Below are 65,306 nucleotides of genomic sequence, written 5' to 3' on the forward strand. Positions count from 1 at the left end.
TGGAGCATGAAGTATGGGGCCTCAACAACTGTGGAGCATACACTACGTGAGACATAGCAATTGTGACACGTAGGATACGTGGGGCCACAACAACTGTGGAGTACGTATTAACGCACTCACAGCTGGTATAGACACTTGTGTTGTGATGCGGTAATCGGTAGGGACACACAGCTCAAGGGGACCTGTGTAGCACCCATATGGTCAATTAATTAAGTCTACTGAGAAAGATTCCAAGTTCATGTATTTCACGTTCAAGTCATGTTTCACATTATGTTATGTTCAAGTTTACGTTCATGTCAAGTTTCACGTTTATGTCACATCAAACTAAGTTTCAGTTCCAGTTCAAGTTATGTCAGCTCATGCCATGTTATGTCAAGTCACGTTATGCTTATTATTTCATGCTATGTTATGTCAAGTCATGTTATGCTTATTATTTCATGCCATATTATGTCAAGTTATGTTATGTTTACTATTGACTTTGATTGTGCATTCATGCATTTATTGTCATGCATGCATCATTAACCTGTGTGAAGTTTTTTGTTAACTTGCTGAGATTTGTAATCAAATCTCACAGTGGTAGTCCCAACTACCATTCTCCCCGAATGGTAGATTTTGTTACAGGATCTGAAGGAGAACCAGAAAATGACCAACTGGAAACGGTCGACTAAGCGACGGTGTGACTTAGATGTAGTTGCCTTAGGTTACTAATTGTATTTTGTGGAGTTCAATCTCCAGCACTCTTTTGTTCACAACCATTTTGGACTAGTGTTGTGATCTTAGTTGTTTAGTATGTCTTTATGTACGAAGTATGTTGTAAGTATTTGGGATATCATAAGTTTGGTGCATAATATTGCTTTTAAAAAAAAATTATTATCCGCTGCGAATATTGCATAATGCTAGATGCATGTTAGGAACATTGCATCTTATATGTCATGAACGGGGACAGGTAACCTTGTATTGCATGTCTCAATGCTTCAGATGTCCGTCCGATCCCAAGCGGAATCTGCTGGCGTCACATGTCTAAAGTTTCGATTCATCAAATCCATAAATGTTGCTAGGGCATTCGTCAATCCAAAAGGCATTACTATGAACTCAAAATGTCCATAACGAGTTTGAAACGCAGTCTTAGGTATATCTTGATCCTTGATCTTGAGCTAGTGATAACCCGATCACAATGTATCTTCGAAAACATTGATGTTCCTTGTAACTGATCCAATAAGTCATCTATCCGAGGTAGTGGATACTTGTTCTTAATGGTCACCATATTTAGATCTCGGTAATCGATACACATTCTCAAGGTTCCATCATTCTTCTTCACAAATAGTACTGGCGCTCTCTAAGGAGATGAACTAGGGTGAATAAAACCTTTCTCAAGAAGTCCCTCAATTTGTACCTTCAACTATTTTAATTCTGTCAGGGTCATTCGGTAAGGTGCCTTGTGTACTAGAGCCGTTGTGGGCTCTAGTTCAATCACAAACTTCGTTTATTGGTCTAGGGGTAATCTAGGCAAATCATAAAAAAAAAAAACTTCAAGAAAATCTTCTATCACCGCAATCCCCTTGACTCCTTTAAGCTCCTTCGTTGGACTAGTCATAACTACAAGATAAACGGCAGCTCATCTCATCATACTTTTCTTAACTTGTCCTGCTGTTACCACTGACGGAATTAACCTAATCACTTCTCCCATGTAACAAATTTTGTCCTTTGATGGTAAATCAAAAATTACGTCCCTCCATCGGCAATTTATCTTATAGCATAGTGTCTTGATAACCAATCCATTCCTAAAATTAAATCAAACTCCATTAGATGGAAAACGATTAGATTGGCGGTTAAGGTTAAACCTGCGACTTTCAATGGACAATTCTTAACAATATGAGTACATCCAACTATCTTCTCGTCCGGAATAGCTACTAGGATCTTTCTGGACAAAGGTTCCATATTCAACTCACATCTTTGAACATAATCATAAGACACAAAAGATCATGATGCTCCAGTGTCAAACAGAGCACATGCCATGTGTTGCATCAATTTAACCTTACCTAAAAGGGTAACTAAGGTTACTCAAAGATTCTCTACAAATACAAGCTACCAATTAGAGTAGGGTTGGAAATATTACCAGTGATCACTTCGGCATCAGTTGCCTCATCGGTTTCCAAATCTACCTCTCCTGGCATGATAGCAGCATAAACTTTGGCCTTCACAGGGGTTTTTCCTTTGCCTCCTGGCATCATGGTTACTCTAGGCGTATTCTGTGGACAATCTCGAATCATATGGCCAGTCTGACCCCATCTAAAACATGCTCCCATGGCGAATCGACATTTACCATTATGCCTTCGTCCGCATCTTCGGCATGGTGGTGGAGTAACGGGTACTACATTTCCGACTACTTTCCCCTTTCATTTATCCATCACATAGGGAACCTTCCTCTTTCCCGCATCTTTTCCCGGTGAGTAGGGCATTCCTCTCTATCATTCTCTAATCACAAACATGCGACTTGATTTCGAATCCTCAGTTGCAATCCATCTTGAAACTTCCTGGTTTGCATCTTCTCCGTTCCAATCAGATGAGGGGCAAATCTTTCCAATTCCATAAATCGAGCTGCATACTGTTCTATTGTCATATTTCCTTGCGTCAAATTTGCAAATTTCAACTACATAAAAAATAATATATTATATACATAATTGATAGCATATATTATTTAACATTTTATATGGTCAATGATGATAGATTAGATAAAAATTACATAATTAACTTATACAACTACATATAAATTAATATATTATATACATAAAAATATTTAAAAAGTTTATATGTAAACAATTCAATTGGTTTCGGTTTGGTCCGGTCCAAAAAAATACACCACATGACTGAATCGAAAAGCAAATTTCTCAGACACCATGGACTGAGACCAACCAATATGATTTTTGGTCTGGTCTGGTTGGCTTTTCCGGTCTGGATTGAAAAATTTTCACTCATATCCAAGACTTCATTTAGAGTTGTAGGTGAACTCAGAAAATCTTGAGTTTTTGAATATCAATTGTGTGATTAACAAATCTGAATATAAATAGAAGGAAAATGCTAAGTTTTCCCTCCAAGTTGTACCCTCGAGTTGTCCTTAGTACATTTTGCTTTTTTAATGTTAAAAAAAGTTACTATTAGTAAATTTGTGTGTGTATGTATTTCTTCAATATTTTTTTAAAAAAATAACCAAAATAGACCAGGGGCAACTTGGGGGTAATGTAGCATGATCTTAAATAGAAAGGAAATAAAAATAAAAGCTCTACTTCTAATCTAAATATACTATGAATTTCATATAAGAGTGAAACAAGCTAAACATCCTTTGGAGATGCGAGAACAACACCTGCTATATGTGTATGTCTTTTTATATATAAAACATTTAAGGTCATTTACCAACAAGCAATAATGATGGAGTGATTTAGCAAAGATTAAGGCCATTAGATCAATGTTTAATGAGGCAGGGCCGAGAGATCTACAACTTTTCGGCAGCTCCTGAGAGACACGCCAGCACAAGTAGACTCCCAGGCTGCAAATCGTTCGGAGGAAAATGGCGGTTTTACAAAAATCATCGCGAGTGGTCCTCACGTGCTACTCACATCTGTGAGTGGTCCTCACGCGCCACCCATTCCAGCAACTCTTCTTGTCACACGCACCAAATCACTGGACTCGCACCAAAAAGATCTGACTTTTGTGGTTGAAAAGAGATATGCTTGTTGCCTTCACTCGCCGTCACAGATTCTGAAGTCTATCGGAGTTAGTCCAAATTGTAATCTGTCATTTTTCACATCTATCTTACTGTTTTCTTTTTTTATTTCCTTACTGTTATTTAAAATAAAAAAGTGTTCGTCTCTCAGACCTTTGCCTGTAGAGGTTGAGTCATCTCATTCTATGAAGGGTGAGGTTGAGTTGTCTCTTGAATGTTTGTCTGTAGAGAGTATCAGCAGTAGTAAAGACCAGACCAGTCACAAAAAGAAATAGTGTATTGGTAGAGCTCGAAATATATTATTTTAGTTTATGATGTCATAGATGATATGAGGACATCCTAGAATGTATCCGCTCATGGATGTAAGTTTCTTGATGAATGAATGATGAAAGTACTTTCCCTTAAAAAAATGAGGCAGGGCCGAGGTTTGACCATAACTATTGATTTTGGGTAACTGGGGTCTCTTTTGGTTCAATAAATATCAATCTATCTCATTCCATGTATCTCATCTCAATATTTAAATAATATTCAAATATAAACATTTTTTATATTTAAGTTTTCAAATTTTTTTATCTAATCATTACAACTTTCTCAATTTTTCAAACAAAATACAAAAAATAATTCAACTTTTTCAAATTTCAAATTAAAAATTATATTCTAATAATATTTTAATTTTATAATATTTTTATTCAATTTTTTTTCTCTCTCATTTATCAAAATTCTATAAAATATCTTAATTCAAACCATTTCACTACTATTTACAAATTATTTCAATATTATTCACAAAATTTTCATCTCATCTATGTAAATAAAGGAGACCTGGATCAATTGGTAAAGAAATAAATCCAAAACTAGTCTAAACCTGAGCAACCAAAAATATTTTTATGTTATATATTTTATTGCGATGATTGTTGGGATTCACTGCATATGAATCACCCACTAGGGTGTTGCAATCCTAGTAAGAATTTGTTATTGTAGGTTATTAGGATTTTTTTAATCCAACCACAGTAGTCATTTAACGAATTTGAGAAGGTAACGAGTTCGAGTACTCAGTATAGCCAAATCTGGGTATAGCCAAATCTGGATCCAGGTGTCAGATGCGGCCTAGGTACCCGTATGGATTAATCCAAGTTATGATTTGGGCATATACTTGAATGAATCCAACTTTTTGAACCCCAGAAATCTGAGTATAAACAGATTTTGCAAAAACTAATTTTTCTAAAAGACTTATATTTTATTAATTTTTTAAGCAAAAAATAGTGTTAAAAACATTACAAAGGGAATGAAATAAATATCAAAATATTGAACATTGTTCATAATAATAAACATATATGAAAATGGAAAACTATATTTTATGTCAAAAATAACTAAAGCTATAAACAACTAATTACTTTTTTTTAACCAAATTTATGTAAAAAAAAAAAAGAAATTTAATATTCATCAAGTAAAATACATGCAACACATACAATGCTTCCATTACATACTACATTATCTGAGTTTTCTTTGGGTCATGTGACCTGTTGTAAAAAGAGTGGTTTGTCGATCCTAAAGGCACTAAACTGTTAATGCATTTTTCTAGCATGACCAAAGCCCAACAACACTATTGAACGACCCACAACGATGGTTTGAGCTTTGATATGGTATTCAAATGCTCATCTTTGAAATAAATAATAAATAAAGCATATAAAATATAACTAAAGATACAAAGAGTTACGTAATTCGACATAAATCCTACGTCTACGGATCATTTGAGGTGAAAATCACTATGTTTGATGATTGTACAGTCTCTCATGACCTCACATATATTTCAATACAATGAAAGAAATTAGAATTTTGAAGGAGGTTGAAGAAAACATCTTCTTCATAGAGAGAGAAAATCTAAAGAGTCTGTATCTATGTGTAGAAAAGTAATAGAGGGTGTCAAGATTTATAGATCAACTCCTTTTAGAGATGTCTATTTCCTTATTTAGAGTAGCTAAGTTCTATTTTCATTGGACTATTTGAGTTACACTTTCGTTATGTCACTTCTATCCTTTTTGCATGTGACTTAACTTATTTTGGCTTCATCTCTTTCATATCCCCTCTCTTCCTTTATACTTGGTAACTGGCCTTGAATGGGTTGGACAACCTAATTCATTTTATAACCAACAAGTAGAATAGACAACAATAAACCATAATAGATAATTAGAAATATTAGATACAAGCTTAAAATACTTGAAAAAAAGATGTACCTACCATATTTATTGAGAAAAAATGAAGAAAAATGCTTTGGTTGGTAAAATATTTTACAAAAGTAATCATATAAGAGTTAATCTTCAAAACAGTCTGTCTGTTGATGTTCAAAAAGCAGCCCACCAATAAGTGACTTCTACGTAGCATCCTCAGCTTTCCTATTGTGTGCCCCCACTGCACGCACGCAATGGATCCCTCATCCCCTCACTCTCCCCTCGAACCCAAATACGAATTTTCATCTCCCTACTCTCTTCGCCCCCTCTCGCCGTCGTCAACGCCCCCTCTTTTCATTGTCGCACGAGGAGGGTGAATAATGAAATGAAGGCTTACCACACAAGAAACGGAGGCCACTGAGGGAAGAAGTGCACTGTGCAGCTGCAGCTCCAAGCGGCAGTGAAGTTGAGATAGGCCCAGGTGAAAAATCTGTTGATGTTCCGATTTTTCTATTCTTTTCTTCCTAAGTTTTCTTGGCAACCAAGCAAAGATGGGTTTCACTGTGACTTTGAATGGATTGCGGTTTGATTGTGGGTTGATTTTGGTAGCCCGACATAGCCACCCAAAACGAAGCCAAACATAATAATCGTTGGAAAAACTTTCTCCATATTTACTTCCTTCCCTCTAGTTCTGTAACGCCCGTCCTTGCGATGAGACTTTTTATAAAATGATTTTAAGAAAGGACAACAAGAATTACCGTTCGTTTAAAACTTTTTACTTCTATACCCAGGGTGCAAGACTCTACATTATGAAATAAGATGTGCTTTGAGAATAAAAGAGATTTGTAGCGGAAAACATCAAATCTTAAAATAAAAAGGTCTCTCATACAATTAAAACTCTCATGCCTAGACTTCTATGCTCTTCCCCTTGAGCTGTATCCTTCCTGACGCGTTTTACTCATTTAGTTCATGTGGGGGGAAGGGCATACATAAAAACTAAAATGAGTCGAATACTCAGTAAGCATTACTTCATATGGTTAAAATATACTAACATTAGTTTTCATTCATGCATTCATCACTCCATACATACTATACGTACATATGACATAAATTCGTTTTGAAAACATCACTAGGCGGTGTTTTTCTTTAAAAGGAGTTTTCTTTTCGTAAAACATCTCCTACTAGTGCCTTCATTTCTTAAAGAGTTTGATACATTCATACATTCTTTCTTATCATTTTCTTTAACCGGTACACACTGTTACGCCTCATGTGTTGGGGTTAGCGATCTTCCTTTGGACCTGGATTCCGCTCATAGCCACGGGTTGGGAACCATTTTCAGTCAGGGGGTAGCACTGGGTGCACCGCTAGTACTACTTACCTGACATTACAATCTACCCATTCCTTTGGTACCATTTTCATTTATATGGCCATTACGTATTTTCATACATTGAAACGTTCATTTCCTTTCAGTTCTTTCCTTTCATTCAGTTCTTTCATTTTTAGTACTTTTCATTTAACAGTTCATTCATAGAAAAACGTAATTTAAAAGCATGAGTTTAAACATAATCTTTCATGGCATCCATAACGCATTAGTTCATAGGGACATTTTAACATCAGTTTATAGGGATGTTTAAAACACTTTCTTCGTATCATTTAAAGCGTCACTTAAAGCATAAGACACAAGCCTCACATCTCATTTCATGAAAATACATACAATTAATACTGCGTTTAGTCATCCACTCACATGCATACAATTAATACTTTGGTTGCATAAAAAGGGACTGCCAGGAAGGACCATACATACGTATACCTTTAAACACTTAGCATGCTTTTCATAAAACATCGTTTCCTTTTGTTTCGTAAAGCATCGTAAAGAGAAACATTTCTTTTTCTTCATTTTCATATCTTTTAGAAAACTTTAGAAGAGTATGAACATAATACTTACATGGACTCTATGCTATACTCATTTCATGCAGTCCATTCATGTGCGAGTCAGATGGCAACCTATATGCATACGCATAACCTTAGCGTTATCTATCCAGTGCATAAGCAACTAAACTAGAAGTAGAACTACACGTCACTTGGAAACACTCTCCTTCTATCTCGTGCTCTTACGTGTCCCTTACTATGCTAAAATCTTTGGGATCTACTTACGGTCACTACCTCTTCCAAACTCAAGGTCTTACCTAGAGTACTCATCCACTAAAGTGAACCCATGATTCACCTTAGGGTTAAGACACTAAGACCTTCATCTTATTCTTCTTATTAACCTCATCCCGATGTATGACTCAGACCGACTAAGTCACGCATCCCAATCCTAGACAATACATACATCACTACCTTCATGCATCTTAGCTCACACTAAATCCTTATTTCCATCCATACACACCACATGGCTTTAAGCCAACTCTAAGGCTTAAGCGCTATGTAACCACGCTTAGGACAAATTACCCATGACATATGGTGAATCCTTCCGGTACATGTGTCTAACCAGATTACACATGTACCCTATCTCCTTATCACTTAAGATCAACATATAACACGCTAATCACCTGATTGTATAAACAAGCATATACTCCGATGCCAACCTTCTCTTAACCTGGCTAGCATGACTCTTCATGCTACTCGTTCCTCTTGACAGTTCATCCCAACACTTGACACAACAAGACTCTATTCATAACTACACCTTACGTCACGTCATAGCTCGAGACTATTCCCAAGCTACACCGTGACCTTGTCATGTCTCCTGACATCCCGCTATATCACTTTTACGCTAACTCCTAACTCATCATGAGTACGGTATCTCACATAGTCCTGTCACATCTTATCTCGTCACGTTCCCGCTGCGCCACTCTTACACTAACTCCTCACCCATCACAAGCACGACTTCTTGTTTAACCTTGTCACTTCGTGACATTTCTCCATCATGCTTCCGCTACGCTACTCTTACATTATTCTACCACTTCACACATACTCCCAGCCATAAGTCAACTACACGATGACATCTGTCACCTCAGACTATAGGCCACATCACAGCTACTTTGGGACACTGTTCCACAATTCCCAACATTAGTCATCACGCTTTGCGCTCGTCAACTACGCAACCATCCTTATTTTTGCAACATGTCACATGATGTACCGCTTCACCTTATGAAGTACATTCCACGTGTACTCCCTTCACACACGCTACACCACATCACCACTATAACATACATGCCATATGGTGCATCACTCCACCACATGGAGTACACTCCACGTGTACTCCCTTCACACACTACGCCACATCACTACTACAACACACACTTCACAGCACAATCCACAACCTAACCAACCAACTAACATAATAGAGTTATACTATTGACGGGATAACCCGTGCATTGCTCACTGTCTGGCATGGCCCGTGGTGTTGGAAGCCACTAGCTTGGGCAGTAGCGGTCACTACCGTGACCTTATGATGGGACTATCTCAGGGACCGGATCATGGATTTTGGCTACTAAATCTAGGCTGTGCAAGGGTGGCCGACATGGTGGGAGTCCATGGGTGGCGACTAAGGCCGTGTACAATGGCGGTTAGCCACATATAGTGGTTGTCCGCCACTGTACATGGGAATAGCTAGGTGTGGTCTTGGAAGGGCTCATGATGGCCTTGTGGTGGCGGTGAGGGGCGGAACATGACGGATCTAGCAGTGTACAGTGCACCCGAGAGGGTGAGGGTTCGTGTGAAGCTAGGGGTGGCTAGGGACTATGGTTGGCCATGGAAGGGCTTAGGAGGTGCCGTGGAGGGGCATGGTTGCGATGGAGTGGCGGCACGGTGGCTGGAGGGCGGCGGATCTAGGCCGTGTATAAGGGAGAGTCCATGAGAGAGGGATAGAGCGTGCGGGAGGAGGGAGGCTCGGCTGGGCATGGGGGTGGCTAGGGGAGGTTGCTAGTGAGGGAGGAGGCTTCTGGTGGTGGTGCGGTGGCTGTGGGAGGTGGAGCTCGGCCATGGGTATAGAGAACCTGTGAGTTGGAGGAGTTGCGTGCTTGTGAGAGAGCGGCTACCAGCTTTGGGTCAAGGGGAGGAGGAAGGGGGTGGTCAGGGGAGGCCCATGGTGGTGCTCGGTGGCTGCCTTGGTTGACGATGGAGCTACTAGGAGGGAGAGAAATTGGTGAAACCCATTTCGGGAAAGAGAGAGGGGTTGTGCGTGGGGGAGCTCGGTGGTGGCTAGCTTGGTCGCCAGAGTGAGGGGGAGTTGCTGGTGGTGGTGGTGAAGTTGGATGGCGCACGGTGGAGCTGGGCTGAAGGAGATTCGGCTAGGGGGAGGGAGTGCATGTAGTGTAAGCTGAAGGGAGAGGAGAGAGAGAGGGAAAGAGAGGAAATGAGAGAAAAAGGTTAGGGGCTTGGGTATTTAATCCCAACCCTTTACCTTGGGATCTTCAAATCGATATAACTGTGGGGAATTAAAATGCTGATTTAATATAAAACACTGAGGGGAATTAAGATAAAATATGATTTAAACTAAAACTTGGGTTTATAAAATAATATTCCTTCATCATTAATAAAATGATGAAGTCTTATTTAATATTTTTAAGAGAATAAAACCATCTAATTAATTAGAGTTTTCAATATAATTTAAATCTCTTAATATTTTAAATAACTGAAAGCATTTTAATAAAATGATTTTCTACAACTATAATATTTTTGGAGCTCTTAAAAAATATTATAATTGTCTTACTTAAAATCATGTTTGGTTAAAAAACACTGGGAACACCCCATTTAAAATACTCGTGGCTTTAAAAGCCTAAGTTAGCTTTGGAAATCACATAATATTTTTAAAAACATGCCATCGAGATTCAGCATGCATAACGAGGCTCGCAGTCGTTAGAGAGAAGGGGTGGACTGTTACATCCTTTCCTCCTTGTAATAAATTTCGTTCTCATAATTTGCTTACATCAGAAAGAATGAGTGGTGTATTACAGGTTTACAACACCCACAAGCGTGCAGACAACTCCTAAGAACCTACAGAGATGTTAGAATAATCACCAATTACCTTTTTTGTGTGCAACTTTGAACTCATGTAGCTTTTCAAGGCCATTGAATTCAAAAAGTTTTTTTTTTCTGCCCGGTTTAAAGCGGGTCTCTTTTTCTCTCTCTTCGTTTCTTTGTAAATGGCGAATGTTATTCAATTGTCGTTTCATTCTCTTTGCTTCTCTCCTTCTCTGCTCACCTCCTTTACATCCTCCTTCTTTGTGGGTTGATTTTGGAGAGGAGATGAAGATGATCAATGGAGATGGGGGAGATCAGCGACAAAGATGGGTGACAATGGAGATGATGGACGGCAGAGATGCTTAGCGACGGCGGCAAGAGAAGAGACCAAGAACATGGAATGGAGGGGTCTGATATCATACATATGAATAATCTAGTGTGATGCATTCCATTGACTTAATGTGAAATAAGTGAGGTGTCAAAATTTAATTGGGGGCTGTTTATAGGTGAATAGTAGACCGACCGCTCCAAAACGATTCTGATTATATAAATTGATGTGACTTGATATAATTTATCAAATTATAAGATAGATTTAATGTTTCATATAAGTTAGTATTAATTTATAAATTTATTTTTATAAAATTTCTTTAACATCTCTTCTCAAAATGGAGATATCCTATTATAGAAAATTGAAATATTGAATTTACAAATTACAATTAACTTTTTATTTTATTTTAATTTTTTTGGATGCTTCGACGCGCCTCACGAACAGGACCCTCTTCTTCTTCCTCTTCTTCTTCGGCGGCCCAATTTCAGGCCCTCGGCTATCTGTTTCGTAATCAGAACACTGAGATTTGAGGTTCGTTGCTTTTGCCTTCATTTCCCATTCTGTTTCTGTATTTGACGCTTCTAATGCTTTCTCGGTACCTTTTAATTTCCGTTATATCGCTCTCAACTGCGTACCTTTCTTTCCTTTCTCTAATGTAATGCTCAGTAGTTTGATAGGTATATGTTTATTGGAATATACTTTCGTTATTTTTAGTGATTTATTACCATTAAGTCGAAAGTTCATTTGAATTTCACAGTTCACCCGTGTTTAGCTTGCCGCAATGATTATGTCAGTTCCTAAACTTTCAAGACGAGTTGGTGATTGGATTCTCAAAGAGCTCTCAAGAGGTCTATTGATGTTTCTATAGCGAAATCTACAATTTAAATTTTAAAATACATGAAGTTACTCACAGCAACACGAGTAATTTTGATATATTATCTTTGATTCTGAATTGTGGGTTCTTTTTGGCAGGAGAATCTGCACCCATTATAAGAGCAGGACATGTTCAAAGGCCTTACAGCCAATATTTGAAACCACTTGTCAGTATCTCCAAAAGCTTCTTATTTATCAGTTGCTTTTTGAAGCAACATCATTGTCTATGCTTTTCATTCCCTTTTCTGATCAATAAGTGCGTGTAGAATTAGTCACCAAAGTGTTCAAAGAGTTCAAAGAATAAACACCATAGATGCAACGATCTAAATGGAATGTTAAGGGAGTTGTATTCACCGCTCACTTAACATAGATGACACCGTTCTTGGTTCTGTGGATGTTGGATGCTTACTCTAAGCGATGGGGTCTTTAATTGAATCAGACTGTCATACCTGGAATCTTCAGTAGTTAAATTCGATATGTCACTGCTTTCACTTTTTTAAATTATTTTATATAAATGCCAGTCATAGAACATATGAGGATCTGTCTGGATGACCTCTTATTAGTCATGGCTTCTAATACGGGCTTAGATGGAGGACAGTGTGATCATTGAGTGGAGTGGTTGATTATTCCTTTTGCCCTTCTTTATTTTGTGGTGACATTAGATATATATATATATATATTTTATAGAATTGGAAACCTGGTGGTGGTTTTCTGGATTTTTACACTAGTTTATTAGTTATTGTGCCCCTTGTTTTCATCTAAATATAAATTTCTTAGCAGTCTTGTCCACCAGAATATTTGTGTTTGGATTACAGTGGTTCCTGAAATTGTACTCACGCAGTTTTACATTCTAGTTATCATTTGTAAGTGGTTGTCTTTTTCCCGTTTGTGTGCAAGGAAATTCCTTTATCTTGAACTTTCTATAAGCTCGAATGAAGCAACTTTATTGTAAATCATAGTTTAGGGAGGGTAGGGGTCTACTTAATTATAGTTAGTCAAACCCTTTAAAGGAAGTAATTATGGAGGTATACTGTCGAGATCGAGAGTCCTTGGAGGATGCTGGTCAATGCAAAATTTATTATTTTTGTGGTGTGGATGATGTTCAGAGGAAGTAAATGAGACATTTGAAGTGAGATTTTGGAAGAGCATCCCAAGGGGTTGGGGAGAGTTCTCAAGTTTTAGTAGATATGTGGTGAGCAACGGCTCAAGGATAAATGTTCGACAAGTGTCTGTTTTGGCGATCAAGACCCTTGAGGCAGTTTATTTAGAACTCAGGTTTGCTCATCCAAGGAAGCTTTAGTGATGGATCATTTACAATTGGGCAATGGCTCATCAACATCAAAATATTCTAGAACTTTGTTTCGAGGCAGTTTATTTATAATTCTGGTTTTGTGAGCTAGGTATAAGAAGCTTCCAAAAACATCAAATTATTCTAGAACTTTATTAATAAAACTCTTAACATATATTTCAATAATAACCCCCTTCCTCTGTTCCTTCTCGCGTTCCATTTTCTTTTCATATTTTCTGTTAGTTGGGCATTCTGGTATTAGTTGTTTGTTTTGTGATGGTGAAGGTGACAGTGGGAGAGGTGACAACAGAGGCCTCTGCAAGGGTACCTGACGGCTCTTCTGAGCCAGATAATGCCAATGAGTACCTAGGTGCTGGATCTCCGGCGCATCTGATCCAGATAATGTGATAGAGATCCATGTTTTGTGGCCCATGGCTAAGCCCCTAGCCATGTGAGGACAAGGCTAGAGAACTCCAAAATAACCTTAGGGTGCAATTCGTGAATAGGTGTGGTTCAATCTATCTATCTTGTTCATTTCATCTTTAGGGTGCAATTCGTGAATCCTTAAAGAATCATTAATCTTATGAGTATTTTCCATTCCATCTCGTGTCTTCCATTTTCTATCTTTGATTTTATTATTTTATGTGCATTGCTCTTGAGTTGTTCATAGTGTTCATCTTATTTTTGCTCTTCCAATCCATTCCATTCCATATACTCGACCACCATAGTGTTTGTCATCATTTCCATAAGTTAGTCCACTTACCATAAATTGTCTCATCCATACACTTTGCCCTAGCCGAAACCCTCATAGTCCCACTTCCCACACATACCATTCGGCCAACCCTAGTGTTGCCCTACTTACCATATCCAACACTTTTGCCCTAGTCCACTTTCCATAAAGTGTTTACTTCATCTTTGTTGCCCTAGCAGAGACACACTTTCCCCTTGGTGCAAAGTCCCATTTCGGCAATCACTTGCCTTATTTGGACTTGACCTAGAGCCACACCACCCACTTACCATATTCGGCCATCATAAGCATTCCCTCCATCAAACCCTAGCCGCCCACCTCAAGGCTCCATAAGGAAACCCATTCTTTTTAGGAGTCTTGCCTCCATCATCCATATCCATTGACCTAGCCATCCATCAAGAGTCCATCTTGAGTCAACTTCTTTAATTTTAAGAAACTTGATTCACTCCAATCATATCCCAAAATTATCTCCATCCTCTTACCATATTCCAATTCAAAATTCAAATTCAGATTTGAATTTGAATTCAATCCCAATTCAAATTCAAACTTCCCTCTTCACTCAAAGATTTCTTCCATCTTACAAACTTTCCATAACCATTCCCAAGCCAACCAAACCCTAGCCTCACTCTTCCAACTCATTCCCAAACCCTAGCATCATCCTAAACTCCAACTCTAAGTCAATCTCGAAATCCATCCTAGCCACCTCATAAAACCCTAGCTACACTTCATCTTACCTACCCTAATCACCATCCAAGTGACCCAAACATCAAGGGTAACCCTTTAGCCATTCCTATTGCATCAAACACTCATAATCCTAAGTCAATCTTCCAAGACCACACCAACCCTAATCCCACCATAGCCCATGAACCCTAACCTCATCTCATTCATTCAACCCTAGCCTCCATCATCTTGACACTTCACTCAAGAACAAGTCTAGTCACCCACATTGATTTGCCTTAGCCTAAACACTTAGCCTATCCAAATACACCATCATCCCATCACTCAAACACCATCCTTTTGTGAAAGGGACAAGCAAGTGGCACGAACACTTGGTCACCATCATCACCAAGACTAGCCTTAGACCCTTAGTGTTAGGGACAAGACCGGGTTCCCTAACATAATGTCGACAAGCGACAAGGAAGAGGCTGCCACCCCTCTGACGACGACATCCTCTCCTGCGAAGGCTGCGTAGCAAATGGATGATATGGATGATACCCGAGACCTATTTTTAGAGGAAGTAAGGGACGTGGGTGCAAATGAAGGGTCTTCTAAGAGCCTTATACAGATACAAGGTCCTTCAGAATGGGAGTATGAGAATTTTTCTAAGGAGGGTGAGCTGAGGATGCCGCTAGTTTCGCAGTGGGCTAATAGGGAGGGGGAAACCCTTTCCTCTTAACTGTATTCTTCCAAATCAGTCTAATGTTTCGAATTGGGTTCTGCAGAAGTTAAAGGAAATTCAATATTGTGTAGGAATGGAGTATGAAGGTTTTGAGGAGTAATTTATGGCACTGCTTACAGCCATTGAAGCTGGTCATGTTGATCCTAAAAAATCAAATTCTAAAAAACAGAGGGAGCTAAGGAGGCTAACTTGGTCTCTTAATTATGAGGGTAGTGCAAGTCGTGAGAGATCTAAAGGGAATGAAATATCACCTGTTTTATGAAGCCTAAAATTGTTTCTTGGAATGTCTGAGGGCTTAACGAGGCAAATATACATATTCGTATAAAAAATTTGCTTCGTGAGTAGAGGGCGGACATCATATGCTTACAGGAAACCAAATTGAAATATGTTACAAGAAGAATTGTTAGAAGTATATTCTCTTGTAGCTGATGGGGCTTTGAGAGGTGTATTAGTGATGTGGGATAGAAAAGTGGTGGAGAGAATGTAGGACTTTATAGAGGAGTACACAATGACATGTTCTTTTAGAAGTGTGGAAGATAACTTTATGTGGGCCTTTGCTGGTATGTATGGGCCAAACTTGGACAGCAATAGAAGTATGTTATGGGAAGAATTAGTTGGAGTATTTAGTTGGTAGGAATTACCATGGTGTATAGGTGGTGACTTTAATGTTCTAAGATTTTCAAGTGAACACTCGGGAGATATTAGAATGCTACCAGCAATGACAGAATTTTCAGAATTTATTTTTGACTTAGGGCAGGTTTGGGGATGAGATGAGAATTTTGTGTTTTGTTTTAATGTTTAAAATATTATGTTTTGATATTATTATTGTATTGGGATTTGAAAAAGTTGAATTGGGATTTGAAAAAGTTGAATTGTTTATTATATTTTGTATGAAGATTTGAAAAAGGTGTAATGATGAGATGAGATGAGATAAGAATTTTGTGTCTCATCCCACCCCCCAAACCTGCCCTTAATCTGGTCGACATCCCTCTCATGGGAGGGGCATTCACGTGGTCAAATAATCATACATGGTCAAGATTTGGGAAGCTTAGTATATGAAAGTATGTCAAAGGAAGCTCTCTCGTCTGTGCTCGGATCATTTTCCTATTTTGCTTGATTGTGGTGGTATCCAAGGAGGGCGTCAGTATTTTAAATTCGAAAATATGTGGCTGAAGACTGAAGGTTTTGTGGATAGGGTTCAACAATGGTGGTCCTCATAGTAGTTTGATGGAAACCCTAGTTTCATTCTTGCAGGTAAACTGAAAGCTTTAAAAAATGACTTGAAGACTTGGAACACAAACTCTTTTGGAAATATAGGGGAACGAAAGAAGTCCATATTGGAAGACCTTCAGGAGCTAGAGAGGACATAGGAGGGCTGGGTTCTTTCCTTGGAAGAAATTTCTCGAAAGTCTGAGGTGGGTACTGAATTAGAGGGGGTTATATTGTTGGAAGAGATTTTGTGGTGCCAAAAATCTAGAGTTTTGTGGTTGAAAGAAGGGGATCGAAGTACAAAATTCTTTCATAGAATGACCAATTCTCACAAGAGAAACAAGACATAGAGATGCTGAATATAGAGGGTGCAACATGTACCAAGGCCCCTATAATTAGAGATCATGTTATTGGGTTTTTTTGAACATTTGCTTATAGAACAAATGGGGTGGCGGTCCAAGCTTGATGGTTTAGCTTTCGATTCTATTGACCCACAGGATGTCTTGAGGTTAGAGAGGCCTTTCGAGGAGATTGAGGTTCATGATGTGGTGAGGAAAATGGCCAAAGACAAAGCACCTGGGCCGGATGGATTTTCTATGGGATTCTTTCAAACTTGTTGGGAAGTGGTGGAGAATGACTTAATGAAGGTGTTTCAGGAGCTGTTCATGGCTGGAAAATTTGAAAACAGCCTTAACGCCACATTCATAACACTAATTCCTAAGTAGATTGGAGCATCAGATGTCAAAGATTTTCGGCCCATTAGTCTTGTGAGTGGGGGTGTAAAAGATCATCTCTAAGGTGCTTGCAAACCGTTTAGAGGAGGTGTTGGGGGGAAGATTATAACAAAGCCCCAAAACACATTTGTATGAGGAAGGCAAATCCTAGATTCAGGCCCCGTTTGGATGTTGAACTTATTTGAGATGAGTTGAGTTATTTATGAATAGTAGTGGATTGAGATGGTAGAGTAAATTTTGTGGGGCCAACCTAAGATGAATTTAGATGTGTTGGGAAGTTGAAAAAGGTTGTGGGTCCAGCATGTAAAGAGGTGTTGAGTTGAAAAAGGTTGTGGGTCCCATGTGTAAAGAGGTTTTGAGTTGAGATGAGTTTAGTGATTTGAGAGTTGAGTGTTTGAATGTTAAACTCAGCTTAAAATTAGATTGAACTCAGTTAGTCCAAGTTCCAAACGATGCCTCAGTCCTCATTGCCAATGAGCGTCTAGATAGCAGACAAAAATCTGGTAACTAGGGGATCTTATGTAAGTTATATATGGAGAAGGCATATGATCATGTTAATTGGGATTTCCTAGTTTACTTTCTTGGGAGGTATGTGCTTGTGGAGAGATGGTGCTTGTGGATTAGATGGTGCATATCAATAGCGAGATTCTTTGTGCTAGTAAATGGTAGTCCAATTAGCTTCTTCAACAGTTCTCAAAGTCTGAGACAAGGGGATCCACTGTCCCCTCTCCGTTTTGTCATTGTTATGGAGGCACTGAGTAGAATGACTTCGCCGTTGGTTTGTAGTGGTTTCATGGCTAGATTCTTGGTTGGTGACCCCTCTAGAGGTATTATAAACATTTATCATTTGTTATTTGGAGATGGTACGCTTATATTCTGTGAGGCAGAAACAAAACCAATTGCAGGCACTGAGGGCACTCCTACTATGCTTTGAAGCAGCATCGGGTTGAAAGTGAACCTTGCAATACGATTTTATATGAATGGGGATAACTTTTCCATAGCTATGTAAATGAGTGTGGATAATTTCAATGTTAAATAAATGGGCAAAATCTCCAATTTCTACCGAAGAATCTCCTATCTTAATTTGGGGATCCGTTGATAAAATCTAGGGAATTCCCATAATTTGCAATTATCCATTCCTGTTTCCATAGTTTTTGGAATAAACTTGCTTTTCAACAAAATTACACTTTCAGTTGAGAGGAGATGTTTTGTACTCATAATTTTCCTGTTCCATGAAATAGTTTGGACGGAAAACAGAAACAAACATGTTCCAGGGAGCCTTATTTCAGAAGCATCATCATTTCTCTACCATTACTGCTGACACTGCATCTGAGGTAGAGAGTGAAGAGAACAAAAAGTAAGTTCTGTTTGTATAAAATTGACTGGAAGAATTTCATGTTTACAATTGTCCCATGAATTTATATTGTACCCTAGTGGTGAATAATTTAGTGTGATATTATTAACGAGTCTAATAAATAGATGACCTAGGCCTCGTTTGTTTTCACAATCATTTTCATCTTATCTCATCTCATCTAATCTAATCATTACAACTTTTCCAAATTTTCACACAAAATAAAACACTTTTCATCTAATCCAACCATCCTTAAATCTAAAACAAAAAAATCTATAGCTCTAAAGTACTTTTAATCCAATCATTTGCCTAGATTTCAGTGAAAAAAATAAAAAGCACAAAATCAGAACGACTTTTACAACAACAAAAAAAGACAACTGTTAAAAAGTTATATTCAAGCAAATTTTCAAATCTTCTTACCCACTCTTCACCAACCCCAATACAAATCATATCTTAACAAATTTCTGTTAAAAAAATTCTTAAAACTTTCACAAAACCTAACAAAATACATTGCCAAAGTTTTCTAAATTCTCCACAATTTCCTAATTCAAACATACCAGTGTTGTTAAAAGTGCACTTAAAGTGCAAAGTGCCAAGGCCAAAGCGCTTCGTTTATCAAAAGTGAAGCACATTTACAAAAGCATGTTAAGCGCTTTTTGGGGCTTTTTGTGTGAGCTTAAAGTGCAGAAAGCAAGCTTTTATAATGAAATAAAAAACTATAAAATATCATTTCAAGACCCAGAAAATGATTTTTCTAAATTCTCCACAATTTCCTAATTCAAACATACCAGTGTTGTTAAAAGTGCACTTAAAGTGCAAAGTGCCAAGGCCAAAGCGCTTCGTTTATTAAAAGAGAAGCACATTTACAAAAGCATGTTAAGCGCTTTTTGGGGCTTTTTGGGGCTTTTTGTGTGAGCTTAAAGTGCAAAAAGCAAGCTTTTATAATGAAATAAAAAACTATAAAATATCATTTAAGACCCAGAAAATGATGCGTCCTATTAGGGAGTGGCGGGAAGGAGGCTTAATTCTCTAGAGGTGCAGCAGATTGGGGCTTGATTTAGGACTTGTTTCGTTTGAATAAAACTCTAATATGCTCTAGCTAGAAGGGGATTGGGTTAGGCCTTATCTGTATTTCTTCAAGTTCCTGAGAATAACCAGATGCATCCTGTTCTTCCAGAAACTCCTGCAACTGACTGGATGTGATCTACTTGTGTTGTCAAACCCTTATACTTTTAAAAGACTAATTAATATTACAATTGGAGTCCTTTGAAATCATTATAAAAGGTAATAACTTTTTCCTCCAAGGTAATGCGAGATTACAATCCTCAATCAAGATTAGCAATTCTTTTTAACTGGATGCTTTATTTTTTCAGGATATCTGTCACATTTGTTGACAAGGAGGGAGAGGAAAAGCAGATTATGGTCCCCCTTGGAATGTCCATGTTAGAAGCTGCTCTTGAAAATGATATGGAACTTGAAGGCAAAGATTCTGATGTTTATTTAGTCGTGTTTTGAACCTTTACCTTAGCTTGTACTTTGTTCTCCTATGATTAATGCCATCTAGAGAAATGGTTTTGCTGAAATTCATTTCTCATAAATAGGGCATTTTTGGACACAGCTCTTGATGGACCATTTTAACTGTAACATGGGGCTGCCTCCTGCTCTCCCCTTCCCTTTATTATGCTTTGTTTTTCTTGGGAGACCGAAGTTCTTCTTTCGGGCAGAGAATTGATGGATAAATCTTTTCCTTGTGGAAGAACTTGTTTTCTTTGATCATCATTATAAAACCTCATGCTCTGCTTTCAATGTCTTGTCTTAACAGGAGCATGTGAAGGCTCGCTTGCCTGTTCAACGTGTCACGTGATTGTTATGGTATGATTTTGGCTATTTGTATCAAAGCAAGTATACTTTTGGAATTTCATGTGTTTAGTCCAACATTTTGTACAGTTGAAATTTGAGTGGCTAGCCATCGAATCGTATTTATGGTAGGACACGGAGTACTACAATAAGTTAGAAGACCCTACGGATGAGGAAAATGACATGCTGGATCTGGCCTTCGGCCTTTCTGAAACGTGGGTTCCTTTTACACGAATGATTTTTCATGATGCCCTATGCCAGATTAAATGCTATTTTTATTTTGATTTTTTTTTTCTAGTTTTTTTCTTTTTGTTTAAGCGACTTGCTAAGATTTAAATCTATGTTCTGGATCTTTCAGGTCTCGTCTTGGTTGTCAAGTGATTGCAAAACCCGAACTTGATGGAATTCGTTTAGCAATTCCCACTGCGACAGGAAAACTTTGCAGTTGATATTTAAAGTTCCAAAACCGAACAAGGGTTATACAAATGACACTGAAATTGTTTGCTGAGAGAAAGGACTCAATCATCCCAATTTTGCAGCTCTTATATTCTATTTGATCAAAGAGAACCGTACCATTTGGTTAGTGGTCATGTTTTTTTATTTTATTTTTATTTATTATTATTATTATTATTATTTATTGTTTGTTACAATGTTGCTTACTTAAGGTTGCTAACAAAAATTACTGGATTTATCTTAAAATAGGATGCGGCGTAAATGGGGCTTTTACACCCTTCAAATGGGGCACAATCAAAACTTAATATTTGTTTTTTTGTTTTATTTAAATGATGGTGGGTGTCGACTGTCAGATTTGGGCCAACTCCAAAGTGTATAATTTCACCTATCGATGAGCCAATATAAATATGGTTATTCGTAAATGTACACTTCCATTCTGAGATATTTTCAGGGTCAGTTATAGCTTGCAACACCACTAGAGAATCGTCTGCAATGACTACTTTCTTGATTTGTTTGGCCTGTATATCTTCTAGACCGATGTACATTGCTGTGGCCTCGCCTTGATTTGGATTCTAGCTTTCGATGTGCTTTGTGATAACAAAAATTGGAGTACCATCTTCTGATCTGCAGATTGTTATTGTTGTAGTTCCTGTATTTCTTACAACTACATCAAGAATAATATGTAATGTCCTCTGTGTGTAGCTTTCCAATTGTGGCTCTCATTCACTTGTTTATTGCCCCATGCATTATAGTGTTCCTTATAAATCTTTAGAGTGCCAAAAATAAAGGTATCAATATCTGGGGCCAGGGATCCGGGGCCAGGGAATCATGAACAACCTTATTTCTAAGGAACTAGATGCTGTCTATAGTATTAATGACAAATATTTGGAATTTATGATCATTACTAGGATTGTTCAGCTTCTCAGTAGGATAGATTATGCATTCCAACTAGTTGTCAATATTGGTCTGAATACCTCTTTCTATTGTTTTCCTTCATTTATATAGAAAAGGGTTACAACCAAGCATTGAAGCCAGCGCTTAATTGCTGCTGGTTTTACTATACACGTTAGCTGCTATTTACACGTTAAGTCTATTTACGGTACATGAAGAGTCTATTTACTGTACACGTTATCTATTTATCTGATATACTATCTAGATATAGAAAGCATAAAAGTATCTCTATAAAGTAGCTCTGTAACATCCCCCCTCAAATTGATGCTGGTGGATCAAGAAGTATCAATTTGTCAACCAAGAACTGATGCTGATGCCGAGAAAGAGCTTTAGTGAATATGTCTGCAGTTTGACGTTCAGTGGAAATGTGAGGGAGTGTAATCACATGTTTGTCAAAGGATTCACGTATAGAATGGCAATTGACTTCGATATGTTTCGTACACTCATGGAAGACTGGATTAGCGGCGATCTGAATAGCACTGGTATTATCAGCATGAAGAGGAGTGGGATGTTGCTGAGGAAAACCAAGTTCACCCAATAATCCACGAAGCCATGTGATCTCAGAGCATGCGGAAGACATAGCATGATACTCAGACTCAGTAGAGGACTTGGAAACTCTGTCTTGCTTCTTACTCTTCCAAGAAATGAGTGCATTGCCTAAGAACATACACCAGCTAGTAACAGAGCGACGAGTATCTGCACATCCGGCTCAATCAGCATCACTATATCCCACCAACTGTAAGGAAGATTCTTTAGGAAAGAACAATCTGCGTGTAGAGGTGCCCTTCAGATATCGGAGAATGCGACGAACAACAGCTAAATGAAGATGTCGGGGAGCCTGCATAAATTGACTAACTTGCTGTACAGCAAAAGAAATGTCAGGACGAGTAATCGTCAAGTAGTTCAAACTCCCAACAAGCTGCCGATACAAGGATGGATCTGATAGAAGCATCCCTTTTTCTTGACGAAGCTTAAGATTTACCTCCAAGGGAGTAAAAAAAGAGTTACCCGATTGGCGATCACCCAATGAAATAACATCCTGCGTGTATTTGTGCTGGTGTAACAACATACCAGTTGGAGTAAGTTGTACCTCAAGGCCAAGAAAATATTGTAGGGGACCAAGATCTTTCATGTGAAAAGAGGCCTTGAGATGCTGTTGTAATTGCTTAATTAACTCAGTATCGGAGCCAGTGATCACAATGTCATCAACATATACGAGAAGCAATACGATTCTTGCAGAAGTCTTGCGAAGAAAAAGAGAAGAATCAAACTGACTCTGAGCAAAGTGAAAAGCAAGCAGGTTAGAGCGAAATTTGTCAAACCATGTACTCGGAGCCTGTTTCAGTCCATACAAGGATCGGCGTAGCCGACAAACTTCTGAGGAAGGTGTGGCAAACATGTCGGGAGGTGGAGACATATAGATTTCTTCCTTCAAATCTCCATGTAGAAAAGCATTCTTTACATCCATCTGACGAAGAAACCACCCTTGCGAGGCAGCAAGTGCCAAGATAGTCCGCACAGTAGTCATTTTTGCAACAGGTGCAAATGTTTCTTCATAATCAATACCATACTCCTATCGATTCCCAAGAACCACGAGACGGGCCTTATATCTGTCCAGTGAGCCATCAGCTCGAAACTTGACTGAGTATACCCATTTACAACCAATAGGTTTGACATTAGAGGGACAAATTATAAGGTCCCAAGTGTGATTGTCTTGAAGAGCTTGGATTTCCTCTTGCATGGCCTGCTGCCAACACGCTTGGGTGGATGCCTGAGTATAAGAGTGAGGAACATAAATAGTGTCTAGAGTGGCAGTAAGCGAGGTGTGAGGAAAACCATACCTATCTGGTGGATGTGTAACCCGAGTGGACTGCCGAGGTATAGGAATCGTAGAATCAGGTGACGGATCAGTGTCTGGAAGGGGCGTTGAAGAAGGGGTAAGACGTCGATGATACACCATACCTGGCTGAAATCGCTTAATATAAGAAGACACATCATCAAAAGCAGGAAGAAGAGTAATAGGAGGATTAGAAATAACCTGAGACTGAAAGAAATATTGATTTTTGAAGAAAATCACATTCTGTGAGATTCGGGATTTATTTGCATGAGCATCATAACAAATAAATCCTTTCTGAGTGGGACTATATCCCATAAAGGCACACATGACAGACTGTGCAGCAAGCTTGTGACACTCAACAGGTGGCAGATGAACAAAACAAACACACCCAAAGGTATGAAAGGATTGATACTCAGGAGATATGCCAAATAATCGAAAATTTGGAGAATCATAATCTAAAGTAGTAGTAGGCAAACGATTGATCAAATAGACAGTAGTAGATAAAGCTTCTACCCAAAACTTAGAAGGTACAAAAGAATCAATCAATAAAGTACGGACGACATCTAAGAGATGACGATTTTTACGCTCAGCGACTCCATTTTGTTGAGGAGTATATGGACAAGAACGCTGAGAAATGATCCCCTTTTGCTGAAGAAAATTTTGAAAAGAATGAGACATTTACTCCCCCCCTGAGTCGGAGCGTAAAGTTTTGATACAAGTATTGAACTGTGTCTCAACAAGCGCAACAAATTTTTGAAAGACAGAAAACACGTCAGCTTTAGAACGGAGAAAATATATCCAGGTGAATCGACTATAATCATCTATAAACGTCACAAAATAACGATACTGACCATGAGAAATAATAGGACTCACACCCCAAACGTCAGTATGCACAATCTCAAAACAGTTAGAGCACGACTACCATGTGCAGGAAAAGGTAAAGTTTTACTTTTACCAAGACGACAAGTGGCACAATCCAAAGATACAAGAGAAGAAGAAAATGAATCTTTATTGTCCAAAAAGTCATGTTTCATAAGATGAGTCAAGACAACAGAATTAGGATGACCTAATTTCTTATGCCAAACTTCATTAGTATTGGCAGTAGTCGTACAAGCAAGAGAAACAACATTAGGAATAGAAAACTGTAAGGGAAATAAACGTCCTATTTTAGGCGCCTTCGCGATCACCGTCCCCGATACCTGATCCTGCACAAGATAATCACCACGAGAAAAGTGAACATCACAATTATTATCTACCAATTGTCTAACAGAAATCAAATTGGTAGACAATCCAGGAGAGACAAAAACATCGCGAAATGAAGAGCCCAAATTACCAATAACAGTAATAGGAAGAGTACTGCCATCAGCAATCTGAATATTTTGCATGCCTCTATACTTACGAACACCATGGAGACCCGTTGTATTACTAGTCATATGATTAGAAGCGCCCGAATCAACAATCCATGAAGTTGAGTTAGTACCCGCACCTTGCAGGCCTAAGGCCGTAAAAGCAGACACAATCATCTGTTGGACCATTGCTGGTGTGAGAACAGATGAATTAGAGCTTACAGTAGGTGGCGCAGAAGATGAAGAAGAAGACTGTACAGCAGCCTGAAAAGCTTGAGATTGGCGATTCTGAGGCCGTACTCGACAATCTTTGATGAGATGACCCTCTTTCTTACAGTAGTTGCAAACTTTCTTAGGACAGTTGCGAGCGATATGACCAAATTCCTTGCAACTGAAACATTGCAACTTGTTCTTCTCTCTCCCTTGTGCTGCATAAGCTACATTCATAGTCTCAGAAAAGACCTTCTCAGAAGTCATACCCATCTGAGTGGATAATCGTTGTTCTTCCCCCGACAAATCTCCCAAACAAATATCCAAAGAAGGAACCGGATTACGGTTCAACAAACCAGCTCGAACGGTCTCAAATTCGGGTCGAAGCTTCATTAAAAACTGATCGCGTTGACTCTCAGCATGAACTGCTTGAAGAGCCGCGAGTGCCGTAGTGGGAACCTTAGCATGAACAATGGCAGAATACTCGCACCAAAGGTTAATAAAACCAGAATAAAATTGTGCGATAGGTAAATTGCCTTGACTATAAGTACTAATTTCCAATTCTAATTGGAACTTCCGAGCACTATGATCTTGGTTGTAAATACGGTGAAGATAATCCCACATAGCTTGAGCCGTAGTAAAACAACGAAGATTGGTCACAAGGTGGGACTCAATTGTCCCCAATAACCAAGAGATGACCTTGGCATCCTTGACCTCCCATTGAGCAAATTCTTTTTCATTAGTGGGAACTTCAGTAGAATTATCAATATGATTTGATAATTCTTTTCCTTTTAAAAACATCTTAAACTGAAATTCCCACGTAGGAAAATTCTTTCCAATAAAGCGAACAATAGTATTTTCAATAGACATGATGAAAAGTACTTAGAGAAATATGCTTAAGTAGTCGATCAAATAAGTGGTAAGATTATGATCACAATAAGCCAAACTCAAAGTCACGGTAACAAGGAGGGGCCCAAAATAAAATGCCCAGATTAAAAATAAAGGACCCAAAGGCACAAGAATAATAGGCACTTCACGAAACAAGGGCCCAAAATCAGTTGTTGGAGAGAAATACCTTACGGACGAAGTAGAAATACTTCGACAGCTGCCCAGAAAATTACGAAAACCAGCAGAGAGAGACCCGACTGCAACACAGCCACACCCAGAAACTTTCGGACCGCCACAAGACGTAGCCGACCACCAGAAACTACCCAGAAAGTGCCGAGAAGCCCCAACAAACCACCACAGACGTAGCCGACCACCACACAGCCACCCACAGAAGGAGTCGACCACCACAGAAACTGCCGTCTGCCACAGAAATGCTCAAGCCCACAAGTGAAAACACCACAGACAGCTCCGACTCCCAACCGAGAATGAGAAAACAAGTGAATGAGAAAACACTTTTCTGAGAAAGCAACTCAAAAAGTGCCGAAAATCTCCACAAGCACCTCAAAAAGTGCCGATAGGCACCAATCAATTCAAAAAGTGGCGAAATCACCACACAAAGCCACAAGAGACTTCTCTGAAGGTGCCGACACAACCACAAGAAGCTATTGCCGAAAGAAAATTTGCCCAGAAATTGAAGAGCCCAACTCAAAAAATTCTCACAAATAGCGATGGAAATCGCACACCCAAGATTAAGACTACAGAGACTGAAATCAGAGTAAGTGGCTCTGATACCATGTCAATATTGGTCTGAATACCTCTTTCTACTGTTTTCCTTCATTTATATAGAAAAGGGTTATAACCGAGCATTGAAGCCAGCGCTTAATTGCTGCTGGTTTTACTATACACGTTAGCTGCTATTTACACATTAAGTCTATTTACGGTACATGAAGAGTCTATTTACTGTACACGTTATCTATTTATCTGATATACTATCTAGATATAGAAAGCATAAAAGTATCTGTATAAAGTAGCTCTGTAACACTAGTGACCGATTTCATTGTTTGCAAAATTTGAAATGTTCAAGGGCCAAAGGGACTGTCTCTAGAAGATTCTAGTAAAGGGGCAAGAGAAGAACAAATGAGATTGAGTTTCCTCTTCACTTTTACAAATAGGGCATTGAGATTCATTATCAGTCAAAGGAATGAATTTTCTAATCAAAGCTTTAGTGGGAATGATGTCGTTTAGGATTTTCTAGCTTAAAAGTTTGAGCCTATCCCGAACCTTGATTTTCCAAATTTTTTGCTGCTCATGAGAGGTGTTTTGGTTATTGGTAATGGCTACATAGGTTGACTTGATCGAAAATTTCCCTGAAGAGTGGTGCATCTATTTAATTTTGTCTTTTGATCTATGAAAGTTTGTTTGGGCTAAGGGAATTTTCAGAATTTCATTCCCAGTATCCGAGTGGAAGAGAGCTTGTAGAAGAATGATGTTCCATCTTCTAGGTTCTTCCATGGTAAGCTCAGCAACGGTCATGGAGAGAGGTCTTTTTTGTGGACATGTTTTTTGGATTTTGCTGGAAGTTTGGAATCCAAGGATCAGTTCAAACTTTTGTGCTAGTACCATTATTTATTTGAAAACAAGCACTCTTATTTAGAAAATCTTTTTGGTTAAGGATGCATTTCCAAATCCAGGAATTAGAAGCTTTTGAGAGTGTTAAAAAAATTTGAGTTATTCAAATATTTTCCTGACAGTGCATTTTCCCAAATGGCAGTGGTCCCATTTATCATATTCCAACCTAATTTGCACAAAAGAGTTTTATTGAAATCAGAAGTCCGTCTAAGACCTAGACCCCCTAAAGATTTGGGCATGCAGATGGATTTCCAAGACTTTGACGTGAAGTTTTTGGATTTTTCAGGGGAAAAGCCCCACTAAAATCTAGAAAAGGCTTTATTTGATTTTCTTGGTGACATTCTTTGGGATCATAAGAGTAGACATGGCATAGGATGGGATGGAACTAGCAACAAAGCAAATTAGAGTGGTTCTACTAGCCTGGGAGAGTAATTTTGCCTTCCATCATTGATGGGAACCAATGTGAGCGTAATTTTAAAGATATTTTACAAGTTTCAAATGGGCCAATTACAAGTTCAAGGGCCTAGAAGATCAATGAGGTAAAGTAAGAATTGATGTAATCCACTTGGGACGAGTTTAGCAAGAGCCCAACATTCAGGATGAGCTTAAATGATGAAGATTCAGTTTTGATTCATTGGATAAGTTATGAAAGAGGGCAACAACATGACTTAAAGGCTTTGGGCCCCTTGAAGGCTTTCAACTTGTTTAATTCATTTAAATGACTTATTTTATTAGTTTAGAATTATTGGGTTTAATTATGAGAAGGACTTAAGGGGGGTCTATTCAAGGGCATGTTGGAAAATTTATTATTTTATTGAATTAGAGTTTCAAGAAGTACTGTAGCGAACTAGGGTTTCAAAAGTACTATAGCCGAGTTACTGTAGCGACGTATTGTAGTCGGCACTATTCACTTAGGGGCATTTTTGGAAGATGGGGCATTATTCTGGCTAGGGTTTTAATTATTAGGTTTTGGTTTAAATACTTTTTGTAGCCTCATGTTAAGAAGTTTATGAAATTTGATGAATTTTTCATTGTGAGTTGAGTTTTACTCTTGTTTTTAATTGAACTTTTGAACTTATCAAAGGTAAATCACAATCTTTGTGGCGTTCCTCCTTTGTAATCTGGATTCTTGAAACGAGTTTTTCAATGAGTCTAGATTTTAATATAATCTATGTTCTTGAAACGAGTTCTCATCGGATCTAGGTTTTCTATCTATTGATTTGATTTTGACTTTTTTGGGGAGTTTTCAATTTGATTGTGAGTTCAAGGGATTTCATTCCTGCGGGAGTTTTTTTGATTCTAGGGCTTTATTGGTCTAGGGTTGCAAAAAAAAAATTGAAACAAAAAGTAGGCTGTTGAAATTCTTAGGGTTTTTTGGTTTGACTGAAATTTGCATCTCCTTGGGTTTCAAAATTCTAGTATTTCTTACGTCTCTAAGTTTGTCAATTGCTTGGAGTTCCGTTCCATTGATTTTCTTCTATTTCATTGTCAATTCTTGTGTACTTGAATTTAATTGCTTGATTTTCATAATTGAGTGTTGCTGTTTGTGATTTAATTAGAGAGAAGAAGAGAAAATAAAAGAAAAGACAGGAAATGAAAAGAAAAAAAAAAAAAAGAAAAAAGAAGAGGAAAAGAAAATGTAGAATATTCAAAGGTTGCTACATAATTACAAATAAGAGAAAGAAAGATATTTATTGATTGAGTTTTATCATTAAATGGGCTGAATACATCTTTCTAGTTGATATCTTGTTATGTAAGTACTCTTTCATTCATATAAATTCCTTGAATCTCGTGTCATTTTGTTATTTCTTTGTTTCTTGGACTTAATTACTAGTTGGGATAAAACAAGGTTGCATTTTCTTGATTGAGTTCAATTAGTTCTTAAAGAACTTGAGTGAGAAAACTATTGAGGTAAAAGGCAAGAGAGTGTGAGACTATTATCGGGAAAAGTCATTAAGAGTGAAACAAGAGTGGAGTGCCATTATTCGAGTGTAAACACATAAGGGAATGTGTGAGGTTTTCCACTAACATTATCTTTGTGCAGCGCATTACAATGTATTATAGGAGTGACTCATCACCAAATGTGATGTCAAATAACTCATTTTTTGTGTTGCAAGCTATGCAACAACAGTTTGAGCAGTTGAACTTGGTGTTGGGTGAAGTGAGAAATATGATGGATCATCAAGATGTGGTAATTAGAAATCTACAGGTTAGGAGAGATAGGAGGCGACATGGGTCTAGTGTTGAAAATGGGTATGAGAATGAAGAGTGTGGTGATTTTCTTGTTGCCAAGCGTGCACTCAATACACAAATTAAGATGGATGATACAGGGCAGCAGAGCAAGAATATTTTTCATACTAGATGCCACATCAACAAGAAGGTATGTAGTATGATCATTGATTTGAGGAGTTGTATTAATTTGGCTAGCACTACTTTAGTTGAGAAATTGAATTTACTGTAGTGCCATACTGTAGCCGCGGAACTATTCACTTAGGGATATTTTTGGAAGATAGAGCATTATTTTGGCTAGGGTTTTAATTATTAGGTTTTTGTTTAAATACCCTTTGTAACCTCATGTTAAGAAGTTTATGAAATTTGATGAATTTATTCATTGTGAGTTGAATTTTACTCCTCTTGTTCTTAATTGAACTTTTAAACTTATCAAAGGTAAATCACAACCTTTGTGGCGTTCTTCCTTTGTAATCTGGGTTCTTGAGACGAGTTCTTCAACAGGTCTAGATTTTAATATAATCTAGGTTCTTGAAACGAGTTCTCGTCTGGTCTAGGTTCTCCATCCATTGACTTGATTTTGGTTTTCTTGGGGAGTTTTCAATTTGATTGGAGGGTTCAAGGGATTCCATTCCCGCAAGTTCATATCAATCCTGCAAGTTTCTCAAAGTTTTTTTCTTGAATTTCTTCAAAGTGAATGTTTTTTAGGCTTTGAAGGAAAGGGGGAGACCCAAATATTTTATCTTTGATGATGCAATTTTGTATCTGAAAAGATCTTTTATCTCCATTTTGTCCTCAGGCAGAGTATTATTACTAAATTGAATGAAAGACTTGTTGGTGTGGACTTTTTGACCAGAACATGAAACATACTTTTCTAGGCAGTTCAGGAAGCCTTGAAAATTTTGAGGAGAGGCTTTTCCAAATAATATGAGGTCGTATGCAAACAGAAGATGGGAAATGGGTGTAATATTATTTATGCTTATTTTTATACCCTTAAGGAGCCCCATGTTTTCATCTCTATAGATGAGCCTAGTAAGGATTTCAACCCCCAAGATGAAAAGGAAATGAGATAGGGGAACACCTTGCCTGAGTCCTCTGGAGGGGTGAAAAAAGCCACAAGGGTTTCCATTTATAATCACAGAGTAAGAAACAGTAGTGATGCATTTTTTGATCCAATTGATTCAATTTCTGTGAAAACCAAGAGTTGAAAGAATTTTCAAGATAAAGTTTCATTCCATAAAGTCAAAAGCTTTTTCCATGTCAATTTTTACAGCCATAAGCAATTTTTTCCCTCTTTTTCTTTTTTAAGTGATGAAAAACTTCTTGAGCGAGGATGGTGTTATCTTCAATGACTCTTCCTAGAACAAAGGCAGTTTGATGGGGAGAAATGATCCCTGACAGAATTTTTTATGGCTGCAATAAAATCAAGATTGATGATGTCCCAATACTGCTTGTAGAAGAGACTAGTGAACCCATCAGGACTAGGTGCTTTTGTTGAGGGAGTACTTTTTAAAGTGGCAATAAATTCCTCCTCAGATGGGATTTCACAAAGAAAATTATTGTTCGGCTCAGAAATTTTTTCGGGGAAGAGTTCTTCTAGATCCACTTGTGTGTCTGGGTTGGAAGAATTATAAATAATTTTGAAATGATCCAAAAAACTGTTTTGAATGTCATTTTGATAAGATGTTCAATGCTTGTGGTTCAGTTTCAGCCTTTCAATGAAGTTCGATCTTCTTTTGATGGTAGTTGACAAGTGAAAGAATTTTGTATTGAGATCAATCATGGTTAACCATTGGAATCTATATTTCTGCCTCCATAGAATTTCTTTTCTCCTAAGTTGTTCATTGAGCTGTTCTTTTAGGTTCGCTTCAAGAAGAGCTTCCTGATTGGTGGGATCTTTATTCTGAATCTTGGACAAGGCTTGATTCAAATTTTTTATGGAGGTCTGAATATGTCCAAAATGATTTATGTTCCAAGTTTTTAGAGATTTTTTCACCTCTTTTAGTTTTTTTGAAAGGATGAAACTAGGGGAACCTACAAAGTTAATGCTCCAAGCTTTATGAATCACCATTTGGCTGGTAGGATCTCTAATCTAGAATTTTTCAAACTTAAAAGAATTCCTTTTGTAGCTTCTTCCCATAGTTTCTAATAAGATTGGGGAGTGGTCCGAGGAGGTGATGGGGAGGTGCTAAAGAGTGGCATTGGGAAAGAAATTCATCTATTGATGGTTTGCAACCCCACTATCTAACGTTTCTCTAATATTCCTACAATCGTGTCTATTGTTAGTCCATGTGTATTTTAGACCGTGATAATCAATGTCGACCATCCCATTAGTGTATCCATATAAGCTCCAAGCCCATTTGGTCTAGAGGAATAAGCAAAAGGGCTGCCTCCAATTTTTTCAGATTGTTTAATCATAGAATTGAAATCCCCTATGCTAATAGTAGGACCATTGAAATTCGAAGTTATGTTGTTAAGAGTGTCCCAAATATTCCATGTTTTTTTTTTTTATTGTAATGAACAAGGTTTAAAAGCCACGAATTATGAGAAGGATTCGAGGACACAAACATGGACATTACATTACTATTCATAAACACTGGTTCTACATCCATCCCTTAGTTCCACATAAACAAAAGCCCACCCCATCTACTATTTGGTGAGATATTTACATATAAGTTAAAACTTAATCTATTTACAATAGCACGAGTATTTACATCAAGCAAAATTGTCTCCGAAAGGAAGACTACATCAGGTTTCAGAAACTTGATATTTGCCCTCAAATTTCTTAATGCACGGGGTCAAGCTAGTCCCCTACAGTTCCAACATAAAGTCTTCATATTTCTTTTGGTGGCAACATAAGCCCTGCCACTTTGGCTTCATCAGTGAGAGTAAAAACCCTTGTGATAAGGGGAGAACCATGGTCTCTTCCTCTGTCTGCTTGGATTTCCACTCCTTCTTGCCTTTGTCCTCTGTAGGTATTTGGCTATTGGGATCTCTACTCTTTAGTCTCTGAATTTGAGTAGCCTCTATGGTTTGACTTGCCTTGTTTGGTGTTTGAAAAAATTGATTCCTCTCCAGGAGAAGTTGACTACCCTTGTCCCTCATGAATCTGCCTTTTCTTTGTTTCAATTCCCAGATTTTCAAAAGTGAGTGTTTCCTGTTTTTGAGTGTTGTTTCGGTGATGGAGGTGATGAGGGTAGTCTTCGTGAGTTGAGCTTGCTGGGATATGTGGTGTAGAAATCATTTGTGTGGTTCTGTTTGTTTCCATTGGTTGATTTGGGGCCTGGTTTGAGTATTGAGCTGGACCAAGAATTTGATGGGCTGGGTTTGTTTGGGATTTCTGCATTGGGAGTGTGAGTCCGATTGTTTTAACAGATGGGTATGTTTTGTTTGGCTCAATGGCTGGGATTGAGGGGCTCGGTTTGGTTGAGTTTGAATGGGATTGGGCTGGGCTTTGATTTTCGAATGGTTGGTTGGATTTTATGGCCAGACAGGATCTACCCGATGGGTTGACCAGAGGGATATGGAGTGGGCTGGTCGGTTTGGAGTCACTTCTGTTGGGCTTTTCAACTGTTCAAACTGAGCAATAATATTCTTGAAGATGGAGTTTGTTTCGGACTGGGATTTTTGATCAACATGGTTGCTGGTTTTTTCGAAAGTGAATGCTGAATTGATGGGCGTTAATGAGTGTTGGTTGATATTAAGGGAATGGGGCTTGATACTCACCATTTGATCTTCACTGTTTTGATGGAGGGAGTGGATTTTCTTGTGCAATGTGAGAGGGGGACAATCGGAACGGTGTTGATCTTGTAGAGAGATGTGCCAGGCCATCGAGGTGTTCCTTGCGCAATCTTCATTAAAGAGAGTCTCATCTGATGTCAGTTGTGTTTGGAAGCTGCCACATGTGCTTCTCTTTCCATCTGTTTTTGCATGCATGCTGTAGTGCCTTCCATGGAAGGTTGGTACTATTGTTCCGAGGTTGCTACAATGATCCATTTCATCTTGTTTCTTCAACTACATTTCTTCCTCTTGATGCAATTTACCTTTGCCTTTTGATGATTGTGGAAAGAAATTTCTGGTTTCGGGGGCAACATTCCTTTCAGTCGAAGTTATCATCTCCAAATGGTTGAAACCTGATGGATGATTGTAGTTCTGCGCTTGTTCCAGTCTTCTTGCCATGGTGTTCTCAGCTCTCATCCAAGGGCCATAATTTGAAAATTCCTATTGTGTTTGGAGATAGGGACATGCTTATTGTATATGGCCAAGGCACCCATAGAAATAACAAAAATCAGAAAGCCTTTCGTATTTGAAACTAACCCACGTTGTTAGTTTTCCTGGTCGTGATAGTGGGAATCCATCTGTAATGGCTCTTCAACATTAATTTCCACTTGTATACGCATTTTACCTTCTCAAAATGATCCTCACATCCTTTGCCCTTTCAACCTGGATATGATTACCCAGTTTCCGTGCAATTTTCTCTGCATTTGTTGTCGTCATATACTCCAGTGGTAGTCCATGAATCTAAACCCAGAAGATAGACATTTTGAGGTCAAGCTCTTGCAGACTAAGTCCTACTGGCCACTCTATCAGCATCATGTGAAAGCCTCGTATGTTCCAACGATGTTGCTCTAACACTCTGGTTTTTTCATTCTGTGTAGGGAATGTGAAAATGAATGTGTTTACTTGAAGGTCTTCTATCATCAATCCTTTCACAGAACTCCACAATGCCTTAATAGTTGCATGCAAGACATGTTTGTTGAGTGGCCTTGAGTAAATAATGCGGCCGATGAGGGCATGTTCAGAGATGTAAGCAGCTGTCTGGGTTTCTGGCTGTAAGTTGAGATCGTTCCAATTTTGATTGTCTGAAGCTTTGTTGTTTCTTTCCATTTCTGGACGAAGGGTGTTGCACTCGAGCTATGTGTTGGTGGAAGGTTTGGAAATAAAAGAAAAGAGGAAAATTGATTAAGAGATATGGAAGGGTAGGTGGTGAGGTTGGTGGTGAGTGGAGTGTAATATTGTCAACAGTGGAAGATCTGGTTTAGTTATGGAGATTGAGAGTGAAACTCAATTATGAGCGGTTTGACTCACTTGGGAGGTAGGGAGAATTCATCCTGGAGAAAGACTTAGAAAAGCAACAAAGCGTGAAGGGGTTTAGGGCTTTAACTCATCTCAGACTGGACCATTCAACCCCTAGTTAGTGATATCAGGAATGTGCTGCATTCTCTCGATAGTTGGCAAGCCAGAAAAATACATCGATATCTAAATCGATGCGCGCATTCTATTGCGCAATGGGCAGCTTCCACACTCTCCTATGTAAGCATTCCTCTTAATTTGATTCCACTCTGTCTGTTAGATTTCCATAGTGGTAAAGACCCTCCCTTTAATTTGTAATATGTATGTACAAAGGACAATGTATCTTGCTTTCTTTTATTAATGAACGAGCCTTGTTGAGAAAAAAAGAATTTACACTTCCATTCCAATTTCAATATATTTTTGTTTGGTGGTGATACAAGCTGCCAAATTTGTGCCAAGGAGAGTTTGGTGTGATTGGTTATTTAAAATCCTAGAATTTGTTTTATTGAATGAGTTATTCTACCCAACAATTCTACACCACACACTGTTAAGGAAAAAATATACAAATATAAAAAAATAAAAGCAAGTATGTAGTGTAGGGTTGCTGCTTAATAGAATTTTTCTTAGTGAACATATGGTTGGGCTAGAGAAAGAAATAGTGAACAACTATTGTATTATTTAGATGTGGTTGCTGGCTTGGCTATATAGAAATCAAAGTTTAGTTGCATTGGGGAATTGATTGGGTAAAACTGAAAGGAAAGTTTTTATCAAAATACACTCTCGTTCCACTATAATTAGGTGATATTATCCAACAACTTTTAAGTTTTTCTTTTAAAAAAATAAAGAATGATAAGGGTGATAAAAATGTCACATTTTACATAATGTAATGAAAGTGTGGTTTGTAATATTACTCAAATTAAGATGTGGATTTGGATATGTTTGTGAGGGTGGGATGATGGTGTGGTTTGCAGCACTTTGTGATTCCCAACTTTGCACTAGCTGTTTGCTCTCAATAAATTTGCAACTTAGCAAGAGCAAAGTGGCAAATATGTTACCGACTGCGTTTGGTCATGGGATGCGGCATATATACTATTAGGCCATGACATTACTATAGGAAGCATCTTAGCGAAAAACTACAACCCCATATGTTTGCAACTTTGCTCTCAATAGTTTTGCAACTCTACTAAAGTAGAGTAGCAAAAGTGTGACCGACTGAATTTACCTCGAGACGGTGCATGCATACCATTAGGCCATGATAGTACTGTAGGAACCCCCAAGCAAAAAACTCAAAACATCATAAGTTTGGAATTTTGCACTCGATAGGTTTGCTACTATACTAAAGAAAGTAGCAAAAATGTGACTAACTCTGTTTGGCCCTAAGACGTGGCATATATACCTTTAGGCCATAAAAGTACACTAAGAAGTCCCCGATCCAAAAAATCCAACCTCATAAGTTAGCAACTTTCAATTGCTATAACCAAGTGGCAAAATTGTGACAAACTGTACTAGGCCTAGGGTTTGGGACATACATATCATTGGGTCATGGTAGTACTATAGAAAAACTCCAACCACTGTCCGTGGAGGAGCAACTAGCGTGAACTACAACTTAGTGGAATGGAAAGGATGGGCTACCATGCGTGAGATCCTTGGACGCTGCGGTGTTGCCCTAGTTTTTATGATGAAGGATATGTACGCAAGCATGGTTTGGATTTATAGGACTGGGTTGTGGGTTGTATGTGAGTTGGGTCCTTTCATGGACTTGACTTGTGGGTTTTTATGACTTTTCGTGGGTCTTGTATGGCTCATCAACTCACTTTGGTCCAATAATAGGGTTTTTGAGCCTTTTAAAGGGTCGAACTACACTCTTGGATTTGTGTACATCTTAATGGGCCAAGTCACTGAATAAATCCCAATGTGTTAAGAGTTTTGACTCTAAAATAAGCTGAACTTGTCTAATGAATATTTATAGGCTGTAAAATAATTTACGGAACTCAATCCCCATTAAGAATGTGGCCCTTCGCCCAAAACAATTAAAATAGGCTTTAACCAACTCATTGGACCCAATAAAATCCAGTCATCCCAATTAATTTCCTGGTTCCATGACTTATCCAATGGGGTCCAATAACATCAATTGGGCTTCATTTAAAACTCATGGGCCAAGGGCCCAACTCCTGCCAAAAGTGTAAAACCTCATCAAATAATGGATCTGGATTAAAAAGCCTAATAATATAACAAAAAATCTACTCAACCTCCTACTATTCACACAACCCCCCACACTCCACATTATTTTTAATTTTTATTATTTTTTTCTTTTATTAAATATTTATTATATGAATAATGAATAAAAAATTTGAAATAATTTAAAAAGAATAAACTCAAAAAAAAATTTTAAAAAAATATTAAAAATTTAAAAAATTTAAAAAAGTGTGGAGTGTGAAGTGTGGTGGAGGTTGTGTAGCAAAGCTCTATAATATAATCCAGATGTTTACTTTAAAAATCCTCATAAAATAATGAAAAATAAAGCTCTTCACATAAACAACCACCTTAAATAAATAGTTAAAATATAACTACTCATGGTTCAGGGACAAGACATACATACTATTTGGCCATTCAATTACTATAGGAAGCGCTGGAGGAAAAAACTCCAGCTTCATAAGTTAACAACTTTGAACTGAATAGGTTTGCAACTTTGCTAGACCAAAGTGACAAAAATGTGACTAACTTCATTTGGCCTGGGAAGAGGCATACATATCATTAGGCTTTGATAGTACTGTAGGAAGCCACTAAGGAAAAAACTCCAACCTCACAAGTTAGCAACTTTGCACTCAATGGGTTTGCGATGGCAAAAATGTAACTAGTTTCATTTGACCTAGGGTAGAGACATACATACCATAAGGCCATGGTGGTACCATATGAAGTGTCCACTCAAAACACTTCTACCTCATAAGCCAGCAGCTTTTCATTCATTAGTTTTGTAATGTTGTTAGAGGCCGTTGCTCCAAGGGGTACCACTCCATTCTCACTCACTAAAAAGTGGTCAGGAAAATTCCACTTAGATAATTCCCCATCCTAGCCTCGGGTTTGTCATCGTTCCGTTGTAAAGCTTGTTTTCTTATCATGTTCCATTATTGACGATAATTCAAGTTTTAGAAATATGATATTTGAGAAAAAAAATCCATTTCATGCGCGAGGGAATTTACATATACAATTATGCAATGCAATTATCTTAAATAAAAGTAGAATGCGCGTTCACCATACAGACCAAGTATACTATAGAGGAGCAACTCAGATCTTTGGGCTAGTGTATGAGTGTTGTTTGGTATATTCTTTATGTTTGTTTATAGAGTTGGGTTAGGAAAAGTTTTAGGAATAGAAACTGCAAAATCTTACAAGAAATCAAATATGTTGAAAAGGCTGGTTTTTGGCAACCTAGTCCTTCTCAATTGCACCTAGTTCACACTTCAATACCCAAAGTTTAGTTTAATTCTTGTGAGGACAACGCCGAAGCAAGAGGGAAGATATCTCCCCTTCGTCCTCTTCGTCCCCCACCCACTCGAGGACAAAGGGCTGGTGAAGAAGAGGCATCTAGGCAAATAATGTGAGGCCAAATTGAGAGTAAGGTGAGCAACATGTTGTAGGAAGCTTGCCTGACATGGTCCAACATCAGGTGATAAAAGAATTTTCACCCTATGCCAAATAGACAAACACTGTGACGATCGTACGTGGGGGCAAGAATGAGGAGTTGAAGAGGCTGGTAGTTTCGGAAAAGGATGGCTCGCAGTACATGTAACACCCCGTCTAATTACCTATTAGGATTAACCCTTAATCTCCCTTAGAATGAACTTATAATACTATATTATATTTTTAGGCTTTATAATTGTTTTTAGCATAAGATTGAATATTATTATTTTTTATTTAAGGGATTTTGTTAGATTTTTTTTACACATTAAACTATGGCACTTAGTGTCAGTAGTAGTTAAACTTAAGGGTTAAGTATGAGTGATTTAGTAAGCAAGCCCATTATAGTGTTACATTTAAGGCCCTTAAACCCTTAATGTTATGGGCTAAGACTTAGAAACACTGAACCAATCCTTATAAGAGTTTAAGTCTTTGTGGGATAACCTTAGAAAGATTCGGCCCAAGTGTGAGGAAAGCATAAGGCCTTTTAGGCCTAACTTGGTGTTAGCTTTGACCCATGACCCATTTCTGATAAGGCAAGCCTTTCAAGCCCCATCTTTAAGGATCTTGAGTCCTCTCATGATCTCTTAAAATCTGGAACTAAGGCCTCCCATCAACCCACTCCCAAAGCCCATAAACCATGCATCTCCCTCTCATAGCCTTTTAAAGCCCAACAAGGCCCAAAACCTTGTCTTGCATTTTCACACTTCTATTTGAAGCCCACATACACCATACCATTGTTTTCCCTCAAGTCCAAGTAATACGCCACACCCCTTAGGACTCCCATTTGTTCATAATTAAGTTTTAAACTTGAGTTAAGAACATTAATCAATCTACACATGATTAGTGATCTCTAAACCATGTTTTAAGCTTTATTTTCTTTTTAATCATTTCTCATTTTCTTGACCTGAACCATATTGATTTTATTATTATTTCTCATCACTTTTATACTAAATTAGAAGTTTAGTTTTGACCCAACACATGTCAAATGAGGCAAAGACATGTCATTGCCTAAAACATCACAATCAACACCTTCATGCATCACTTGGTGCATTGTACCAATGTAGCCCCTAGCCCATGACAATTTCATTCTTCTGTCAAGGGAATTTTTGTCTTCTAACACCTCACATTACCCGCTAGTTCAGTTTGAGTATGGATAGGTTTTGCCCCAAGGAAACTAAACCAAAGTTTCCAACCGATTCCGTAGGAGGCCTAGTTGAAGCCAAACCTAATAATGCACCATGGCAGCACTTGCACCCTCTCCTTGCATGGCTGCACCTGAAGGTGAAGAAAATCATTTGATTTGGATTAATATTCACCTGCACAAGGTGATGCAACCAAGATGGAAATTCAAAGCTCTTTTCACCACTGCCCACTTTACCCAATCACCATGGACCATGTTCAATGTCGCCTCCTATAAATATCTCCCTCACCCCCACATTTCCTTCACACCACTTCCCAAGCCTCCTCTTGAGCATTGCGAGCCTTCTTCTAGAGTGAATCCGAAAGGTGTGTGTGCTTGTGTATTCTTGGGAATTCTTGCATGTTCTTGTGCTGAGAGCTTTAGAGGGCCACGAAAATTGTAAATTTTCTTGCCCTAGATCCTAGTTTGCATGTTAAGTTTTTCTTTTAAGTGTTGAAGTTATTTTTGGTTGAGTTTAGAAAAAGGTTACCATGCTTAAATCAAAACCTAGTCCATTAAGGTTCGATTAAGTGTTTAATTTGGTTTAAGTGGGAATTTTAGCTATGGCATATCTTAGCATATTTTGATATGATTTATTAATGTCTTAGAATTAATTTTGAAGGTTTGAATTTGAGGTTGAAAATATGCCATGACAGGTTTTAATTCTATCTTGTGTTGATCATCCAAGCATGCACAACTTTGATTAATTTATGCTTAACCTATGTGATTTAGGCTAGAAGCATCATGCTTGATTAATTGATGATTAATGAAGATTAAGGTTTTTAGCCATGAGTAGGTAATGGGATGAACTGGTTCACCTAAGATTAAGCTTTTAACATGTCATTAAGGATTATAGTAATTATTTTCAGTTAAAGAAATTGAACATACATGCATTCATAAGCATCAATAGTTGAAATTACACTTAGATATCAACTAGAGTGCATGCCATGGGTTAAGTGTATTTGGACTAGTTCTACTTTTATTTTTGGAATTCTAAGTGTATAGATGATTTTAGAGCATAGAATATATGAAGTTTGTGAATTTTGATGGAATTTGGAGTTCGTTTACAAATAGTGAAAAATTAGGGCCTTAGTGGCAATTTTGAAAAGTTTAGGTGTAATTTTGTATTTTTGTATCACCCGCATTTCATATTTATCATTCATCATGCATAATTTATCTTGTGCATATTAGTTGTCTAACTTACTGAGATTTCAAGTAAATATCACCCATTGTAGATCCACTATCATTCCACTCGAAATGATAGAAGTTGTATTAGGACTCGACGAGGACAGACCAGATGGACTAGCAGATCTGATTGATTGAAGAGGAGCCGGATCTTGACAAAAGATTAGACCTCATTTTGATGATTATAGCCCTAACCCTTTGTGCATTAGAATGAATGATGCAATTGATTTAATCATGGATACTTATTATCACGAATAATTGTACTAAGATTATGCTACCTTATGATTTGAACTTATGATGGTTTTGAATGACATTAAAATGTTTTAGTTTATTCTGACATAAGTTTTATTTAGTCACTCTTATTCTGTTGCGGCTATTGCATACTGCTAGATACATTTATAGGATGCATTGCATATTAACTATCATGAACGTGAATATGTAACCTTGTGTTACATGTCCCGACGCTCTAAGTCTCTGTTCTATCCCAAGCGGAGGTTGGGGGCTTCACAATACAAGGGCGAGCAACGGTGAAGGACAAGACCGATACAAAAGTGAGAGCTCTCCAAGATAACATGGAGGTGTTCATGGGCAGCAGGTGTTGTACATAGAGGCCCATACTTCATAAGAAACGTCACATTTGGGGTGAGCTTGTGGAAAAAAGAATACGAGCCTGTGGGCCATATCGTCTGATCTTAGAGGTATGGTTCAATGCCACATGGGAGACCCTTATTACGGAAAGAACTGCGGATTTGACCAAAGGAAAACTGCAGAGGATGTGTAGGCATTGTTCTCGTTAGTCTCCACCATCCTACAAGGCTAGAGGGCAAATGGATATATGAAAACTAAAGTCTCTCATTCAAGCAAATTTTGAGTTGGACAAACATCAGATCTAGGGCTGAAAGTCCCACAATTAGGCATTGGGTAAAAGCCAAAATCGTACCTTTGAAATCATAAGTGTTTCAGAGTCCTCAAGAAAGCAAGTGACTTCAGAGCATGCAAAGGAAGGATTGACATTGATGCTATTGTATTAATTGTAGTACTATTTAGGTAGGTTAGCTCCTACGATCATACTGGGATAAATGTTTGTGAGTATGTTGTAAGTCCAGGGTTATGCATATTCTGTAACTACCCCCTTTCCTACATGAAATTCAGTATATTTTCTTCATTATATTTATTGGTTACATTTATGCTATGATTTTGGGGGCATCATAAGTGACTATGCACATATAAGATCTGCTTAGAGGGTAATTCCTTGCTATGTCCATGAATACATGTGTTCCTGCCTGGAGGGTGATTCCTCACCATGCGTAAATATGTGTTCACAGATTCATTTACATAAAATAGTGCATGCATATTCATTTTCATTATCTCTCACATATTTATTTACATAAAGCAGTGCATGTATATTCTTAGAAGTCAAACTATGATGGTCCCACCTACGATTTTGTTTATCGGAGCTGTAGATATTGATGCAGATTTACACAGAAAAAGTTTTCCAAGGAAGAATGATTAGGCCCACCTCAGGTATAGACATGGAGGCTTGTCTCCGATTGTTAGATATTTGTGATGTTAAGATGTTTATTTTAGTTAGATGACAAATCATGTACGGTTCATTGTGTTTTGATGTAAGTGAGGAACTGATGATAGTGTATAATAGTATTTGGGAAGAAACAACAATAACATAAGGATATTATTAATGAAGGTTAAATTTTCTTGCGTTTATAAATCTATTGTACACATAGTATTAGCCTATGACTAATCCCTATACTTATTCTGCTGCTATATACATTTCACTTGACGTGCACTCCACACGAGAATGCATGCCTAGACCCAAATTAGATCCAGGGGTATTGCCGACTGACTAGCACCCTTGGCACCGTGGATTCTCGCTGAACTCTTTATCGAGGAACAAGGGCACCACAATTCTAATTTGATCTTGTTTCCTTCCAAACTTCACAAATAACTCTAAAATCATATTCTTGCATTTGCTTTCATTCAAAACACTTTTAAGACACGTGGTACTTAAGTGGCTGAAACATACTTAACCTTTTTTTTTTTTTTTTGAACTAAGGAGAATATTTGAGTATTATGTAAACGGTTACTAGTTGATCGGTGCATGCACAAGATATGATCTTTGATGTTCGCTCTTGGATTTCTGGTTACAAGAATTGGCTAAGAGTTTTGCAACCAACCAAATACCAAACTGTACATGTTCTATAAAACTACCAAAGTCTTTACGGAGTTTTATTGACACGGTTCGTTTCCAAATTGTGACAAAATCGAAGGAATACAACAAGATTTGTGTGTTTTCAACCTAGGATTTTACAGAAGTTGAATTGCCGCAATGGATGGGATTTTCTCTCATAGTTTCTATGTAACAGCCACACGAACAGTCATCAGTCATCACTCCTGCTGCTGGTCCTGTTATTCGAACTTTGACTATTGGGCTCCTCAATTGCCACGAGTTCAAGTGATCCACTTGCTACCCCAACTAGATAGGACCTTATTTCTTCGAGTACCGTCTCTATATTTTCCTCATTCATCTCAAGACCAGTTTCTTCATCAGCTATCGGTTCCACTGCAACTATTTCAGGGATCTTTTCCATCAAGCGATGCTCAATGCCCATTTTCATTGTCATAACGGAACTTGGACAGGAGCCACATGCTCCCTGTAGCTTCAATTGTACAATGTTGCCATCAATCTCATGCAATGCCACATTTCCCCCATCTACAATTAGATAAGGTCGGATTTCATCCAATACACTTTGAACATTTTCTGCAGTTAGTGGCAATTCCACAACTGAATTCGGAATAGCAACAACCTTCACAGCTGGACTGCATGAGCGGGATTGGAAACGAATTGGAATGGAACGGTATGAATCTAGCCATACCGAATCATGTCCCCTCGCGATAGAAAGATGCGTGCCAAACAAGGTGGAGCTCTTGGAGGGGCGAGAAGATGTGGGAGGCTTTAGGGTTGTTTGGGCCCTATTTCAGTATAAGGGTGTATTCACCACTACAGCTTGCATCTTCTTCTAATCCAATCCTCTTTTGCCTTTTTCTTCTATTACCTTTTCTTTTCCTACGTTTCTCGATAGATAAACAGAGGTCTAGAATACAGATCCCTCTCCCTCTCTCTCTCTCTCTGGAATCAAACCCTCTCTTAACCTTGCTTGTCAACTTCTAGCCATTTGTCCTACTATACCATTTGGCCCTTATGTAAGTGAAGTTATGAACTCAACCTCGAGGTGACCAATCGATTTATCAATTGAGCCTCCACACTCAAATGACACATTTTCTTGAAAGCATTCCTTGCCAAATATCACCCAAAATTTAGCACTATAAGGGCAAAATCTCTTTCACATTAAGTCACTTTTCCAACCTGTTGTGTGACATCCTGGGCTTAGCCAAGTCTTCCTATTTTTATTAACAGGTTATGTGTAGTTGTTGGGCCATGCAAGATGATAAAGGATGCTTAGAGATATTTTTATATTTTTGGACATTGGTACAATAGGCATGAAAGCCCACAAGAAAGGCCCACAAGGCCCATAAGAGATTTCAGCCATTGGTAAGATATTAGGGCTTGGAAACCCTAAGTTGAACTCTAAGGTTTAGATGGAGGCACCACATGGCATGGGAAGATCTTTTGGTTTTCTAGAAGCTCATCCTTGGAAACCTAGGGAAGTAGCAACACGTAACACTTGGTCAACATGCACAAAGGTTCTAGAAGGAGGTAAGAGGATGGGACAAGAGAGAGGATTTGGCCACACATAGGGAACATGCCACTCTTACCAACCATATGCCACGTGTCTCACATGCACAACTCACTTTTAGGTCACTTTTAATCTAGACGTGAAAGAGGGCAAGGGGAGGAGATAAGATTAGGGTTTCGGTGAACCAAAGAGACCTTCATGCCACCCATGGGATTTTGGCAAGTTCCAAGAAGTTTGTAATGATTTGATAAGACAAAGAGGCACCTAGGAGCACTTCAAATCAGATGGCACAAATACTAAGGGACTTCTAGGGTTCGGCCATGGGGATTACGCGCCCCACATGCAAGCCAACCATCTTGGTTGACACTTGCCATGCATGGAGGAAGGGCCTTAGAGTTCCAAGATATTTTTTCTTGGGAAGAGGAAGAGACTCATGGGAAGGCATGCATCTAGATTCTAGAATAATCTTTGTGAAAGGGAGTGCAAGGGGCGACGACAAGGGAAAGCTAAGAGGCACACGCCACCTACCCACCTAAGGAAGAGAAGAGACTTTCTTGGGGAGGTGAAAGGGGTTTTGGCAAGCCACATGCGCACACACACCTCACTTGCCACATGGCAAACATGCACACATGTAGTTGTTCAAGATTGATTTAGGATTTTGAGATTTACCTTTTTTCCACCAAGTACATTGAACCTAGACACATGAAGAAGGGCACAAAAGGGAATTAGGGTTTCAGATTGGAGAAAGGAACCCGAACACCATTTGCCTTGAGCAAATAAAAGATGAAACTTTGAAGAGGAAGGAGAGCCACAACCATTACACCTAGAAAAAGTTAAGGTTTATTCTTATATGGAGTTTTAGTTTTGAGAAGCTCGAAAGTGTTGGAGTTTTCTTACCATAAGGACAAACCTCAAAAGCCACATACTCGATTTACACACTCTCCAATAAGATTAAGATTTTCATATAACCTTGTCTAATGATCTTTGAATTATATTTTCAGCTTGCTATTTGCATTCGTTAGATTTTTGTAAGTAGACCTTCAACTTACTCTTGGATAATGTGTATATGACGTGTGAACTTGCATTTGCTTGATATTGGATTGGATGAAATTTCTTATCATGTTATATACTCGAATTTACTTAAATATGTGTTGCCATATTGATCGTTGGTTGAATGAAATCTCTTGTAATACCATGCCTTGTATTTGGATCTATATGATTATGTTGCGATGTTGCTTGATTATGATGTTATATCAAACATGTTAGTTGTTATAAGTCTATGTTACTTTTGTAAAATCATGCTTTCAAGTACTATATGTTTCGGCCAAGTGTAGTGAATGATATTGTGAATTTATTTTACCCTTTGTTAATAGTTGAATGTCATTGTTCGTATGTGTAAATCAAGTATTCGCATGTTCTAATATTTTCAAGTCATAACGCAGGATGTATATTTTTTTTATGATTGTATGAATCTCGGCATACATTATTACATGATCCATGTGTGATAACCCGAAACTTAGCTAGATTTCATCCATAATTATTTTCGTTGCCTTAGTATTATTTTAGGGCCATGAAATTAGGTCTAACTGGATAGAGGCCTTGGAATTGTAGTTAGCATCCAAAGCCCAAGAGAAAGGGCCACTCAAATCCCTAGAACTCGGCCAACTAAGTGGGCTTGAGCCCAAAAACCCTAAAAGAAACATAGGGACATGCCTAAGCCATAAGGTGAAGAGACATTCGGCTAGGGGAAAAGGCCATACGCCACTTGTCTTTCATGCAATGGATCTCTAGCAACCAATAGAATTTGTGAAAGAATTCTATAAAAGGGGGAGGAGCCACATGCCCAAGGGCTTTTCTTTTTGTCATTTTTGGATTTTGCATGCTCTCAACCTCTCCACAGTCTCTTACATGGCTACTTGGTGTTTTCCTCACTTTCTTGAGTTTTCCTTCCAATCAAATATGAAAAACAACCCTTCTCTACATCCAAGGAAGGACCACGACACCAAGCACAAAGGAATCCAAGGTAAGGATCTTGTTTTCTCATCTTTCTTCACACTACTCACATCTCACTCGAGGAGATGATAGAATCTCCAAAGAGCTTGAGATTCTCAAAGGGTCATGTGACGACCAAGAAGTTTTAGGCTTTTTAGTGTATTTTTTCTTAGATAACCCCATGAGAGTTTTGGCCTTCATAGGAAATTAGGGTTTGAAGCCCAATGAAACTAGGGCTCACGCCCAACTCAAAGTTCTTGCATGCAATGACAACTTATGTCTAGGACTTGATGAAACTAGATGGAAATGAGAGAAGAAAGGTGAGAAGGATCCAGGGTTTGGCCTTACACGTCTACCATAGGAGATCATCCATCTTCTTGCCATGTGTTGCGCATGCAAGGATGTTTGCCTATAGGAAGAAGCTTTGTGACACTTGTCACTATGGGAGAGAGATTCTAGAAGGAGAATGATGAGGTTATGGAAACGTGGAGCCTAGGGAAAGCCAAGAGGCCTTGCACGACAACCATGAGAAAACAAAAAATATTCTTGCTTTGTCATGCATGCAAAAAGGTAAGAGAGGATGTTGTCTTGGGAGGGACGAAATCCACTTGGAAAGGGAGAGCCACACGCCTAGGGTTCCTAGAAGGAAATCTTGGTGGAAATCCTTGAGAAGGACGGCTAGGGCAAGGAAGTTTGTGCATGCTTTTGACCAATCACATGCTTGTCCAAAAGTTTAGTGAATGAAGATCTTATTGGGAAGAGAGGGAAGTTTCGGTAGCCAACATACACACACACTCCTCACATGCCACTTGGCACACATGCACACATGTAAGAGATTGATGAAGATTTTTAGCTTGACAAAGACCATTTAGCCACAAGGTTAATTGAACCAAGATATGAGGTGAAGGGGAAAAGTGGGAATGAGGTTTCGGTTTTGAGGAAGGAGGCGCCACTTGTCCAAAAGGTCCTATTGTGTTTCCAACACAATCAAATGATGAGAAAGAGGAAGAAGCCTTAGGGTGAGACGCCACTTGGCAACTATGCAAATGAGCTTGGCTCATGCAAGAAGCTTTTTGTATCTATAAAAGGGAGAGGAGCCGAAAACCCTAAGTCTTTTAGTCATTTTGTGAATGTCTCTTGAAGTGTTCGGCCACCACCTTTCTCTCCAACTTTCTTTCATTTTCTCACCATCCAAACACTCTTCAAATTGTTATTTTCGCACCCAAACATCATTTTGAGGATAAGCAAAGCAAGGAGATACTTACAAGAAGAGAGCCACAGAATGTATGAAGCCATCATCACCCTTTTAACACACTCACACACACGACATTAAGGGGTGAAGTTTCGGTTTCTAGTGGGTTCATCAAGAACTCATGCTCACACACACACATTTGAGTTAGAAGAGTTAGCTCATGTTTTGAGAAGTTTCCACATGAACCCAGGCCTACATACACATGGTTAGATTAGGGTTTTTCTTCACAGAAGGTAGATTCAACCCTACTTGCTTAAGCCTATATGCATGATGTTTTGAGGATGAAGACCACAACTCTAGTGTCTCTCTATGAGCTAGGATTTTTGTTATAGGTAAGTTTCTAACTCAAGGAAGGAAGGTCTGAATGTTTGGAGTCTTTTTCTTGAAAAAAGATGTTTAGAGCACAACACTTAATCACATAGGTTAGGGTTTTTCTTAAATGATGAACCTAACGATTACTATATATTTTTAGCTTGCTTGCTATCTATTGTGGATTTTTTTGTAAGTAAACTTCTAACTTGTACTTGGATACTTTATGTATATATCATGTGAACTTGTTGATTGTTCGGTTTTATGTGAATGTTTGTGATATTGATGTTTCTTCCATGTGATATAATTTCTTCTTAGCATGACTATCTCATGTATGAGTAGAATGGTCTATGGAATTTATTCATGTTATGAAAATGGAATAAGAAACCATCGTAGGGTTCGGATTGCATAATGTTTGACTTGTATATGAATGTTTTCTACTTGACCAAATCATGTATGAAATTTAGTTCATGAGATTGCTTGTCTTTAATAAGCATGATCACTAGCATGTTTCGGCCACCCATGAATGTTCATTGTTAAAATTTTATTTTACACATTAGAAGATTTTAAGTTCATGAAAAGCTGATTGAAATGCATGTTTTCAAACTTTAAGGTCTCAACTATTACTATGGATGAGGTATGATCATTTTGTGATTGAAGTTTAATGAGCTAAGACCGATTCTTGGATGTGCTAGGATTTTTATGTTTCGACCAATACATGGAAAATATTGAATGTTTGTTTCTTTATTGATATTCAATGCTATTTTTATAAAAGAACATGTTCGCATGTTCTAATATTTTCAAGCTGTAATGCGAAATGTACTGGAATTGCATGTTTGAATGTCATATGGTTATGATGAAGCATTCGACATTGCATGTGTCTCATGAAAGTTCTAAGTTTCATTGTCATGTCACATGCATTGAGATTGTGAAAATCTTTTGAAAGATAAAGAGTCTTTTAAAGTTCTATCATGACCCCAAAGGCTAGGACTGGGAAATGTCCTAGTGGAACTCCTCTGTCCATTCAGAAGTGCTTAAAATGGAGTGGTAACCCCTAGGTCAATGAAGTACAGTCGGCAGATCTTGAATGATTCCTAAAAGAAAAGGATACCGGAGCGGGATTGCACCTAAAGCTAGTGGATGCCCTACGGTGAAGGCAAATCTAACTACCATAATATGAATTATTAAAAGTAAGACATAGTCAAATTGGTCAAAGTGGACAATGCTTGATGCAGTAACTAGCAGGAAATACACGGTGCATAGGGGAGCTGTGATGTATCCATTTATATGTTAAAAGTTAAGAAAGGCCTCGAGCTCAAAGCTATGATATATGATCAAGAATCAAGCTCACAAGTATGTTAAATGAATAAGCATGAAATGAAGAAAGATTTTTTTATGAAAGAAAAGGTTATGAAAGTTATTTGTATAAAATGTCTTTTTTGAAAAGTCAAATGCATAAGTAAAGTCTCATGTCCATGCATTCATTGTTAAGTTTGCTTACATATGTTTACTATATCTGTTACATGTTATTTGTTTACTTACTGAGATTTCTCAAAATTTCACTATTGTAATTTTCACTAGCATTCCTATACTCGGAATGGCAGAAGCTGTGATAGGTTTAGCAAGAGGACAACACCTCCTCCAGATAGGATTGTGCCTAAGATGGTCATAAGCTCGTCCGGGCCTTCCATTTTGGATCATCTTGAGTCAATTGACCAAGCTATCACTAAGATACTTTAGGATATTGAGAAGTTTAAAAGATGCCACAATCAGGACAAGGATTGGGCCTTAGAGAAATGAGTGAAGCCCTATTCTCACTCAAGATAAAGACCTATGTCATGGGACCACCTTTGGAAAATGACTCTTTTGATAATTGGATGTATTGGTCCCATATTTTAGGAGTCTCTTTTGGAAACACTTAACTACTTTTGATGACTCATATGAGATCTGAAACATTGGGATTTTATGTGCTACGGTACCATGATTATTGTCCTATTATTTGACCTAAGTTGACTTTTCGCTGTGATATACTGCATACTGCTAGTTATCATTAGGTGCATTACATCTTATCTATCATGTATGAGGGGTATGTAACCTTGTGTTGCATATTTCGACATTTCAGCTTCTGCCAAATCCCAAGTGAGGCTTGGGGGTGCCACAGGTCACGTATGATTTCAAGGTTATTTCATCTTGAAATAACCTAGGGTTTTCCTAGGGAAGGAGAAGCTAAAACTTTGAGGACTTGCATCCTCTATACAATCGGCCAAACACACACATCTCATATATTCATAACTTAGCCATGGTTACGTGAACTTGAAGGGTTTTCATGTTCAAAAACCCTAGAGTCGAAAGGTTGAAGTATTTCCCACAACACGTGACGAACCCTAGAAATCTTACACACACTCACACACATGGATTAGGGTTCAAAACCCTTGTTCTAACATGTTGTACTTCCGTTTACAGCTTGCTAGTGGTTTCTTGAAGAATTTTTGTAAGTAAACACTCAACTTAGTTTGGTTAACATGCGTATATATTTGTGTAAATATTTCTTTGTTATTGTTATCTTTGATAGTCTATGTTTTACTTGGTTGAATATGTTGTTTCAACTTTGTATAAGATCATGAAAGAGGTTATATGATTCGGATCTATGTTGAAAATGCCATGATTCACATGCACATGTTTCGGTTTTGCTTGAGGTTATGTTGATGTTTCATGTGTCTTGAAGATTCAGTTATTGTAAGGCTAAGTGCTTCGGATTTATGTGATATTGTCATGATTTCAAGTTTGATTCACCCTTGACATGGCTTTTATCTATTATGCTTCAAGTTTGAAACATGTTAAAGTGAAATTTCTTCAAGTTACATGCCTTTGATGTTTCGACCAAGTCATATTCTTCTATGTTCATGAAGTTGTTTTGATATTTCGTATGTCCTATGTTATCATGCCATGATTTGAATATGTTACGCTTGATGATTTCATGCACGACATCTCATGTGGCACATGTCAAGTGTAAGAAGGAACACGTCTTAAGTCTCATGTCACATGCATTTAAGTAAATGATCTTTTTAAAAGAAAAAGAAACGTGTCAAAGAAAATGTTTTATCACGACCCAAAATTCTAGGATGGGGGAATGTCCTGGTAGAACTCATTTGTCCACTCTAGAGTATTTAAAAATAGAGTGGTAATCACTGGATTGACAAAGAGCCATCAGCGTTCCTTGAATGGATCTTTCTGGAAATGATGTTGGAGCGAGGTAGCACCTAATGCTAGTGGGTTCCATGACTAAGGCTAATAACTCAACGAAGTACTGTCGTGTTACAATGAATATGAATAAGACGTATCCACCACAGTCTACGACGGACTGTTGGTGGTACGGTAACTAGCAGGAACACGTGGTGCTTAAGGGAGCCGTGTTGTGTCCACCATGTATTATAAGAACAAGGCAATGAGCTCACATGATATGGATCATGTGATATGAATCACGTGATATGACATGGTATGATAGGATACGATATGGATCACGTGATATGATAAGATATGAATTGATGTCAAATAATGTTTTTCCGAAAAGTCCAAAGAATCTGTTACATGTCTTTTGAAAAAGGTCAAGTGCATAAGTCAAGTTTTGGGTCACGTCATGTGTCAAGTACATGTTCATGCATGCATTCCATGGTTTCCTACTTGTATGCTAACTAGCTAAAATTTCTCGAAATCTCATTGTGGTAGTTTCCACTACCATTCTCCAGTCGAAATGGCAGAAGTTGTGATAGGTTTAGAAGATCACCCCATGGTGAAAAGCAAGAGGACTATGGTACCCCCGACCAACGAGGAGGTACCGAAGAACAATGAGAGTTCATTGGAGCCCTCCTATAGGCAGAAATCTATGCTAAGACATTTGCAAAAGGAATATTAATGTAAAGCTACCTAAACACTTTCAAAAACTTCTCAAACTGTTGATCAATTTTATTCTACTTAATCCTTTAAGGAAAATGAATGGGAGGGACATAAGGTTCGACTGGTGATTGAACTGAATTATTGCATATTTTATACATTTAGTGTGACGCCCCCAAATTCCACTTGGGATTGAATGGACATTTAAAGCATCGAGACATGCAACACAAGGTTACCTGCCCCCGTTCATGACATATAAGATGCAATATTTCTCACATGCATCTAGCATTATGCAATATTTGCAGCGGATAATTTTTTTCTTTAGCAATACTATGCACCAAACCAAAATATCCCAAATACTTAAAACATACTTCATACATAATGACGTACTAAACAACTGAGATCATAACACTATTCCAAAATGGTTGTGATCAAAAGAGTGTTGGAGATTGAACTCCACAAATACAGGTAGTAACCTGAGGTAACTACTGTACTACCATCTATGTTGCACCATCGCTTAGTCGATTGTTTCCAGTTGGTCGATTCCCGTTTCTCCTTCAGATCCTGTAACAAGATCTACCATTCGGGGGGAATGGTAGTTGGGACTACCACAGTGAGATTTGATTACAAATCTCAGCAAGTTAACAGGAAACTTCCACACAGGTTAATGATGCATGAATGGCAGTAAAAGCATGAATGCATAATCAAATCATAAGTAATCATAGCATAACTTGACATACAATATAACATAACTGGCATAACTTAAACTGAAACTGAAGCTTAGCATGAACGTGACTTAAAACATAACATGAACCTGAGCATGACAAAACATAAATATGAACTTGGAACGTAAATGTGAACATAACATAACATGAACTTAAAATATATTCTTGTCTCATGGGATTACCATGATTGCGTGAACGTAAACTTGAACATAACATAACGTGAAACATGACTTGAACGTGAAATGCATGAACTTGGAATCTTAGTCAATAGACTTAATCATTAAAGTGACCATATGGGTGCTACACAGGTCCCCTTGAGCCGTGTGTCCCTGCCGATTACTGCATCACATCACAGGTTTCTATACCAGTTGTGAGTGCGTTAATACGTACTCCACAGTTGTTGTGGCCCCACGTATTCTACGTGTCACAATTGCTGTGTCTCACGTAATGTATGCTCCACAGTTGTTGTGGCCCTATACTTCATGCTCCACAGTTGTTGTGGCCCCATGACTTATTTGTTTGTGCCACACTTGCTGTGGACACACGTAACATAATGTGTGGCACCATCGGCGTTAGTGCCTGACACCCTTCGGTGACCAGCTAATTAGGCCTCATTCGCAACCTGTTAATTGTACTTCGTCAACCCAGGGAATTTCACACCTATTTAGACACTCCAGCATGAACAAAGGAGTTTTACTAGGATATTACCCCATCCTAACGCTTAGGGTTGTGATTGACATGAATGACTTAACTGGCATACATGACATTTCGTACCGTGATGTAACATGAACGTAACATAAAAGACAGAAGTCATGACATAGAATAACGTGACATGAACATAAAACGACAGACATGACATACTTCGAGACATAAATGTAACAGAAAATATTTCATAACATAGCATACATGTAACATGCAACATTTCGTAACGTAGCATACCATATAACAGACAACATTTCTTAACATGGCGTAACATGTGACAATGAATATTACGTGACATGAAATACATGTAATAGATGGCATACTTAACTTAACATGACATACTTGCAATGTAAAGTAATGTATAGCAATACGTGACAGAATATCTTGTGTAACAGATGAATAATTCATGACAGAATAAATTTTGTGTAAGAGATAAATATGTAATGACTTGGCATGGCACATATGATAACATGCATACATACATTTTAGTTCCCTTACTTATCACTCATACACATTAAACTGATAGTAAGTTAAAAACTAACTTACCTTGATCTTCGCGCTTCGAGACAAAACTCAAGTGCGGTCACGAGAAACTGAAAGTAGTGATTTCTAAAAATTAGAACTTAATCACTAACAATTAGAAATATGGAGAAATATCAACTTAGAGTAAAATTACCATTTTACCCTTTACATGTGGGAAAATGACCATTTTACCCCTAACTTAAGGATTTTGTATCCTAACTCCAAAAATCACTAAAATTTACATACCTTATGTAAATTTTGTCTTAAGCTCAAATATCAATTCAGAAAAATTTAAAACTAAACACAACCATTAAAACTCTATATGGCCGAAACTTACAAGGCTATTTCCTTTGATTTTTGTTGTAATTCTTTCAAATCTCAAAACTCATGATTAAACCAAAATTTTTCTTCTACTACACTCATAACATATTCTTAAGAATAATCATGTTTTGAATCATGAACAAAAGTCATCAAAATCACTAAAACCATACTTGAACTTTTTGGTTTCTCTTCTAAGTTCAAAACAAATTTTTGTTTCTAACTTATTTTGATCAACCTCTTGATCCATGACTTATAAAGAAGTGATCTTCAAACCAAAACATCACATGGTTCAAAAAGGTGTCCTAAAATAGATCCAAGCTTCAAACTCAAGATCACATGGGTAAACATCAACCAAAACATAAATTTAGCCAAGAACATCATTACTTTGGCCTAACTGAATATCTCCTTGCATAAAATTTCATATCTTTGAAACTAACATCAAATATCTTCAAAATAATATTCTAACATGTATATAAGAGGTTTAGGATCTTCCAATAAAAATATCAAAGCCATTGGAGTAAGATTAAACCATAAAAGATTTAAACTTTCTCAAAATAGAAACTGTTTTTCCTCATCCAGTTTCTAAGTGTCTACACCTAAGAAAATATTTCACCAAAACTCTTAATCATGCAACAAATCCTCAACCAATAATCATATATACACATGTTAATAGTACTCCATAAAAATTTCGGACCAAGATCTATTCATTAGCTTAGTCATAAACTCCAAAATATAACACACTCTACAGTTTATCGCCCAGAATGACCTTTCTGGGGTCTAAACAACTTTTTACCAACAAATGATCTCCAAATGGAACTAATAAGATATCCACGTAAACTAGACTCCAAAACAAACAACTTTCATGAAGAAAAAGTTGCGAGAAAATACTTACAAAAGCTACGAAACTGGCGTTCAAAAGAGGTAAGAAAAACTGTCCGAGAGTGTCTTTTGTGTTCTATGAAGGAAAAGTGTAAAGGAGAGTTGCTTTTCGTGGGAAGTGGACTGGAGAGCCTCTGACACAAGCTATGGAAAGTGATATGACTGAAGGAAAGGTTGAGTGTTGGCCTTTTCTTCTCATAAAAATCAGTCCAAGATCTTTTCTCAAAGTGGAGTGTAAGAGTGAAAGAGTGATGTGGCCCTTTAGCTTTGTATTTCAAGAACCTTCTAGGCCCTTCTTGTAAAGATCTGGTCAGCCAAGTGGGGGTACAAACCTTAGCCATGAAGCAGTGCTAATGTGGTCAATTTCATGGGCCTTAGTGGGCCTAAACCGAATGGGCCTAAATTTTGGGATTTAAAGAGGGTTTGGGTTGCTATCAAGCCCAAATCCAATATCACTTAGCCCAATCAATTTTTGAAGGTTAGCAAGGTTAGATAATGATGTTCTAACACAAATTTGAAGGATTAATAGCATGTGGAGGTGATTTAATCAAGTGATTAAACACAATGCTAGAAATCGGATTAGAACAGGTTTAGAGGCCAACTTTAGGGTTTTGGGGAAACCGTTTAGGGTTCCGATTTCAACCATGCTTTTGGGCTTTCGATTGGATTCCCACCATTTAAGATTTTACTAGGATTGAAAACCTCTTTGGTCTGGCACAATTTGGTTGAGCAGATGAAACAAAGCTTGATTCCTTCAAATCCATCAAAAGCTCCTCATGGTGCCAAGTGTCTAATATTATTCACCAAGTGTGGCTAAGATCTTGCCAAGTGTCCATATAAAAGTTCTCTAATCTAATTTGGACATTCCACACTGTGATTTTGAAACACTGCAATTGGTGCGCTTATCGAGGTTACTATTCACTCAGAAAAAGTGAATCATAAACTTTGCACTAAAAATTCCTAAATATTCATATTAATCGACAGTGAAAATCGTTTACCGAAATTCAACATCGAACTACCCCTAAAAATAATTTCACAATTTCTAACAGACGTTTCGTTCGGAATTATGAAAATAGACTATTACGCCATAAAATCCTAAATAATCCACTGAGTCTAATGGCGTAGACCATAATGCATTCTGACACTTCTAACCACCTCAAATAAATAAAACTCATATTTCTAGCACCATAGTGAGTGATAACACTGACTATGTTGACAGACTAAAACCTATGCAATTGGTCGATTCGTAAAAACTTATGGGACTTTTATGAGATTCCTAAAGTCAATAGAAATTCCACCAATGAATTTCTAGCGGTTTGTTACATTTAGAACCAATATATTTTATTTATTTCATTACATTATTATTGGCTTTAGATGAAAAAATGGTTAACTTGAATAAATCCGAGTTGTGATTTAAATTGGTTAATAGCATGATATTTAAATTGGTTAATAGCATGATTTATGCTAAATTTTATAACTTCTGATTTAATTGAACAATGTTCATTCACATGCACAACATATTTTTGATATTCTATTATTCTTATTTTATTTTATTTCTAATTTCTATTATTTTATTTCTAATTTCAAATTCAAAGGATTTTCAAGTGGGCAAGACGTTGGAACAACTTAAGAACTTTCAACGAGTGTTGGACTCTTCAAATAAGAATAATGATGGGGTTTGAGAGTAATTCGAATCAGAATCCAAAATGTGTTAGGAGACAGAATGGACACACTTTAGTATTTTAATCATAACTTTCAGCTCAGATATCGGATTGATACGATTCTTAGTGAGTTGGATAAATATCTTAAAGGGTTACAAAGTTATCCTAATAAGAATTTCCAAATTCGAACTCTTGAAGTGGGTACGTGGCTGCCAAGTTGAGTTCTAAAATTTAAGCGATCTTATGTGCGGGAATATGAAGACATTATGGTTTCTTTCCTACCCTATTTAAGCATATCATTAATACGAAATTGAGGACTTTTGGGGAGCAGCACTGCACATTTGAAGAACTCTTCTAGGGTCCAATTGCCGCTCTAGCCGCCTCCTCCATTGCCTATCACCTCCATCTCCATTCATTTGGCTTGCTCTTTTCATTCCCTACTTTTTATTTAATTTCAGTTTGAGATATTTGGCTTAGACTTTTTGGCATTTTATTTGTTGTTTATTTACTTCGTGTTATTTATTTTTCTCGCTTCTTTAAGCTTTCATTTAACAGTGATTACAATTGTTATGGATTAATTTTGAGAATTTGTGATTTGAATACAAGGATGAATCCTAGAATCTTGATTTTGGGGATTTTCAATTTTCAGTTCATATTTTGTCAATTGCTTTCTAATCTAGTTTAATTCTTAGATTAGTTTTATTAATCTCTCAGTTCCATTGCATATTAGATCGATTAAAGCTTAATTATGACTTAAATAATTTCTGTTTTATTGTTTAATTTTCAAATTAATTAAGATTGTTTAGTTTAGTTGATTTTCTTTATTGTTAATTTCAATTTGTTAGTTTTCTTTAACATTTCATTTCGACACTCAAAAATCCAAAAATATGAATCTAGTTCATGACTAGTGCCCTTTTCATTCTTTTTGCACTCTTCCATTCATTGCACATACCATCATTTTTATTTTCTCTTTGTGAATATTTTCACTATTTTAAACGAGTTTGATTTTAAGTAACTTTCCCTGAGGAGACGATCTAAAAATTTATTTCTAATTATTACGCGACATCCTCCTGCACTTGGGATAGCGTTTGTGCTGCTCATTTTTAAGTGAGTCAATTGGTGGTAGTGGGGATGGTGTCTTGGCTAGGTCCTCAACTTCTTCACCGACCTTTTTACTCACCTCTTCATGGTCTTGTTCATCACCAACTATAGTCTCACCACTTACCTGACCAAGTTACTTACCACTTCTCAAGGTGACTGCCTTGCAATGCTCCTTCGGATTGACCTATGTCTTACTAGGCAAATTGACCTGTCCACGAGAATTGAAGGAATTGGCTAACTACCTCAATTGCACCTCCACATTTCTGTTGGAAGTCGCCAACTGGTCAACCTTTGCTTCCAGTCTCTCAAATCTCTCTGAACTGGCATTGGTTAACTTCTCAATAGCTATCTCTCTAGGCTGCTTACTTTCTAGTTGGGATGGTCTTGGTTGGAAACCAAGAGGATGGAAAGGTCTAGAATTGCTACCTTGGTTACCTTGATCTTTCCATGAAAAGTTGGGATGATTCCTCCAACCTGGGTTGTATGTGTTGAAATAAGGGTTGTTCTGCTGCTGCTGCCTGTTAAAATTAGACACAAATTGGGCATGCTCTACCTGCATACAATCAGAACTCATGTGAGGTCCTCCACAGAAATCACAACTCAATACAGGACTAGAAACAAAATTCACATTACCTAGCTTACGGAACATTTTTACCAGAGAATCAACCTTGGCACTCAACATGTTTATGCCATCTACATCATACATACCTGGAACCTTCTTAGGCATACATCTTTCATTAAACCACTGATAATTGTTAGAGGCCATTTCTTCTAATAACTCATATGCTTCTTTTGTTGACTTACTCATTAAATTACCTCATGCAGCTACATCTATGGTAATCTTAATTGAATGTGTTGATCCATTATAGAAAGTTTGTACAATCAGCCAATCAGGAAGACCACGATGTGGACAGTTCCTCTGCAATTCTTTAAACCTCTCCCAGGCTTCATATAAAAATTCACCATCAAACTGAACAAAACTAGTAATATCATTTCTAAGTTTGACAGTCTTAGATGGGGAAAAATACTTACTTAGAAAAGCTTGTGACAAGGCATTCTAGGTGGTGAAAGAGTTGGGTGCTTTGGAATTCAACTAGGCCTTGGCTTCATCCTTATAGAAAATGGAAAAAGTCGAAGCCAAATAGCATTATCACTAACTCTATTCATCTTAATTGTATCACAAATCTCCAAAAAGTTGGCAAGGTGTGCATGTGGATCCTCAGCAAGCCCTCCACCAAATTGCTTCTGTTGCACCATCTGGATGAGATCAGGCTTAATCTCAAAATTATTAGCATTGAATGTAGGTCTTACAAAGATGGGTTGAGAACCATTGACATTCGGCAAAACATAGTCACGCAACACCCTCTTATTCTGGTTATCTGCCATGGCTACTGCTTGTTCTTGCTCTAGCTCTAATCTTTGTTTTCTCCTTAGTGCACATAGTGTTCTCTCAATTTTTGGTCAAAAAGCTCAATTAGCTCACAGTTACATAGCATACGCTAAATATAGAAAACTTAAATTGACAAACAGAAACACAAAATAGCCTAAAACCCCTAGAAAATGATGGAATTTGGCCTCGAGAGGGTGAGGCTAGTCTAAATGAATAACAAAACAAAACAGAACAATAAAGTCTAAATTAATACATGAATTTATTTGCATTAATATCGAAAACAATCCTCTCCGACAACAGCGCCAAAAATTTAATGGTTGCTAGACTCTACCGCAAGTGCATGGGTCGTGATAAGTAGAATAGGGTGAAAAGAATATCGTTTCCACAAGGAAGAGATTCAAGTACCAATTTATAAAATTTTCTATATTATTTAAACGATCCCAAATTGATGTGACTGACTGCAAATTCTTAACCTGAAAAATCAAATACGAAAAGTTCCTTGGTATGACGCCCTAACCTCTACTTGGAATGGAACAGAGACTTAGAGCAACAACTTCAAAAATTTGATGGTTCTTAAACTCTACCGCAAATGCATGGGTAGTGACAAGTAGAACATGGCAAAAAGAATATCGTTTTCACAAGGAGGAGATTCAAGTACCGATTTATAAAATTTTCTATATTATTTAGACGATCCTAAATTGATGTGATTGACTGCAAATTCTTAACCTGAAAAATCAAATACGAAAGGTTCTTAGGTGTGATGCCCCAACCTTTGCTTGGAATGGAATGGAGACTTAGAGCATCGGGACATGCAACACAAGGTTACATACCCTTGTACATGAAAGTTAGTATGCAATGCATCCTATAAGTGCAACTAGCATAATGCAATAATCGCAGCGAATTAAGGGTGAAATAAAACTTATGCCAGAATAACTAAAAACATCCCAATGCATTAATGATCATCCTAGGTTCAAAACTAAATAGTAGCATAAGCTAAACATAAGAGTCTCCAAAGTTAAATCAACCACTTCATGCATTCTAGAGTATGAAGGAATAATGCTATAAACATAAGAATCAAGTCCAGTCTTCTCTCGAGGTTTGGCTCCTCCTCAATCAGTCAGATCTAACACTCCCTCTAGTCCATCCTCCTCGAATACTAACACAACTTCTATCATTCCGAATGATAGTGGATTCACAAGGGTTGAGATTTATTCGAAATCTCAGTAAGTTAAACAACTAACGTGCACAAAGATAAATTAAGCATGAAGATTGATAAATATGAAATGCATGAAATGCGAAAAATCAGTGTATGTCTTCGATCCAGATTCCTTAACATTTTTTGAAAAATTGAGACACATTTTCTTTCAGAGAACATTTTCCACTTTATTAAAAAAATAATCATAACGTTTCATCATTATTAGCAACAAATCATTCTGAATTGTAACATCATAATGTGTTGTATCGTCACAGTTTCTCATATGCACTATGAGTATCTGCCGGTGATCGTAGTACAACTCATGTTGAAATTACGTTGTCTGCAAACTTATTCTCAATGCATTGGTAATATAACATAACATCAGAACATATACACCTACCAGCCTTATGTGTCATAACATTTTGATTGTTTTTCGTCAACTCAGAGATTACCACTCTATTATTAAACACTCCAAAGTGAACAAAGGGGTTTCACTAGGATAATTCTCCATCCTAACTGTGACACCCCCAAATTCTGCTTGGGATCGGACAGACATTTGAAGCGTTGAGACATGCAACACAAGGTTACCTGCCCCTGTTCATGACATATAAGATACAATATTCCTAACATACATCTAGCATTATGCAATATTTGCAGCGGATAATTTTTTTCTTCAGCAATACTATGCACCAAACTGAAATATCTCAAATACTTAAAACGTACTTGATACATAATAACATACTAAACAACTGAGATCACAACACTAGTCCAAAATGGTTGTGATCAAAAGAGTGCTGGAGATTGAACTCCACAAATACAAATAGTAATCTGAGGTAATTACTGTACTACCATCTACGTCACACCCTCGCTTAGTCAACCATTTCTAGTTGGTCGATTCCCAGTTCTCCTTCACATCCTGTAACAAAATCTACCGTTTGGGGGGAATGATAGTTGAGACTACCACAGTGAGATTTGATTACAAATCTCAGCAAGTTAACAGGAAACTTCCACACAGGTTAATGATGCATGCATGGCAATAAAAGCATGAATGCACAATCAAAGTCAATAGTAAACATAACATATCCTGGCATAAGATGGCATGAAATAATAAGCATAACGTAACTTGACATAACATGGCATGAGCTAACATAACTTGAACTAAAACTTAAACTTAGCTTGACGTGACATGACATGTACGTGAACTTAAAACATAACATGGACTTGAAACATAGGATGAGCGTGACCTTGAAACATAACATGGACTTAAAACATAGCATGAGTGTGACCTTGAAACATGACATGGACTTGAACATAACATGAACGTGAACATAACATAACATGAACTTGAACATAACATAACATGAACTTGAAACATATTATTGTCTCATGGGGTCACCATGATAGAGTAGTCTTATCTCATAAACATAACGTGAAATATGACTTGAACGTGAAATACATAAACTTGGAATCTTATTCAGTAGACTTAACTAATAAAGTGATCATACGGGTGCTACACAGGTCCCCTTGAGTCGTGTGTCCCTGCCGATTACCGCATCACAACACAGGTGCTTATACCATTTGTGAGTGCGTTAATACGTACTCCACAATTGTTGTGGCCTCACGTATTCTACAGGTCACAATTACTGTGTCTCATGTAGTGTATGCTCTATAGTTGTTGTGGCCCCATGACTTATTTGTGCCACACTTGCTGTGGACACACATTAAATAAAGTGTGGCTGCATCAGCGTTAGTGTCTGGCGCGCTCAGGTGACCAGCTAGTTAGGCCCCATTCGCAACATGTTGACTGTACTTCGTCAACCCAGGAAATTTCACACCTATTTAGACACTCCAGCGTGACTAAAGGAGTTCCGCTAGGATATTATCTTATCCTAGCACTTAGGATTGTAATTGAAATGCATAACTTAACTGGCATACATGACATTTCGTAACATGACGTAACATGAACGTGATATAAAAGACAGAAGTCCTGACGTAGCGTATTGTGCCATGAACGTAAGATGACATACATGACATACTTTGAAACATAAATGTAATAGAAAATATTTCATAATATGGCATATATGTAACAGGCAACATTTCATAACATGACATACTATATAACAGACAACATTTCTTAACATGGTGTAACATGTGACAGTGAATATTACGTGATATGAAATACATGTAACAGTTGGCATACTTAACTTAACATGACATACTTGCAATGTATATCAATGTATAGCAATACGTGACAGAATATCTTATGTAACAGATGAATAATTCGTGACAGAATAAATTATGTGTAACAGATAAATATGTAATGACTTGGCATGACATATATGATAACATGCATACATACACTTTAGTTCCCTTACTTATCACTCATACACATTAAACAGATAGTAAGTTAAAAGCTAATTTACCTCGGTCTTCGCGTTTCTAGACAAAACTTAAGTGCGATCACGAAAAACTGAAAGTAGTGATTTCTAAAAATTAAAATTTAATCACTAACAATTAGGAATATGGAAAAATATCAACTTAGAGTAAAATTACCATTTTACCCTCTACATGTAAGAAAATGACAATTTTGCCTCTAACTTAAGGATTTTGCATCCTAACTCCAAAATTCACCAAAATTTGCATACCTTATGTAAATTTTGTCCTAAGCTCAATTATCAATTCAGAAAAATTTATAACTAAACACAACCATTAAAACTCTATAGGGTCGAAACTTACAAAGGCTATTTCCTTTGATTTTTGTTGTAATTCTTTCAAATTTCAAAACTTATGATTAAACCAAAATTCTTCTTCTACTATACTCATAACATATTCCTAAGAATAATCATGTTTTGAATCATGAACAAAAGTCATCAAAATCACTAAAACCATACTTGAACTTCTTTGGTTTTTTCTTCTAACTTCAAAACAGATTTTTGTTTCTAATTTGTTTTGATCAACCTCTTGATCCATGACTTATAAAGAAGTGATCTTCAAACCAAAACATCACATAGTTTAAAAAGGTGTCCTAAAACAAATCCAAGCATCAAACTCAAGATCACATGGTTAAACATCAACCAAAACATAAATTTAGCCAAGAACATCATCACTTTGGCCTAACCGAATATCTCCTTGCATAAAATTTCATATCTTCGAAACTAATAAACATAAACAACGTTTTACAAGTAAAATTATCTTCAAATGGAACAAATAAGGTATCTACGTAAACTAGACTCCATAAGGAACAACTTTCATGAAAGAAACTTTGTGAGAAAACACTTACAAAAGCTTCGAAATAGACGTGCAAAAGAGGTAAGAAAAACTGCCCGAGAGTGTATTCTATAAAGGAAAAGTGTAAATGAGAGTTGCTTTTTATGGGAAGTGGACTGGAGAGCCTCTTACATAAGTTATGGAAAGTGATAGGACTGAAAGGAAGCTTGAGTGTTTCCTTTTTCTTCCCATAAAAATCAGTCCAAGATCTTTTCTCAAGGTGGAGTGTAAAAGTGAAAGAGTGAGGTGACCCTTTAACTTTGTAGTTCAAGAACCTTCTAGGCCCTTCTCTGTAAAGATCTGGCTAGCCAAGTTGGGGTACAAAACTTAGCTATGAAGCAATGCTAATAATGTGGTCAATTTCGTGGGCCTAAACCGAATGAGCCTAAATTTTGGAGTTTTAATAGGGTTTGGGTTGCTATCAAGCCCAGATCCAATATCACTTGGCCCAATCAATTTTTCAAGATTAACAAGGTTGGATAATGATGTTCTAACACAAATTTGAAGGATTAATAGTATGTGAAAGTGATTTAATCAAGTGATTAAACACAATGCTAAAAATCGGATTAGAAAGGGTTTAGAGACCAACTTTAGGGTTTGGGAAACCGTTTATGCTAGGATTGAAACCCTCTTTGGTCTGGCACAATTTGGTTGATCAGATGGAACAAAGTTTTGCTTAGGTGGCATGATCTCACACCTTGATTTCCTTCACAAATCTATCTATTGGTTCCTCTTTGTGCCAAGTGTCTAATACTATTCACTAAGTGTGGCTAAGATTTTGCTAAGTATCCAAATAAAACTTCTCTAATCTAAATTTGGACATTCCACACTGTGATTTTGAAAACACTACACTGGGCACCCTTATTGAGGTTACTATTCACTCCAAAAAAAAAAATAACAATCATAGTACATAACAATTCTAAATATTCATATTAACCTATAATGAAATCGTTTACCGAAATTCAACCCCGAAGTGCCCCTTAAAATAATTTCATAATTTCGAACAGGCGTTTCGTCCAAAAATATGAAAAATGACTTATTGCGCCATAAAATCCTAAATAATCAACTGAGTCTATTGGCATAGAC

At 37.5% G+C, this 65,306-nt stretch overlaps 1 non-coding gene and 2 pseudogenes across 1 annotated transcript; 2 read left to right on the plus strand and 1 right to left on the minus strand.

Annotated features, from left to right (window-relative positions):
- Window positions 1–11,607: 11,607 nt before the first annotated feature.
- Window positions 11,608–21,658, plus strand: LOC108999072 (annotated as a pseudogene).
- Window positions 21,659–43,622: 21,964 nt separating this feature from the next.
- Window positions 43,623–59,134, minus strand: LOC108999046 (annotated as a pseudogene).
- A 130-nt stretch (window positions 59,135–59,264) lies between these two features.
- Window positions 59,265–59,371, plus strand: LOC118349764. Its single transcript, XR_004802682.1, has one exon. It is a non-coding gene; the product is annotated as a small nucleolar RNA R71 (small nucleolar RNA).
- Window positions 59,372–65,306: the final 5,935 nt, after the last annotated feature.

This window comes from Juglans regia, chromosome 10, assembly GCF_001411555.2.
Source record: "Juglans regia cultivar Chandler chromosome 10, Walnut 2.0, whole genome shotgun sequence".
In the NCBI taxonomy this organism is placed as follows: domain Eukaryota; kingdom Viridiplantae; phylum Streptophyta; class Magnoliopsida; order Fagales; family Juglandaceae; genus Juglans; species Juglans regia.